We start from the raw sequence: 68,321 nt of genomic DNA on the forward strand, positions 1-68,321 counted from the left end.
AACCTCACGAAACGTTCGGTAAGTGATCCTTCATTGGAGCAGTTTTCTTTTTTAGTGGTAACCGTATTGCAGATTTGATGCCACCAAGAGAAAAGACATTGCAAGCTACAATTATCTTCATTTTCTCTCCGCAAGAAAACCCTCCTGGCAAGAGAAAAGACTACAGGAAGGCAACAAAAAAAAAGTACTCACAGTAGTAGAGCTACACTGGCATGCCATCTATCGGTAACCCGCTGTCATCTTCAGTAATCCTGCCCCATGACAGCAGCACTGGCACTAGCTGATTCAGTATCTGCATTTTTCCTGCGCATCAACTGCCTTCCAAGAAAATTCCCTCTGCAAAGAAAAATACAGATGAGTACTACTAGCTTGCCTAACAAATAATTTTATCTAGTACTGTATATATTTTTTTCTCTCTCTGAAGGTGTCACACCTGTCACCCATCCATCTCTATCTAACCCATCGCCATCCTCAGCAGCAGTATAATCTAATGATCTGAGCAGAATACTGCTAGTATACAGCATTAGCAGGTGGTAGTTAATTGCGGGCGCGATTAGTTTAACCGGCGACGGTAATCTCGACGCGCGCGAGAGACACCCCCCCTCCCCCGAGAGGCGTGAAGGAAAAGGGTTTCCGCCTGCGGCCGCACGCGCCGGCGGCCAGCGGTGGAGCCGGCCCGCTGCCGCCGCCGCTAATTGCCCCGGTTAATTAATGAGCCCCCCTCGCAGCCTCGAATCCCGTGATCTCTCGCTCGCTAACCCCGGCCCAGATCAAATCCGTATTAATTAACCGGGGTAGTAGATTGTTATTAACGGCGCCACTTCTCATTACACTGCAGACGTAAGAATTTGCAATTCAGATTTACATTTACTAGTGGCGCAGGGTGAGATAGTACTAATAAATCACTTGGTAAAAAATTGGAACAAAGATTACCTACTTGGTTACTGGGTCCAAGCGATCAGTGTCTGTTTTCCTCCTCTTCCCGGCTGGGCTGAGACGACCGGTCGGTGGTCCGGTCCCGTGTGCAAGGGTGAGCAGCGCCAGTGCCACGGCCACAGCATCCTGCAAAAAGATCAAACCAACCCATTTTTGTCTCACAACCCCGTGTGTTGACTCGATGGGAAAAACCATGGGTTCATTCTTATTCAGGAAACCGAGACTGTCTCTGATGCTTGCTACTTGCTTACTGTTACAGGCTCTCTCTGCGTGTGGATTCGTTGTTGTTTGCCCTTACTGGATCTGAAGTAGAGCGATGGGCTGTCGCATTTTGTTTGTACTTGTTCGACAAATGGGTGAAATTTGAACGTTTTACATTCTTGCGGAATTGTGCTAACCACTTTAGGATGACGGAACTTTGTTTTCTGAAAAAAAGAAAAATGTTTGAAATTAGAGCGGTTCCTCCTCTGAAATTTTCGTTCGAATGTTATTTAAGCATATGGCCACATACGTATAGTCCTCGTTGCGAAAAGATCAGTGCTTGGCAAAGGACAGATGAGGCCTAAGATGTTCATAAAAGAACGCATGCCATATAATTCAGCAAGTTTTTTTTTGAAAGGTATTCAACAAGTTTTCGGACCATATAACTTAGGCACCATGCTCAACCCAAACACAAACCATCCCTGCCAAAATGGTCCTCGGCTCATCACTGGGATGATGATACCAGTGGTACCCTCCTGCTCTTTTCTTAGGAGCTTCAAGTCCAATCCTCTCTCTTTCTCTCTCTATTCACTCTGTTCGTTGTATCCAGCCAACAGTGTTTTTCTCTTACACCAAACCAGCACCAGCCAGCAACCACCAGCCAGTCTGCGATACATTTCTCTCATAAGAAATCAGCACCAGGCACCAGTCACAGCACAGCGAACAGACGCATTAATTCCCTGCCCGGCAAAAGGCTAAAAGGCGGCAGCACTGCGCCTGCATGCACATCCCTGCTGCTGCATCACCTCATGATGCCCACACCATTTCTTCTTTTTTTTTCCCTTTTAACCTGCGTAATAATGTTTTATAAACCGTAGGAAACCGTACAGATAAATGAGGGGAACGGAAAAGGGGGTGTCCGGCGCGTGCATGATAGGAGCGAGCGGGGGAGACTGGAGAGGAGAGGAAGAGCCGAAGAGGATAGGGGGGCGTGGGCCCCGCCGTCCAGATCCGATTGACCAAATCATTTGGGCGGCGAGATTACCGAAATGCCACCCGGGTGACGTCACGGTCCCGGGAGCGTACCCACATCTTTTCTTTGCTTTTTTCGCCTCCCCGCTCTCGCTTTTGCCTGACACGGTGGGCCTGCCGGCTTTTCCAGGCCTGCGCTCGGGAAAACATCATCGGCCGCTTGCTTTTCTTTTCCTTTATTATTTATTCTCTTAATTACTATTTATTTATTTTTTCCGGTGGAGGTTTATCTCGTCGGGTTTTTATTTGGCACGGGGTGGTGGACGCGTGGCGCCCGGGGAGGAGCGGGTCGGTAGATTGCGCGGGCGCACATGCCGCGTGGTAGCCTGGTAGGCTCCAATCCAATCTGCTTTGCTGCCGATGTTGATCCGACAGGTAAAGGAGCGCTGAACAGCGTTGATCATAAGATTATTTGTGTGTAAAATTACAATATCTACACGGGATATAATAAAGAAAATCGACGCAACTGGAATTGTTTGTTTCTTCTTGAAACACGCAGTTTTTAAAAAACGCAGTGCAGACTGCAGAAGGATGGATACAGATGGAACTGGATACGAGAAGGCGGAGGAAAGGTGAGAAAAAATAGTACGAGTACTTCTAAAACCGGGCTTCACTTTTTTTTGGCAATACTCTAAACCTTTGACCCTGGGAAAAAAAAGAGAGAAAACTATGAAGACGCCACCTCACCCGCCAGCCGCGTGCTCTGAATCTGCACGCACGGTTCTGCATGCAGATTCCAGTACTTGCGAAACGTCAACCATGGTGAGCGAAATATAACTTGCAGGCAATTCCTTTTTTTTTTAAGAAATAATCTTGGCGGCAATTCCTGCACTCCGGCCGTCACAGCACCCTACAAGGTCCCTCTGGTCATGGAATTTTCTTGCGCGAGGTCCAGCAGGATGTTGTTGAGTGGTGCTACTAGCATACCCGCAAGGAGTAGCCTGTAATCTGTGGAGATGACACCCCTAGCCTTGGATCTGCAAAGTGCAAACGCTTGTTTCGGCCTCCCCTCCCCTCGCAACAGCAGCCCAGGCGACGCAATCACGCAACAACGCGCTACAGCGCTCTCCCAGACTCTGGATTAGATGGCTCACGCGATCACGCGGGCGGCTTTTTTTTATTTTTATATTTTTTAAAAACGTTTTTTATAGAAATATATTTTCGATTTCACATTTTTATAGTTTTGTACCCCTACCGCCCGGCGGGGAGGCGGCAGGAACCTACATGTAAATAAATATAAATTATTTTTGCGCGGAGGCCCCTGGTGGGAGGCACCTGCCGCCCGGTGGAGGGGCGGCAGGCACCCTGCCTCCCGACAAGAGGGCGGCAGGCTTCCTGCAGGCCTTTTCTACCTTTAATTGCAATACTTATATGTTTGCTATATTTGATTGCAATGATTATATTTTTTTGTGAACCTTGAACCCTGTGTGGATCTATGACTCGGTCAAGTAGAGCTGGCGTTCAGAATTGTTTGATTTGTTTAATTGGTGCTTGTGCTAAAGGTGGCCACAAATCATGTGTCCAAGCATTTGGGGTTGACCAATTTGATACAATGAACGAAATTTAAATTGAACGTTAAACAAGATACCACATAAGATATTACATTGAAGGTTTCATTCATTACAACCAAATTCTATAGAAATACGCACTGTCAACTAATTAAACAAGATATTTAGGCATACTACATACACAATATACTAAGTTTCGTACAAACAAATACATTGGAAGGTGTGTCGTGCACAACTACATGCGGCGAATTCTTGTAGTTGGAGCCGACCCATCCGTTGGATTCTCGGAAGGTCCAGCCTCGGCAGCAGCAGTGGGTACTGAAAGCTGTGGGCACTTCTTGTAAGTGTGACTGTCCGCTCCACACAAGTTGCAACATTTTTTCTTCATTCCAGCCTCGGACTCGTCCATTCCATTCCGGATACGACGTGTCTGCCGTCGGCTTATGCCCCTCTTCGTAGCTAGATCAGGGATGATCATTGGATGTGGATTTTTTTGAGTGAATAGGCCTAGAATACCGATGCACACCTCACCTCGTATTCCCTTGTAGGCATGCACTCGCCATGTACAGTATTGTAATCATTGCAATCAAACATAGCAAACATATAAGTATTGCAATTAAAAATAGAGGAGGCCTGCAGGGAGCCCGCCGCCCCTGCTAGGAGGCAGGGTGTCTGCCTCCCGGCAGGGGGGCGGCAGCCCCTGCTAGGAGGCAGGGTGTCTGCCTCCCGGCAGGGGGGCGGCAGGCTCCCACCAGAGGCCTCCGCGTAAAAACAATTTATATTTATTTACATATAGGTCCCTGCCGCCCTCCTGACGGACGGTAAGGGTACAAAACTGTAAAATGTGAAACCGAAAATATATTTATGTAAAAAACGTTTTTAAAAAATATATAAATAAAAAAGCCGCATCACGTGGCCACCGCGGCCCCACGCGCACAGGCCCAATAGCCCCCCGCCCCGCCCACCGGCCACCAGCACCAAAAAGAAAGCAAGCCCGCGTACTAGTCTTTCTCTGCATGCAGCCACAGCCCACAGCGCCGGCCGCCCTGCCTGTCCCTCGCAGTCGCCGCCCCCGCCCACGGCTGCCGGCGCCGCTTCCATTCCATCACCCACACCGACGGTGCGTGAGCGAGCGGGTGGGCGCGGGATCGAGCGGCTCCGATCTCCGACGGGTAAATGGACCGATCGGTGGCTGCAGGCTCCAGCCGCCTCCCATAGGCGGAGATGATGCCTGCACATGCGCGTAAATCTTCCGGCTCACGTTAAGAGAGGGAACTGTTCCGATAGGACTCGGAGGACGCTTGTTCGTGGCCGCTGCGTGAGCACGACTCGTCACGGCGGTCAGGTCGGGGTCAGGGAGCAGGCCGGCAACAGTGTCCTAGTCATGGGTGTGGGAAAAGGGTACTTCCGACAATCCTACATCCACAGTAAACAGAGGAATAGTAGTGTACTACTGCTTGGTAGTAACCGAATATAATAAATTTGACCGAGAGAAAAACTGCCTGGTGGACGAAAAGACGATCGATCCTAGCTCATCTTAATTAGAATCTATGGCGACGGTCATCTTGGAAACTAGATCCCGCCGCCCTACTCTACTCTACTCTGCTGACGTGACCAGGCACCAAGCACACAAGGGAACTGCAACCTGCATGGCCCCTCCCCTGACCTGACCAGACCAACCTTGCAGCAGCATCACCTCCGCCGCTTCTTGGAGAGGATCGCGGCGAGCCTCTCCCTCGCGGTGGTGAAGCCCGCCGGCGCCGGGTGCTGCCCGCCGGACCCGCCGGAGCGTCGCGTCCTCTTCCTTCGCCCGGCCCTCCTGCCCGCGAGGCGCTGCCGGCGGATCTCGGGGTCGGCCCAGCCCCTGCCCCACTTGGAGGAACCAGAGAAGGGTCTCGGGTCGTTCATCGCCAGTAGCATAGCCGCGTCCGGGTACGCGTGCAGGGGATCCTCCGATCGCGAGTTCAGGAACTTCAGCCCGGCCTCCGTCAGCTCCGGGTGCTGGATGGAGACGCGAGGCTGCAAGATTGATATGCTGTTACTTGACGCCCATCATTATATAATACATAACAACTAATCAAATAGTTATGTACATCTCGCTTATCCTAGAGTTGTACGAGTGTGACTGTATTAGCCAGCAGTTATCAGTGGAAGTTTCCATATCAGTCAGATGTACTAAAAAATCTTCCATTGTTCTTGATGGCTAGATGCGTAATGTAGAACCAGAAGATGGCTCAACAGTTAACATGTTCTCTGAGAAAAAATGGCATGAAGCAGCCAAAAAGGAGTCAAATTAATAACACGTAGAGGCTGGGAGCAGCAGGCTAAACATGAAAAGGCAAGACATCAGATTTTCTAATGTCGAATGAAATTAAGAACCGAAATAAAGGAGCACAACTACTCAACTAGCTTCTAAATGTCTGCAAACTGTGCCATGAACAGTAACAGATTTTTCAGGCCACGCATCAGAACAACATTTAATTACGAATTGTAAATCACATACACGAGAAAATACTAATTAAATTGCTTACCTTTCCAGCTGCTTCCTGCATGTATCCCATGCCTTCTAATATACGAGCAAGACCTTGCCACCAGATCTTGTCAGTTGTAACGTACCTAGGAAGCTATAAATAATCTTTAATCACAACAGCAGTTTTGGCAATTGCAGTTAAGAAACTATGGTCAGCATATTAAAAAAATGATAAGTGGAACAATAACCCAAGCATTTTTTTTTGCTGTATATAAAAACTTTATCAATCCACGGTTCATGCTTAATACGATCAGAAGTCCATTTACTGCTAATATTTCTGTAAATTAAAGTAATGGAAAATCATTAGAACAAACCTTTTCTCGTATATGACTGACAACTATTCTGAAATTAGGTGCTTCCCCAAACCTTCTCCCGCCAGATCTGTAATGGGGTACACTGCTGTAAATCATATCTTCAGTTTCATCACCCTGGATAACAACGATATACATGAAGTTATAACTATATAGAACAACCAAAAGGATGCTATGTAACTAAAATTTATGATATTGAGAGCAGCCCAATTTAATTGTCACAAAATATCCGTATTTCCAGACATGAGTGCAAAGGAGATGAGACCATTTAAAAGGTAAAATCTGAAAAAATCTTGCACCTTGAAATTGCATCTTGTGTCTATCTATCCACAGTAAGTTAATAGCTAAATAACATTAGAAGGGATACCTGCTCATGTTGCTTTCAACTATGTATCACTTTGCCTCTGTGATCAGGCAATTTTAGATTATCAGATGTAAGGTTTCTATAGGCATAAAGTTTCTACACCACCAAGTTTACACATAAATTAGTGCAGTAATAGTTGTATTGAATGAGAAGGCTGCTCCATTGCAAATTTTAAGTTTATAAATAAAAAGCTCTTTCCTCTTCTGAAAGCCTATGGGGGAACTGAAAGGTATAAGAGCCTGCAACCAGATATGTATCAGATTCCCATGCAACAACAACAACAACAACAACATAGCCTTTTTTCCCAAGCAAGTTGGGGTAGGCTAGAGATGAAACCCGAAAGAAATAAGTTCAAGGTTCAGGCACATAAAGAACAAAAAATGGAACTTGACTCTGAAGATGAATGGAATTACTGGAACTATATCCACATTATCATTTTCAACATACAGAAATTAAACAAGAAAGCTCGTAAAGGTACTAAGCAAACATACTGGCTTGCTCAAAAGCCAAGTTGAGTGTTTGTCGTCTCCTTATAGTTTTTGACATTACATTACAATATTAGAGTTCAGAACTAGAATAGTATATGGTCACCAGATTTACACTGGATACTCACACTTCGACCCTGGAGAACATTCATGAACACAATTGCTTCTTCCTTGAAATCATGCATTTGAGGAGGGCCATTAATGCAGACGTCACACCTGAGGTCAAAAGTGAAAAACAGATATAAAAAAATGTTTGCAATTGTGAATACAGCTTCACATGAAATTGCAAGAAGCACATCCTTGATTTGTATAGGAGACATGGAGGAAGTAGAAAAGTACATGTCACATCTATCAGGACCAAACTCCTCTCCGAAGTACTTCACTAATATTTTTGCTCTACATGTTGAAGTGTTCAAAGAATAGCTGCAACATAAAAATATATAACATTTAGCAAATGTACAAGACATGCCATCAATAGAGTTTGAAAGCTAGAGACATACTGAAAACAATCACGTAGCATTCTATATGCAGCCTTTGTCTGTTCCTCACTTCTTTTATTAGGAAGGAGTGTCGGAGCTCTCAAAAAATTACAATATAGAGCTGCAGAAGATATCAGGGGAGAAATGTGACACAGTGTAGGAGAGAATAAACCAAGGCTTGATAATAATTGATAAAGGTAGTGCATGGTAACAAAAGTTTTGGTTTCTAAGGTGTACATTGAACAGAAGAGAAAGGTGCAGCTGGTAATTTTTCAGCACATAAGTCCATTAAAATCTATTGCCATCAACAACTTCCACCATGCAAACAACATAGAACATTGCATATAAACTCGAAAAGATAAATATTAGTGATCAAACAACAGAGTCAATCAAATAAGAAAAGATAAAAGTTGGCATGAAAACTTTCAAACTAATTGGTCCATACGCATATTTGATGGGAAAATACCGAACAGGGAATAATACAAAGGCGCTAGTAAAGCTCCACTAAATATCCTAACCACTTTCAAAATTCATTCTCTTGATTATTTTGACAAGTTTTTAGCTGGGTTATGGTAAAAACCAGAACCAAGGTACTGACATTAAAGTACTTTGCTTAGGAGACCCAATGTCATCACAAAGTGACGCCTGAAGGCTTCATGTAGTAGTTGCAGGTAATCATAATTCATACATGTACAATTATCAAGTTAGAGTATGATTCCTCATACTCGTCACAAAATCTACAAACAAGTCAGCAACATCACGTCTAAGAAAATTGTAAGAAATTTGAAGAATCTTAATTCTCAAGTCACAACTCACTGCAATCTGACAGCTTTCCATCTCTACCAGCACGGCCAGCTTCTTGGTAGTATGCTTCTAAACTCTGCACCAATCAACTAAAGACTGGTTAGAACTCAGACAAAAAAGTCAATAAGAATAAAATAAAAGAAAGGTGAAGCCAACAGGGATGTAGCTGAAAATCTGAATTCTAAGGGCTGGCTAGAACTGGTTAGAACTCCTATCTTGGAAGCACACATGTACAAGTTCAGGTGTGTAGCTCTGTCTGACATCAACACAAACAGGGCAAATCTTGAGATGCATGTAAAGGCCTTTTAGATATGTTTGAAACAAGTTTGTAAAGCATCAGCTTCTCTGGCTATTCGAACAGAACAATTTATCATGCATTTTCGCCAAACAGGGCTGTACAATAACGTGAACAGTGAAACTGCACCTGGAAGTTAGTACCAAAGTACTAAAGGCTACACTAACCTGTGGGAAACCATAGTGAATAATTCGCCTGACATTTGATTTGTCAATGCCCATGCCAAATGCTATGGTAGCCACCACAACCTACATAGAGAGAAGGTAATTAAAGTCGAGGGGAAAGGACAGTGTGATTCGACAAAGCGTGGCAGATATAAACCATGAAAACTACTATAGGCATCACTTCGGATGATACATATTGCTTATTCATCCCTTTTGGACCAACTGTTTTCCTTCTGAAAATAAGTCTCTGTAACAGTTACGTGAATGGGAATTTTGTATCATCTTAACAAATTGAGATATGAAAAATTGATTTCGCTTATGGCTCTGAGCTTATGTAACTAAAGGAACTACATAAGGCTAGACTGCAAGGTTTTAAAGATCTCCATACAAGTGAAATAACTCATGCACCAACATTTCAACACTATTCCATACCACCAAGTTTATAGTGTGTAAATTGGTAAAACGCATAGTTCACAAGCCAGAGACATAGTATAAGAGCCGCAAAATAAGAACTAACGAAAATCTGACTACATACAGTGAAGAGTCCATAAGTACTGGAGCATGAACCACAGTATATCTGGATTTCAGGACATTTCTCATTTTAATTCAAGCCATTTTCACAAGGATTGGCACAGCCTAGTAAAGAAAGATGTGAACAAGGCAGTAGGTACTATTGTACTAAGAGATAGTATTGTTGAAATATCAAAAGAGCCTGCTCATCTGAAACATATAGGTATTAATTCCATATGTACAGGTGTGGATTTAAAACGATAAGGCCACTTAGCTATATTCATGCTACCTGCATCTCATCACAAGTAATCTTTATACTCAGTACTTAAAAATTTGCATGTCATAATAATAAGTTATAAATCTCTGAACAATGGAGTAAGTAAAAAATTTATACATCAATCATCTATTACTTCAAGATCTCTAATTGAAAAATATAAACCTCTTTCATGCCCACTGCTGTAAATGCAGAAAATTAGAGAAATTGCATCTAATAATGAAGAGATGCAGCACACCCAATAGCATATTCCAGCCATTCTGAGATAAAAACACAAATAAAATAAGATAACAGTTACTACCTCCAAGTCATTGCAATGGAACTGCTGATGCACCTGCCTCAAATGAGATTTAGGCATCTGAAAAGAAGTGTCAGATATAGCTTCAAACAAACTACAGACTTGCCAATATAAGAGAATAGATAATCACATCAAGAATACTGCAATTTTCAGACTATTTCTTCTAAAATAAATTAGAATTATGTACAAATAGTTCACACTTATGACCTATTGATCCCATATGTCAAATAAAAAAAAGACTAATTTCCTTATGCATACAGAAAACAGTGATGATTACCTTTGCATTATATGCTGCAGCTCTGACACCAGATTTGCAAAGGAAGTTAGCTAGTTCGACAGTTTCTTTCCTTGTGGGTACATAAACAATTGTAGGACCATGATCTAAACATTCTGACAAGCTGGCTTCATTGGATTGAGCAGGAAAGGTAGAACTCTCAGGTTGCAAGTCTTCAAGGAATTCTCCACATGAAACTACAAGAGAAAGTGGAGTGTCAATCCAAGGAACTAACATACTCAAAAGAATGATAATTTCAAAAATAATGTCCAAAGTACTTTTTCTTCAATCATGGAAACTGCACGCTCAAAAGCAAGTCACCGTAGAAAGTTAATTGTCAATTAGTCCATTACCATCAAAATCATCAACTCCTGGATACAGATCCAACTCATTTTCAGTGTTTTCTTTTACCAAAGGCATGCCAGTTTTTGTTTTTGCAACATTTGTTTTTCCTACATTCTTATCCCCACAGCTTGCAGAATCAATATTTGAATCTTCATCATCTGATGCACTATCATTCAGAGAGTCAGATGAACTGCTTTCAGAGTAAGGGTCAATTTCATGAAGAATCTGCTGTTCTTTCCCTTTAATAAACTTCCTTGAAGCATTATATGTCCCTATCAGTTCTTGGAAGTCTTTTCTATATGATGAGGCAGATGTTTTACTGTGCTTTACCTGAAAACAGAAATTGGAAGGGGAAGTAAGGGTTGTAAGTAACGCAGCTTAGCAAACCGTGGCATAAGATAACTGTTGATCTACATATGAACTAAAAGGTATCACTATCACTACATGAGGACCATGGACCTCTTGATTTTGACAATATATAGAAACCCATGCATCAACCAGTTCAAACCAAGGCTTAGATTATGAACAAAAAAACAGAAGGGGTTAGTATACTTCAACAATCATAGCCATACCACAAATAAAAGAAAAATAACCGCAGCCATCTTACTTTCTTGCATGAAACTTATAAAGTTAAAGAATCTGAAATCTGCAGTTTGATATTGTCAAATCTGTAGTTTCATACAGCATATCACAGTACAATGTTCTGCAATACAATCTACACATACTGCAGTTGTATCCCGTAGAAAGAACATAAAAAGGAAAACTAGCAGAACACTAGATTAACTCACAATGAATCGTAGATTCGGACGGAAAAAGGAAGTCAACACGATTTTTGTATCTTCTGACATTTTCAAGGACTTGACGATGTCTTCTCGTACAGGAATAGTTGCAGTAGCTGTCAATGCCATCACAGGAATATCATGCTTCAGGAACTTCAATTTGCTGGAATTGAAATTTTCTCGCAGCACAGATAATTTCCTGTAGTTCAAAAATGACTTCCAAATACTAAGAGGTGTAACATTATGTGAGAAAATAGTAGGCACATGTTGTTTGTTAAGTACAAGACGAAATTATCACATTTTGCCGTATGTAAGCATTAAATAATGATGAAAAGGCAACATTAATTGGTAAACAATAACTTGCACCTTTAATAGAGAATATCGGACACAAACACAAGAGCAGACCTATAGTCAGGTCGAAAGTCGTGGCCCCATTTAGAAACACAATGAACCTCATCAATGGCAAAAAGTGCAATTCCTGGTTTCTCTGCAAGTTTCTTCAAAGGTTCCATTAGTCTGCAAGTAGAGATGTTCCAAGATAAGCATGGCAACACATTAACGAACTTTAGCATACCAAAAGCAGAATGGTCACCTTAATACTGTCTCAGGGCAAACATAAACAATCTTATACATGCCAGCCATCGCTTTGCCCTCAACACGGCTATCAGGTTGCCCTGATCCAAGGAAGCATGCCGATATCCCATGTTTTGCGAGTTTCAGGCACTGATCGTGCATTAGACTTATCAAGGGTGAGATCACACCACAATCTTTGTAGTTAGTAGAGCTGGGATCTGAAAACAAAGGGACTTCCCTGCCAACAGAGTCATTGATGTAAGAAATGGCGGCCAAGTAGGTAACTGTGTAATGATGAGGAAACAATCTTCGAAATTAAATTACAGAAATAAATGACTGTTAAAGAAAATTACCCGATCCTGTAGCTGCTAGAACAAGGCAATCCTTGTGCGCGAACCAAGCATCCAAAGCTTCCATTTGGAAGCCTTTTAGGGAGGAAAATCCGAAATGCTTTTGCAACACAGCAGTAATTTTGTCCTTGTGGCTGCAATCCGCTCTCGAGTTCTCAACCAAAGACTGCGATTCAGGTCCAAGCTTGGAACAAACATCAACGCCCACTGGTACCCTGTGATCAACGGGAGCCTCAGAACAAGGAAACGAAGTGCTCGCTACCCGACCAGACTCGTTTCTACCGCCAGCACCTGAGGTAGTGTGATCAGTAATGCTGGATTGCCTCAGCCTTCCCCTAGGATTCCTCAATTGCGTCCCCTTCCCAGCCGGCGGCGGCAGGGCTGCAGACGAGGCGGGACGGCCTGGCGCTCCCCCTCCCCGCCTCGGCTGCCCCACCCCGGTGCCGGACCCGCCCAGCAGGACCTCGAGCGCCTCCGCGCGGCGCGGGCCGACGGCGCCGACCGCCGCGGCGATGTCGTCGAAGTCGAAGCCCATGTCGAGCAGCTCGGCGATGAGGCCGTCGGCGGACACGTCGCCCCCGGCCCCCGCGGCAGCGGCGGGCTCCATGTCCGGCCGCAACAGCGCTCCCCCGCTGCCGCCAGAAATCAGCGAGGCCGCAGCAAATCGCGACAGCGCTCAGCGATCCGAATCGAGATTTTCTGGGGGGCGCGGCGCGGAATTACCGGTGCAGCTGCAGCCGGACGCCCCCGACGCCACTCCGCGCCCTCCTCCTCCGCTCAGGACGCGGGGTGGCTCGCAGGGGAGGTGGAGGGAGGAGGTTCTAGAGGCTTCTAGAGAGGGGGAGGGGGCGCGGAGGGGACGGGGAATGCGAGGGTTTCAGTTTCGAATCGCGGGAGGAGGCGGGGGAGGGAACCTGCAGATAGCGGGAGTGTTCTTCACAGGCGCCTGCCGCTAACACGTGGGGCCATCGTGACAGAGCTGCGGGCCCGGCCCAATCGGTTTCCAAGTGGGGCCGGCCCAGTTTGTGTACAAGGTGGGCACTGCATGGCCCAACTGATGTTTAATTATTTTTTTTCGCATATAACAATAGAAATGGAAATGACCGAGCCGGAACACTGGCAAGCCCGACCAGTGTGATCGTGTGTGAGTCGGACTCGGAAATTTAGGTATATCCCTGTTGGAAAGATATATTTACTCTGTTTTCAAATTTCAAACATAGTTGGTTGTTTTAGTTTTCTTCGAAGTTGAATTTAACTCTGAAAGCTTATAGAAAATTGTATAAAAGTCTAAGGTACAAAATAAATGTACGGTCAAGATATATTTACAGATATATCTATATCTATATTTATATCTATATCTATACCTATTACTAGAGCGAGTAAGGTTTTCATCTAAATTTTTGGTTTGGTACGTCGGTTTGATCCGCCTATATTATTAACAGGTGGGTCTTAATCCATCCCGTATATGAGTCGGACCAACTCTCTCCGTCCAAGACTCAATCATGTAGATTTCTTAACACACGGGCACCAATACGTATCTGATACTTATACCAACTTTGTCCGTAGCAACGCACGAGCATAATTGCCTAGTCTACACCTATTTCTAAAGCGAGTAAGGTTTCCATCTAAATTTTTGGTTTGGAACGTTGGTTTGATCCGCCTATGTTATTGACAAGTGGGCTTTAGTCCATCCTGTACGAGAGTCGGACCAACCCTCTCCGTCCACGACTCAATCATGTAGATTCTTATAAATTAACATACGGGCACCAATATGTATCCAATGCATATACTAACTTTGTCTGTAGCAACGCACGGGCATAATTCGGGCATAATTACCTACTTTATTAAAATCGATTTGATAACGTAGATGCTGTGGTATTTTAAAAAAAACTTTGGTCAAACTAGAAAAATTGATGTATTAATATTCCATTATCTAAAAAAAATTGATGTACTGCATATGCTTTAGAATCAAGGGGATATTAATTTCTGCTAGATAATATAGAATGATTAATGGGCCCATGAGAAAATTTTATTGGAGATTTTGCCAACATGCGTATATGCTTTTCTTTTAAAAAGGTATCAAATTGCTTCAGCATAACACAACAACAAGACCAAGGAACCCAAAGAAAATCATGGGCGTCTTGCAATCAGCAGAAGTGGGGGGAAATCGACCTCATGAAATTCCACTCTGCTCTACCAAAAAAACACAAAAAAGATTTTATAAGAAAAAAAGGGGGACAAAGAAAAACCTAGAGAATTATTCACCCCTGCTCCCAGATGCTATTTAGGCCACTCCTGCCTCTCCTCAGGGCCAAACATTGCCACTTTCTTTTGCCCCCCTCCTGCTCTTGGTGCCACCATTCTCTTCTTTCACAGCTTCCACACTTTCCCTCTCTTCTTATTCCCCTGCATCCTCTCACCTTGTCCATCTTCATCTAGCATCCCCTCCCTCCCTCGCCATGGCGGCTCCCGAAGAAGGCCCTGAGCCGCTCAGGTATCAGGTGAGCAGCTCACACTTGACAGTTCAGAGTTCAAACCTACATGCTTGGGCTTTCTCGGAGGCTGATTCTTGGGTTCTGACTGTGCTGGTTGTTTCATTGGCAGACTCTGGCCTTGAAGGTGAGCATACACTGCGAGGGCTGCAAGAAGAAGGTCAAGAAGGTGCTGCACAGCATCGAAGGTACGTGTTATTCAGTTTCTCAGAGCCTTCAAGCAGTCTTTTCTCTGAATCAGATTGGGAAGACTTGAAAAACGAGGAGAAGTCTGAACTAGCCTTTTGCTTCGTTTTCTTCTTTGTATTTGGCGTTCTTTGTGCCTATGTTTCTGAGATCATGATTGCTAGGTCATGTGTGTTCACGAAAGCTAGCCTCCCCTGTTTATTGTAATGAACTGAAGGTTTGAGCTCAGAGCGGTTCATGTTCCTGTTAAACCCCAGTTTCATGTTTCTGACCATATCCCATTTTCACTCGTCCCTGTCAAACCCCTAAGCATTTCTCACCCAAAAACTATGAATCGGTGCTGCAAATTTACTTCGATTATTTTTCTTTTTACTGCAATGTTGGTTGTCAGTCTCAAAGATTTGCTGCACTGATGCATCGACTCCTCGTTCACAGGGGTGTACAAGACGGACATCGACATGCAGCAGCATAAGGTGGTGGTCATCGGCAACGTCTCCGCCGACGCGCTCGTCAAGAAGCTCCTCAAGACCGGCAAGCACGCCGAGCCGTGGCCGGAGCCCGCTCCGCCGGCGGCAGCCGCCGACGCTCCCGGCGGATCCCCGGGCAGTGGAGGCAAGAAGAAGAAAAAGAAGAGCAAGGGCAAGAACCCCGCGAACAACAATCCCTCGGACCCGGCGCCGGCGAACGGCGGGAGCGGCCCCTGCCCTCCGGACAAGGCTGAGGGCGGCGGCGGCCCGTGCGATGAGGCGTCCGACGGCGAGCACGATAAGCCTGAGGGTGACGGCGGCGGTGGCAACGGCCCCGCTGGCGCCGGAGACGCTCACGACAGCGGTGCAGGCGCCAAAGTGCCCCCTTCAGCCATGACGCCGCAGGGGCCGCAGCCCATCGCGCCCGCCGCGAACGGCAACGGCAATGGTGGTGGCGGCGGCGGCGGCAAGAAGAAAGGCAAGAAAGGCGGCGGTAACGGCAACGGCAATCCCAATCCTAATGCCAATGGCAGTGCCAACGCCAACGGAGACGGCGCCGGCGCCGGTGCAATAGTGGAAGTCCACCCGCCGCCGGACGCGCCCACGAAGCCGGCCGCCGGTAACTCCGGTCCTCTCACCACCGTCGTCGATGCCGGGCCGTACCCGCCGCCGCCGGCCGCGGCGATAAGCTACCCGGGGTACTACCCCGCCGGGGTCCACCCGCCGGCGTACGTCATGAGCTACAGCACGGCGCACCCGAGCTCCGCGCTCCGGAGCAGCGCCTACTACCACCCGATGGCCGGCGCGGCGTACACCACGGCAGGCGGCGGCGGCGGGTACTTCTACTCGACGGCGCCGGTGTCGGCGACGCCCGGGTCGTACTACATGTTCAGCGAGGAGAACGCCAACGCCTGCAGCATCATGTGAGAGAGGATTACATTGATCTATCGGTTAAGCAATTCAATTGATTATTACGTATGAGATCAGATGTTGCAAGAAGCCTGGCTGTGCTAGATTATGCTCTTGTTGTGGCCAAGATTGAACTGGTCGTAAGTTTGATGCAACCTGCAACGTTTTGCTGTATCTGGAAAAACATATGAATCTTAGATGTGCTAGTAAAGTAGAGTAGCTTGTGAACATGAATTGCACCATCATCTGTTTGGTTGCTCACTGCATTTTCCTGCATAAACTGCACACATAATAGTAGTAGCGAGCTATTCTTTGATCTGTGGCCAAGGAAACATGGTGTGAACTGAAGAAGGTATACTAAGAACAGAGCCAAAGATGAACAGAATTTTTTTTATAGATGCAACAAATTTCCTAGAGTGTTTCTGGCAGTCGGATCGCGGTGGCGCTATCTGTATGAGTTTTTTCCTCTCCTTATGTCCCCTGATTTGGTTACAAATATGCGCTACAAAGGTCAACGGTCTATAAATATCCCTAGTTAAAACAAACCAATATACAAGTTTGAACTTTAAGTGTTTTTCATTGTCAAGGATAGCAACGTGGCATATACGGTACGCCAGGCAGCAAATTTGTATGCAGCCAGCTTACTCATTGGCAAGTTGGGGAAGAATAAATACTCCAATTTCAAGAAGAGAGGATTCTGTTTGCAAGAATATGTTATGACAAATTCTCTATTCGTCAACGAAGAATGTCAAAGTCATGTATTTGTACCTTTACATTGAAGATAGTCTCAATACCTTAGACGAAAAGTTCTTTATTTAAATGACACTTGTCTGCGAGAGAAGCAAGAAAAAACAAAGATGGTTCATATAATTGAAAGCGTTTCACTTATCTTTGGACATGTTGATAGTGAGAGAAGAAAGAAAATGAAACCACCGATACTTTCAATGACTCTTCAAGTTTGTCTTAAGAAAATTGAGCTACTTTGAACATGAACATGTTCCGAACACAAAATAAATTGAGCTAATTCAATGCCTTCCCCTAGTTAAGCATGAACGTACATGTTAATAGAAACCAAACTAATAAGAGTCCAACTAGGTTCTCGTTTCAGGTAGGAACTATGTCCCTTTACCCTTCAAATAATCTTTGTAGCTCAATAAAAATTGAAAAAAAAATTGTGGCTTGCTACTACATCACACATGGAAGTAGTGGCTTAGAAAGGTACTTTTCAAGCCACTAATGAGTCTTGGAGCAGATCACCATGTTTAATTATTCAAGGACGCCAATCTTTGAGCCTTTCAAAGATGCATATGGAGGGCTTCAATTTAAAAAGGAGCCTCAGTACGTGCTTAGCTTAATTTCTTGATCTATATTATGCTTACAACGGTCTCTAGGTACCTTAAAAGAATGGACAGATTGAAGATGGTAGTGGGAAAGGATGCGGGGAAAAAACAGAGACAGAATCAAATGATGGGACACAAAATCAAATTGTAAAGGTCTTTTAGTCAAATCAAAGCCCAAATCTTCGCGGGTTCAAGATTTACGAAGCAAACAGTATGACAAAGCCACTATAGGACTCGAGGGTAGCTATTTTAGCTTAGCCCTAATGTATCATCATTACACCGCAGTACTAATTTGAGTGTTTTTGTTGCATCCCCTTTTTGAAAACTTTAAAGGTAAAATAGATCAATAAATAAAGCTTGTTTGATCTTGGTCAGACAAATAAAGATCTACTCCCTCCATTCATTTTAGTAGGCGTACTAGGATTTTACAAAGTCTTTAGGGGTATACTTTGACGATCAATTTCTCTTACAATATATTGGCCATAATTTTTACAAATCAACCATATTGAAAGATCTTTGAAATACAAATCTATTCATAACACTGAGCATGTATTTTGAATGACTATTAATCAAAATTTATGAACAACCATGATTGAAAAAAAATAGGAGCCGTCCATCTGATAAAATTCTACAGTGGTGAAGGTAGGAAGTACCTAGGATAAAATACCTGGTACTTCTAAAATATGGGACCAAGTACCAAAAGTGGGACCGAATACTAATTTAATTTATTTTTTATAAATACTTTTCATAGATCAATGGCTAGAAAAAAAATCAAGGTAAAAGTACCTGAAAGTAACCTATGCCTATTAATTTCAAACATAGGGGGTATATGATTAGAATATAAACCCTTTTTAGGGGATAAATACAACACTACAGCTCCTTCTGCGGGGACAACTTGAACCTAGATTGGTGCATCACAAATATGGTTTTATGCAGACAATTAATTCTGTTGTTCACAAGTTATTTTGCTAATTACCACATTGGTACAATTTAGTGTCTGTTTTTCCTTTTTAAATAACTTTTAAATATGAGTTGTTACCAGTTTGAGTACAGCAGCGTTTGCAGAGCCCAATGTTAGGAAAGTTGGCAAGATTCTCAGGAGAGAAAGCAACAATGAGAAGGTTTGCCCACATCGGTTTTCCAATGTTCTTCCACCAAGGCAGCTCCAGTAACAAACAACACAGGAATATCGCAGTGATATATGGTACCGAAGGACTCTGTTTTTCTATCAAACAATGGAACACTTTCCCATGCATGAGAGGTACAATGTTCTTGTCTTTTGTTTGTTTCCTCTCTCATGAACGGATTCTTGGCTTGCTTTGTTCCCTAACCACCTACTAATATTATAGGTTTAAGCTTCTCTAGTCTCTTGACTGCACCGAGGCAACAAAGGACATAGTTGTACGCTAGCAATTAGTAGTAAGCTCAATGCCCTAGAGAAAATACAAATGAAAAGCCTAGTGCATTTGTTGTTCCAAGGGTTAGTCTACTCTCATGGCTATAGGTTTCCCACATTCAAACTCACCTGATGAGTATTGGGCAACCATGACATCGATCATCGAATTTTACGGCTCTTTTCCGACTTTTCGCACCTCGAAATGTTAATGTTGAACATTGCGCTCAAACTTTTTCATAGAAAGCTTTAGTACTTGGATCAAACACTCTGTTGTTGAAAGCCAAGACTTGGATCAAAATCCATAGGGATGAGTTCCCATATTAACTCCAAAATTCAAATAACTCGAAGAACAACAGTGACGCCATAGTTCATTTGCGTCGTAAAATCAATCGATCTAAAGCGTCGGAATTTGGAACCAGAAGAGGGGGAATGACACGACACAATGCTTCTCCCTGCCTCCTGAAAATGCATGTATGTGAATGACACGTCCAACTGTGTGCAGCTATGCATAGTGGCATTCTGCTGCAGGAAGGCAAAGCAGACTCTGACGGGAACAGCTTGTTTGTCCTTGGATCACTCGCTGATTTGCAACAAGGTACATTTGATGTCACCTATCTCTCTCTTTTTTTCTCCTTTTTCTTTTGTGACCCTTTTTCAGTGAACTAAATCTTAGCCTGAAGCTTGCAGAGAAATGACCTCTCTGATGGATGGATCACCTGAAAAATTTGCAGAAAAGAATCTAAAAAATCTTGCAGCACTTTGCTTTTGATGTACATGTCAGTAGCTTTCAATTTTTTTTCAAAAAAAAAATTGTTTCAGCTGTGTGGGCAGGCAGTGCATGAGTAGTATATGGCCAGGTGCATGCATGGATGTACCTTGCTCTCGTTCCTGGCCACTCCGATATTCTCCTTTTAATTTGCTTCTTTTCATATGTATTTCTGGAAATAAATTTGGTGTGTGCTTGACCCTGGGCCAGTTTGATGTCAAAGGGAACCTTTCGTTCTTTCACTCTCAAAATTATCGCCACCGGCCGATTCTCAAGGGAGGGCCCGTTCCATGCTTCATCTTTTTATCTGATAAAGTGATAATGCATACAGCATCAAAGGCTCACAGAGCAACACATATTCTCATGTCAGGAAATGGAAAAGAAAAAGGGTAAAAGAAAGTGGCATTCTAGGATGAATATGTCAGGGCTGTGTGTGTGGGCGTGTGTGTGTGGAGCCGTGGAGGTGAGTGTTTGTGGTGCTCCGTAATTTTTTTTTAAGTGATTGTGCATATTACCCGCAAAACGAGCCCAACTTCATATGATTCAGCATAGAACATTTCAAAAAGGATAAAGTTTATTTTTGGCCATCGAACTATTGCCCGAGTTTGATTTTGGCCATCGAACTTCAAAACCGGGTATCCTTGACCACTCAACTCTGCAAACCGTTCATTTTTTACCATTGGGCTGTTTTGGTGGCCGGTATCGCTGACGTGGATGACACATGGCAGTGGGGCCCACATGTTAGCTTATTTTTTCTCTCTCTCTTATTTCTCTCTTTCTTCCCCGCTCCCTCTCTCTCTTCCCCGCTCCCTCTGCTCGGCGGCCATGGCGGCTCCGACCGCAATGCTGTTCCCGGCGGAGCAAGGGTGCTGCCTACTGCTGTCGCCGCCCCCTGCTAGAGCAGCGCTGGAGACGAAGGAGGGAGCGACGATGGGGGCCGCCGGGGCAGGGGTGGAAGGGGCCCTCTTCGACCTTCCCGCGCGCCACTGCCGCACCGCCCCGCCGCAGCTTCGCGCCGCTGCCCCGCCGTGTCGATCTCGACCTTCTCTGCTCGCGCAGAGCTCCCCCACCACCCGCCGTGGCCGCCGCCACCAGCTCGCCGCCGAGCCTTCTCCTCCAGCCATCCTCCTGCCGGTGCTGCCCCTCCGCGCCACCGCTTGCTCCTCCACCGCCACGGAGAGCAGGGGAGGAGGAGGGCCGGAACGCGAGGAGGCCCTGCGCCGGCCGGGCTCGAGCTCAAGGCGGCGGATCTCCAGGGGAGGAGGGCCGCGGCCGGAGGCGTCGAGGAGGGCGAGCAGGCGGCGGCGGCGCAGGGAGGCAGGGGCGACGCCACCTTGGAGAGAGAGGTGGGGACGGGCAGTGAGGGCGGCGCCGCCAGGGAGAGAGAGCGGGGAAGAGAGAGAGCGCGCGGGGAAGAAAGAGAGAAATAGGAGACAGAGAAAAATAAGCTAACATGTGGGCGCCACTACCATGTGTCATCCACGTCAGCGAAACCGGCCACCAAAACAGCCCGATGGTAAAAAAATGAACGGTTTGCAGGGTTGAGTGGTCAAGCATACCCGGTTTTGAAGTTCGATGGCCAAAATCAAACTCGGGTAATAGTTCGATGGCCAAAAATAGACTTTATTCTTTGAAAAAATACATCTCATTTGTAGTACTTTGGGGAGAATTTACAGATTGAAGCTCTAAACCTGGAGCATAGGATCCTTTTCGAAAAAAAAAACCTGGAGCATAGAAGGTGGATATTAAAAATGATTGAGAACCAGCTGCTAGGCTCAAGAGTTAGGGCTAAATAATGAAACGTGCGTGTGCGTTTTTGCGAAGAATGAAACTAGTACTCTGTATAAAGTTTACATAGACTGTGAACAAGAAAGATACATATATGTAAGATCTTGCAGCACTTTATTTTGAGTTGGACCCCACTAACATGATAATCATTGCTGGACCCCTCCCTGATGTTCCTGAGGTACGGAATTGTTTCTCAAAACGCAAAAGATATGCATCGCGGGTACCGGCTAAATTGATGTTTATGCAGGTCCAAATCTTGCCCTAGATCTTCATGTGATCCCTCTAGCACTATCCAGAGAGTGGAGAAAGGAATCTGGAGAGGATTGGTGCATCAGTCTCCATACTATATTCCCATCATCTATAGAGATCCATGACAGTGGCTGCTGGTGCTGCATATGCTTCATCCTCTCTAAGCTCATTGGGGTATTTTTGGTAGCATCTCCTCTCCTCAACCCGTCAGCATCATCAAAAGAATCAGAAAGCAATCCAGACTCTATCTGTAGTCTCTTACCATGAGAAATTGGACTGGTGCATGCCAAATATCCATGGCATCAATTGGTTCTCTTCATCCATGTACCAGGCTGATGTTCCATGAACAGGCACCAGGAGGTGCCGATAGAGCAAACTGAGATCTGCACTTGCGACAGCATGACTTAGGTCCTTTTTGGAATCACTGAAACTCTCCTATCAACTACTCCCTCCGTTCCAAATTATAAGTCATTCTAAGAATCTTGGAGAGTCAAAAATTTTCAAATTTGACCAAATTTATATGACAAGATAATAACATTTATGATACCAATTAAGTATCATTAGATTCTTTATTAGTTATATTTTTATAGTGTACCTATTTGATGTCATAAATCTTTATATTTCTCTCTATAATTTTGGTCAAACTTTGAGATGGTTTGACTCTCTAAGATTCTTGGAATGACTTATAATTTGGAACAGAGGGAGTATATATCATAAAGGAAGTCAATCGCATCTCATGAGTTCGTTTGATAAATCCACTACAAATTTTTAGTAGTGCCAACGTGTGCAACGCATTATTCACACAAACTGCAGAGCAAAGAACTCAATGAAAACAACTAGTTCAGGGGATACGCCCTTTTTTTTATAGAACTTCTCATACATATTCTCCTTGAGGACTGATCGGAGGGGAAGGGTTATTGGTACAGGAATTTTCCAGGAGGAATCTGGATCCAACACCAGCCGACAAAAGTGTCAAGAAGTGTTTGGTTGCCTTGCTTTGGGCGTTGTTGTACTTGTATGCAGTCTTAGACCTAAGTCAGGCTAGCACAAACCTGCATTCACCTATACAGACCATGTTTGATTTCTCTGCATTGGCAAATCTTGTGATTTGTTTGTTTAGACCGAGTTGGGCAGTTGGGCTTCATTGGGACGTCAGGTAACCTGAAATTGCCACATTCCCCCATGTTCTCACACCCCCCTCAAAATTGCCACAAATATTGAACTCAATTTACAGTTTACATCCATTAATCATGTTAGAAAATGGAACCTACAAATGGAAAATTTGTCAAAGTAGGTTAACTGTTGATTCTATTTTCCAATTGCCTTACACTTCGCTTCCCTTTGCCTTCAACCAAAAGTCCAAAACCATGAACAAAATTGCCACAAAGCGAGGGAGCCCATTACCACCTCCTGGGCTATCCAGGCCCAAATCATAAGAGCCCATGCAAGTAAAAGGCCCAGTGGGTCAGGCTCACCTAACCCACTGAACCAAAGATTTCTCTCATCCCGAGTCGCCGTCGACGCCACCCACTCTCGCCCAGACGACAGACAGCCACCGCGATGGCGCAGATCATCGACGGCAAGGCCATCGCCGCCGACATCCGCCGCGAGGTCGCGGCCGATGTCGCCACGCTCTCCTCCGCCCACAGCGTCGTAAGCCTCCCCTCCCCTCCGCTCCTCTCTCCTCCCCTCTACCGCCGCCCGCCGCGGGTGCGTTCTCTCTTGGATCGGGGGCTCGGGTCGGAACCGAGTAGCTAGCTAGTGGCGCTGTGCTGACTCCCGCTCGCTCGCTCGCAGGTGCCCGGGCTGGCGGTGGTGATCGTGGGGAGCAGGAAGGACTCGCAGACGTACGTGAACATGAAGCGCAAGGCCTGCGCCGAGGTCGGGATCCGCTCCGTCGACGTCGACCTCCCCGAGGACATCTCCGAGCTCGCGCTCGTCGCCGAGGTCCACCGCCTCAACGCTGACCCCGCCGTGCACGGTGCCGCCTTTACTTCTCCTCTTTCCGGTACACTGTCGTCTGGGTTGCAGCAGAACGCATGCTTCTGTTCTCTGGCTCTTAGCTAGGCTTAGTCTGTTGGGCATGCTCCTATGATCCATTCGGCATTTGTGCTGCGAATGTTGTCATTGCTGCTTCACTACCATTCGTCAGGATCAGATGCTTAGATGTTCACTTGTGCTATCCGCTGTGCCTGCGGATACCATTCATTCACAGACGCCAGACAGTATGCATAGGCCTCCAGGTTTGCAGTTCATTGAATTTGGTCTGATCCTGTCTCTATCGAGTCTATCATTTCTGATGCCATACTTGGAATTGGAATCATTGAGGGCACTACGGCATGGAGGTGGATTTGAAAAGAGTAATGATTAATAGTTTAATACTAGTTTGTGCTTTCTATAGTGTGGGATGTGGGTTGTCTCTTAACCAAGGGTATGCAGATCCCAATTCACTCCTTGTTTCTTGGGAGTGTTTGGAGTAGTCCAATCTCTATTCACTAGATTAGGCATCAGAACTTAGGTTTTTCAAGTCAAGTTGCAAAGTTGCATAGATTTGTAAAAAGGAACAAATGGTCAGAAGAAAACAGTGCCCCAGATGTTTTGTTTTGGTGTGATTTGCCTACCTCATGCGACAGGATTCCCCATCTTACTGATTTTGTTAGTTGTTCTGTCATTTTGTTAGAACCTAGGAGGTTCTTTTTGGCCAAGTTCAAATATTAAATTGGTAAGGCCATAGAGGGATGAAGCATTGCATTGCTCGGTTGTAAATGAGAAACTATAACTAAAGAAAATCTGGGCATGACGATCTAAGTTGAATATCTTCCCAAAAATCTGAACTTTGGAGTTCTGCATCTGGTCAATCAACTTGTCTTTTCATAACTATGGAGATAAGTGTTATCCAGCATGGGAATAGTCGACTAGGGGACTATGGCTTTAAAAAGAATTTGTGTCTACCTCTGCTTGGGTTCATCGAAAGCCAACAAATTTAGTTTGCTACTGCTAGTAGGAGACAGGCCCATCTCACGTTGATTCATGTCTTGTTCTACCTGTATCAAAATTCTGACTGTGACTAGTTCAGTTTCATAGAATCAACCCCTTGTTTCGAATTATAGAGGAAAGCTATTCACTTTATAACTATGTGGTTTGATTTCAGGCATCCTTGTGCAGCTTCCATTGCCTAAGCATATTAACGAAGAGAAGATATTGAGTGAGATCAGCATCGAGAAAGATGTCGATGGTTTCCATCCTCTCAATATTGGCAAACTTGCAATGAAAGGCAGGGAGCCACTTTTCGTACCATGTACACCAAAGGTATTGAAACAATTTGCATATCATTTTACATCAATACAACATAACGCAGAATAATTTAGATGTTTTTCACTTGTTATTCTTGGCCATGGTTTTGGTTTTTGTTTTAAGGGATGCATGGAGCTCTTGTCACGGAGCGGAGTTACCGTTAAAGGGAAGCGAGCTGTTGTGGTTGGCCGCAGCAACATAGTCGGGCTACCAGTATCCCTGCTCCTTCTGAAGGCAGATGCAACGGTATCAATTGTGCACTCACGGACCCCTGATCCGGAAAGTATTGTCCGGGAAGCTGACATAGTCATTGCAGCAGCTGGGCAGGCTATGATGGTGCGTAGCTCCACCGCAACAAATTCCCAGTTCTCGCAGCATGATGCAGTACCCTGGAATTCATCGCCCATTGTTCACTGAGTCACTGTTGCTTTCTTGGTTTCCAGATCAAAGGGGACTGGATCAAGCCAGGCGCTGCGGTTATCGATGTTGGGACAAACTCGGTCGACGACCCTACCAGGAAGTCTGGGTACCGGCTTGTCGGTGATGTTGATTTCGCAGAGGTGAGCAAGATCGCTGGTTACCTGACGCCAGTCCCAGGAGGTGTTGGCCCAATGACGGTGGCTATGCTGCTGAAGAACACGGTGGATGGAGCAAAGCGGGGAATAGTCGAGTAGGAGGGATTTCATCTCATTCTATGTGCTGTACGATCTGTACTGCAAGGATGGGAACTGGCTCAAAAAGTGTGTTGATGTAACGGCTTGTTCCCCATTTTGGTTGTTTCAACTTGCCAAGAATAACAGTAGTTACCCTGTTTGACAAATACAATAAAAATGATTGCTGGCTTTGCTGCTGTTACTTTAGTACAGAAAAAAATTGTTGATTACTGGCTTTGCTGCTTTTACTTTAGTACATAAAAAAACTTGTTGATTACTGGCTTTGCTGCTGTCTTAAGTACAGAAAAAAAATGTGGTTTGAAGAACAAAAGTAGTGGTCCTTCAACACCAGAAAAGAAGGTTTGGTCATTCTTGTATAATACACAAAATGGCGCAGCCTGATTACAATGCATTGGAATTCAGGGATTTAAATGATCATGACAAGTGGCTCCACATGCCGACCCGACTAACACGCTCCATTAGTTTAAATCAAAATGTTGCAATGTCATTTCCCCACCTATTTGACTTTTCACTCATCTCAAATGGGTGCCAAAAAGATATGAAATCAACACCTAAAAGTTCCCATCTAGGGTTTACTCAATCTCTTCTTCAGCTCTTGAACAAAATCCTTCCGGGCAACCTCTTCTTCCTGGTTGGCTTTAACATCCTTCAACTTTACACTTCCTTTCTGGATCTCAGACTCACCAACCAGCACCATCCAAGGAATGCCTGATTGCAAGGCGTACTTGATGTGGTTTGTCACCCTGGTAGTTAGCTTGAACTCTGCCTTTATTCCAGCACTCCACAGTTCACTCACCAGCTCGGCAGCCAGTGTAAGGTCCTTTCCAAGGATTGACACCAGCACCTCTGTCTCTGTAGCCCGGATCATCTGCAATTCAAAGCCCAGTTACTACAAGTCCCCTTGAAACAAGGATAAAATGGTGATTTGAGATATAGCTATACCTCATTTCTTTCTTTCTCCTGTTGCTCCATGATTGCAAATACCCTCTCTATTCCAAGGCTGACACCAACAGCAGGGATCTGCTTGCCGCTGAACATACCCACAAGGTTGTCATACCGACCGCCAGCTGCAATGGAGCCAACCTATTGCTAAATATGGTCAGTACAGGAATTGACTAAAATGGTCTTCAGCTCTTTGCTGAGTTAGAAAATGTGTGTATTTCCAAAGTTCCAGATAATAGACTAAAATGTATTTTTTTTTAAAAAGATAATAGAGTAAAATGTCATTTGAGATATAGATCAGTTTTGAATAAAGCGATCACCAACGTATTAAGTGAATGAGCAAGAACAATATGCTTTAAGATGATGCAAGCACTGCTGCACTAGTAACATTAACAACATGCAGTGAGAAGTAAACATGTCTAACCTGTGTGGCACCCTTGAACACAGCTTCATATATGACACCAGTATAGTAATCAAGGCCCCTAGCCAGACTTAAATCAAAAACAATCCTGTCTAAAGCATTTGCTTTATCCAGAGCCTTGAATAATATCTCCAGTTCATTCAGTGCAACAATAGACCCTTCATTCTGCATGAACTTGCTACCCTCCTTTCTCAACTCCAGCAAAACTTCTAATGGGGGTCCTCTAGTCTTCACTAGATTCCCAATTTCATCTGCAGTTTCATTTGATATACCTTTCTCATCCACCTGATTCACCATAACGAACAGTTACGAGTATTATTAACATATCCACATCAAAGCAGCACAATAAAAATATAAAATATAATGAGACCTTAGCTGAAACCAATTAGTATAGTTCAGATGCTTACCAGCTCCTTTTTCACTTGTTCAAATGTTTGCTTGTCTAGCTTGTCAATGCTCGAGCAAACTGTTCTGAACTTTTGAGGAGGCACACCACAAATTTCTAACATTCCATCAAGCAACTTTCTGTGATTTAATTTTATCTCATATGTGCCTATATCCAGCTGATTCAGCAATTCAGTCAAAACTTTGATGACCTCAAAATCTGGTTCCATAGGTTCATACACTCCAGCAATGTCAAAATCACATTGATAGAATTCTCGATATCTTCCCTTAGATGGATTATCTCTCCTATACACTTTTGCTATCTGGTACCTCTTCAGTGCACTTATGTTATTCATGGCAACATATCGGGCAAAAGGAACAGTCAGATCATAACGCAAAGAGCAAAGCTCACCACCCTGCAGGTTATTTGATGGCAAGACATTAAGAACAATACAAGGAAATACTGCAACAAAGTAATGGCTTGAGTGCCCCAATATGGCAATGCAATCCTTAACCTCACATGGATAAATTATAGTAAGAGTCCTTGCATGACAATCAAAACATGAACAAATTTCTTTTGCCAAGTAATACATGAGACCAAGAAAAAGAGTACAAGGATGCTGAAACAGTACCTGATCAGCGAGGTCATATATCAACTTCGAGTCTTCACCATATTTGCCCATAAGGGTTTCTCTCAGCTCAAATACAGGCGTATCAAGTGCAGTAGCACCGTGCATCTTGAATACACCTGTTATAATTGAAAACACACGCTCCCTAATCGCCATTTGCTTTTTCCCAAAGTCACGTGTCCCCTAGCAGGATTCAGCATAAACATCCGGATGAGAGAAACGGACCAGTAAGACAATCTAAGTGCCACTAATTCAACCATATGCTAAAGCAACACCTTTTGCAGATAATATGATTCTCACCTTAGGAATTTTAGGCAATCTCCTCACTTCATTGCTCTCAACAATCTCCTTCACCTTCTCCACAAGGGACTCCAATCCGGAACACTTGGGATCAAACAACAACGAGAGAGAGGTTCCCCACTCTGCAACCAATGCAGAATTCACGGAAGCAATTGCATTTCCCTTTGTTACATGGTCCCTAAGCAGCATCAGCACAGCAGAAGTACCCTTCCCCAAAGTTTTCTTCTTCTTGTTCTTCTTGTCGCCCTTCCCTTTCTCACCACCAGCCTGTGGCTTCTCAGCTGAACTGCCCACTTCATTCTCAACACCAGCTTGGGGCTTCTCAATTGAACTGTCCCCTTCAATCACCGCCATGGCCACAGCTGCCTCCCACGCAAGGAAGTCCCTGAACTTGAGCAAGTGGTTGTACACCCCTTTCAGGACTGACACTGCATCTGAATCAATCAAAGCCCTGTCAAGCATCCCCTTCAAATCATCAATGCTGACGCCATTGGTAAGCTTTTCTCGAAGGTCGGCATCAGCAATGCTCTCTGCGCAGAGCCTTGCCCGAGAAATGCTCAGCTTGCACAATGCCTGCACTGCTCTCGCGAGCTGCGTGGCCAGCACCACCAATGCCTCCTCCTTTCCTGCACCTGTTTCGCCGGCATCCCTCTTCCCCAGCTTCACCGGGGCGTTGAGCTCGATCCGCACCCTCGCGTGCAGCGCACGCACCGCCTCGCGGAAGATCCCGTTCACGGTGGGCACCTTGGCGAACGTGGCGGCAGCTGGGGCGGGGGCGCCTCCGGCGCTGCCGACGAGCTTGGAGCCGAAGACGAGCATCATGATGTCGGCTGCCACGTCGGCCTCGTCCTTGGCGGAGAGCCCGTCGCCGGAGGCAGGAACGTCGAATGCCGCGGCGTCCCCGCGCGCGGCCTCGCAGGACAGCGCGGCGACGGCGTCGGCCACGCGGGCTAGCGGCGCGGCGCAGGAGTCGATCAGGGCCGCAAGCGCGACGGCCACGGGTGCGGAGGCCGCCGCCACCGCGGCCTCGTCCCGGGATCCCAGCGGCAGCGCCGCGGCGACGTCGAGCGACTCCGCGAGGCGGGTGGCCGTGGCGGCGGTGATGAGCGCGGAGGCGGAGTCGGACGCGGTGAGGAGGAGCTTGTTCAGCAGCACCGCCGCCGCAGCGCGCGACTCGGCCGGCGCCAGGGCTGCCAGGGCGGCGCCGAGGGAGGCGGGGGTCTCCTGCGGCGAGGGGGCGCGGGTGGAGAGCGACTTCAGAGCGGAGGCGTCGATGGCGGGTGACGCGAGGCCGAGGGAAAGCGCGTAGACGGCGGCCGGCGATAGGGCGGCGCCCTTGCCGCCGAGCGTGACGGCGGCGGCGGCGGAGGACGCCATTGAGGCCGACGCTAAACCCTAGAGCGGGAGGAGGAAAGGAAACAGGTTCTGATCTGATGGGCGGCGCGGATGCCCTGTCTTAATCTCTGCTGAAAACGTGGTATCCAAGTCTCTAGCTATGCCACTTGTAAAACCAGCTCCACTCTTCTTCGAAAAATTCTTGCAGAAAACGTAGTGTCCAAGTCAGTGATTGTGTCAATTATCAAATCTAGGACTTATTTTTTAGGGAAAATTGAGAAGTCAGGTTGACCAAATTTAACACAAATGAAATTGGAACATTGACTGAGAAGTCAGATTGACCAAATTTAACACAAATGAAATTGGAACATTGTCCAAGTCGGTGGGAGGGCGATGGACGCGCGTGGCAGCGAGGATGGCAAACGGCGGGGCTTCGGCAAAGAAGCCTACCGGCTTTCGCGGGATGCCGAAGAGGAAAGCGACGCCACCACTTTAGCGCATCTGTTGGAAACGAATTTTTAGTACCTTTTCTCTTCTTTTACCTATACAAAGTGTTTTACATAAGCTGTTGAAGTTGCTCTAAGGCATGTAAAACTACAAAAGACGAGTTGCAAATATATAGCCTAAATTCTATTGGCACGTGATCAAAGGATGTAGCACTTGTTTGCACTACCTCTAGCCATTTCCCTTTTAAGCCATGGAGCCATGCTGATAAGCTTGTATCTCAGTGGTAGAGCATGTAGTAGAGGTGCCACCCTTGAATTCTAGGTGTTGTGTAATAAAAATTTTCCCTCGCTGGCGCAACCAAGGTTGGGGGAGACCGGTTTACTTTCTCTTAATGAAATATGGCAGGGCATCTTTCCTCCTCGGTCACGTTTTTTTTTCTATTGGTGAAGCAAGTATCAATAATAGTATTAGTTGAAGACAAGCTGTAATTGATAAGGAACACCTGCATAAAAAGGATTGCATGTGTGTAGCAATGTCATATTTGCTAAGTTTAAACTCAATTGAAATATTTGGAATTTGATACTGAGCTATGTTGTATCATAATCATACCGAGGCTTGCTTTTGACTCACAATTCGTTTTCCGAAAACTAAAGATAACAATGAAAAAGAACAGAGACCTACCCATCTCCACACAAGCATTTCATGGCTTGCCAAGACGCATGCTACTCCTCACTCCTCTCCTAAACCCACACTAACTAAAACTAACTAACCCCAAAACCCACACTACAAATCCACGACGCGCCGAGCTGACCTCCCCGCTCCCAAGTCCCAACCAACCAAAACCCAAAGCCAGCCATGTCGCGCGTGCGCGACGCCGCCCTCCTCCTGGCGTCCGCCCTCCTGCCGCTCGCCGCGGGCACCCTCCTGCCGGCCGCCGGGCCCGAGGACCCGCGGTGCCGGGCGACGGCGCCGCGGCGGGGCGCGCTGGCGGTGTACCCGAGCGACATGGAGCAGCTGCAGTTCCTGCTCAACGCCAAGTTCGTGGAGGCCGAGTGGTTCCTGCACGCCGCGCTCGGCCGCGGCGTGGACTTCCTGGACCGCGACCTCGCCGCGGGCGGGCCGCGCCCCGCCGGCGCCAGGAGGGCGGCGCTCGACTTCCGCACCACCGAGGTCGCCGCCGAGCTCGGGTACCAGGAGGTCGGCCACATCCGGGCCATCCGCCAGGCCGTGGGCGGGTTCCCGCGCCCCGCCATCGACCTCGCCGCCGACCGCTTCGCCATGGTCATGGACGGCGCCATGGGCGCCCGCCTCGACCCGCCCTTCGACCCCTACAACAGCACCATCAACTTCCTCCTCGCCTCCTACGTCTTCCCGCACATCACCGCCGCCGCCACCATGGGCATCAGCTCCTCCCTCATGGGCTTCGTCTCCAAGCGGGTAAGCCAATGCAATGCAAACCTCCTCTCAAACGACGATGGCTGCTGGATTAACCCATGGCGGCGTGCGTGCAGCTCCAGTCGAGCATCCTGGCGGTGGAGGCCGGGCAGGACGCGGTGATCCGGCTGCTGCTGTACCAGCGCGCCGACGAGGCCGTCCCGCCGTACCAGGGCCACACCGTCGCCGACTTCACCCGCCGGATCTCCGAGTGGCGCAACCGGATGTCGGGGTGCGGGGCCAAGGACGAGGGGGTCAAGGTCCTCGACCGCCAGCAGGGAGCCGAGCGGCGAACCATCAGCAACATCCTCGGCGCCGGCGAGGACTCGCTCGGGTTCCAGCGCACGCCGGCGGAGGTCCTCCGAATCCTCTACGGCTCGCGCAACGAGCAGATCCCAGGCGGCTTCCTGCCGAGGGGAGCCAACGGCACCATCGCCAGAGGCTTCTTCCAGCTCGCATAGCTTCAATAACATACCACGTCTTGAGTTCAGAAACAACTGATCTTCCAGTTGCAAACAAGAAATCTGAATCGTATTCTTGGATATACGGATATACGACAGAATTTTCAAGGCAAAATTCTTGCCTGCTTGGTTATGGCCGATAGTACATGACATTAGGAACATATTACTGCATCGGAGTAAGAACAGATCACAATGATACACGTACAGCAACATTTCAGAGCAACCAGGGTAAACAAAACAGGAAGACATGTTCTCGAAAATGCACTTCAATAAGTAAATAGTCGCATTACAGCTAACTGCAAACATCAGTTCGCGAATCAACAACCATAGGGCAAAACTTAAAACAGGATAGTCTGGGTAGATAGTTCTATATCCTTGCAGATAAACTCGCTATAGAAAAACTCAAAAGCACATTCTGAGGAATTTATGCGTTGGCGGCAGCCTGGGCAGCGGCATCCTGCTTCCTCTGCTCCTCGATGATGCTGAGCTTGATACCCTTGCCCTTGGGCAGGCTCACCCACGGCTTGTTGCCCTTGCCAATGGTGAACACATTGCCCAGACGGGTGGCGAACTGGTGGCCCTGGGCATCCTCAACGTGGATGGTCTCAAAGCTGCCCTTATGCTTCTCCCTGTTCTTGATCACACCAACACGCCCAGTGTTCCTTCCACCAGTCACCATGACAACATTGCCAACATCAAACTTGATGAAGTCAACAATCTTGTTGGTCTCAAGGTCGATCTTGATGGTATCGTTGGCCTTGATGAGCGGGTCAGGGTAGCGGATGGTGCGACCATCATAGGTGTTAAGGTAGGGGATGCCCTTCTGGCCAAACTGAACAGACCTAACCTTGCAGAGCTTCAACTGCAAACACAGAGCAACCAAAAAACAATGAACATTCACTTGGATGCTATAAAGAGGTATGGGGAACTTAATAATGGTTATCAATATCAATAATACTAATAGAAGTTCAGAATTTTCTACTAATTGCAGAACAGAAATTTTCAACTTAAGACTAAACATACTTGCAGTAGACATGGACCATAAAGCAAAGAACATCAAGCACTGAAGTAACATAGAAAGTAGTTTCATCAAAATCTTTTAAGTAGATCAGAAACTCAGCTAACAAGATCATGCACAACTGGAATAAAGAGAAATGTAACGAAAGGGGATCAATCTAACCTTGGCGTCCTCATCCCTGATGGGGTGAAGACGGAAGCGACCCTTGGTGTCATAGAGAAGCCTGTAGTTCTCATTGGTCTTGGGAATGGAAATGACATCTGCCAAAAAAAATTGGGAGACAAATCAGTGACCGAGTAAAGCTTCATAGTATCTTCTACAGGAAGAAAGATCAAACATACCCATGAACCCAGCAGGGTAGGTCTTGTCAGTCCTGACCTTGCCATCAACCAAGACATGGCGTTGCATCAGGATAGAAATAACCTCACGGTATGTCAGAGCATACTTGAGCCTGTTCCTGATGATAAGGATGAGGGGAAGGCACTCCCTGGACTTGTGAGGACCAGAAGATGGTTTGGGGGCCTACAGAACAGATGAGATTTATATCAGACTCTAGACATCTACAGGATATCATGAGTCAAAAAATAAAAAAATATAGACTTACAAAAGCTCCACCAAGTTTGTCCAGCATCCAATGCTTAGGCGCATTGAGCCTCTTGAGATGCTTCTTCAATCCCCTAGCCTGGATAATAGGAAAAACAAAAAACAATGATCAGCAAACAACAAAAAGTACCTATGCTCAAATCATGATTCGGGTACTACAAAGAACAATTGCTTAGAGCTTTTACAGAAGAAGGTAACTCATAATATATCCAGCTTTTACATGACAAGGGTCCGACGGAAATACAATACTTAATACATCAATGAAGCCATTCCAGGTAGCGGGTACCATCCTACGGTTAAGCAAAACCCACGCTCACCATGTCCAAAACTCCATATTATCCATGGCCACAAGACATTCAACCAACCCGGCCCCTAAAACTTATCATCCAGGGAATACACAATTACAAAAGTCATCTCTCAGACACTTGCACCAGGAACCTAGTACGGCCAAGTCAAATCATGGGGGCAAACCGAGACTAGAAAAAACTGGAAACCGATCTACAATCTACAGCCCATGCATTTAATTCTCCGAATACGCCGATCAGATACTGCAAGACTCCGTCGACAACACAAGTAACCAGACATGTGAACCGGACGCCCATAAGCTGGCGCAAGGACACCACCCAGAAAGTCTATTCCCGAGCAAAGGCGCAGGAACCGAGTGCAGGCACACCCTCTGCGACCTAGCAAATCGCTAATCCGCACTACGCGGCGCACAAACAACCTACCCGAACAAAGAGAACAGAAACAACCGGACGAATCTACAGCCGCGGCGCTACGCACAGCAAGCGAAGGAGGCCGCGGCCCAGATCTACGCGAGAGCGAGCGCGCGGGGACGCAGGGAGGGTGGCGGCGCTCACCATGGTTGCGGGCTGGGGGTGGGTAGCTTGCTCTTCGGCACCGCCTGCTGCTGCTCCTCCTCCTTCTCCTTTCGCGCGCCGCCGCCGGGATGCCAAGAGTGGGAGAGAGAAGAGGCTGCGAGGGTATTTATACTGCTTGGGGGTAGGGTTTTAGTTTGCGGGATTCACCGGTTTGCCCCCCGTGACGGGCCTTGTTGGGCTTTCGTTCTGCCGAATTGGGTCTGGCACTGTATAACTGAACGGCCGTTTCTCTTTCGGCCCACTTGAGAGATTAGACTGATTGTGATGACTGATGAGTATCGTTTTTTTTCTTTTCTATTTCTTTGCTTCTGTCTTTTTTAATTAATAGTAATAGTAAAACTTATGTAAATACTCAGTATATTGGTCACAAACTCACCGTTAAAATATTCTAACGTGTTGTCAAGACTCACAGACTATTAAGTAGAAATCTGAATTTTAGACTTATTAAGTTATTAACTGGGCCAAATCAAGGTAACCTCTGGAGTGGATTTACAAGAAGGTGAAAGATGCCACGTACTCCTACATCTTTGTGACACTGCAATCAATGAAAGAAGATCAAGATATGCCAAACTTAGGCACGGGCTCGATATACAACTTTTTTTTAATTATACACGGTAGAACTCAGACACTTACAATGTACGTACACTCACATCCTTATAAATACACATACGCAAACCCTACTCCTGTAAGCATTTTCGAAGACTAAGTTGGCAAATTCTCGAAATTGACAAAGTCATCACAGACGCCTCGCTATCGACGAGAACGTCGCCTACTACTAAATGCACGACGCTGTTAAATACTAGAATATTCACTCTTAAAGATAATCAAACTCTAAATCTTAAATGCTACGAGGCTCTTATAACCACCGCGCTACAGACTAGCTGACTATGCTGTTTCGGGTGACTCGAGATACAATCTGACTAGCTGCACTACCATCATCTTCCAACTGAGATGTCGGGTGTCATCGTCCCTATACTGTTCGCCGACCACGGGCACTGCAGGGCTCTGTCGAACGCGCCGTCGCCCTGCATCATGCTCAGCAGGCTCACGCTCGCCGGCGTCAGCTCCGGCAGCGGCGCGTCGCCGTCGAGGTACTGCACGACCTGCCTCATGGTCGGCCTCCCGCTCGGGAACGGGTGCGAGCACAGGAGCCCAAGCGTCAGCACCAGACGCGCCTCGCCGGCGTCGTATCCGCCGCCCCGCCCCCGCAGCCTGGCGTCCACCGTCTCCAGGAGCGCCCCTCCGCGCCAGTACTCGAGCACGCGGTCCACCAGCATCGCCCTCCGCCCGTCCCGCTCGCCGCCGCTCACCGGCTGCCGCCCGCAGGCGACCTCGAGGAGGAACGCGCCGAAGGCGAACACGTCGGTGAGAGGGGACGCCTTGCCCGTGCGCGCCAGCTCCGGGGCGATGTACCCCATGGTGCCGACCACGCGGGTGGTGGCGGTCTGCAGGTCGGCGGCGCCGTGGTCGTACAGCCGCGCGAGCCCAAAGTCGCCGAGGTGCGCCGTCGCCTCGCCGTCGAGGAGCACGTTGCTGGGCTTGATGTCCCGGTGGACGACGACCTGCTCCCAATTCTCGTGGAGGTAGAAGAGGGCGGAGGCCACGTCCTTGATGATCCGGAACCTCCGAGCCCATTCCAGGGCGGGTCTGCCGTCCTCGCCGCCGCCGTACAGGTGCTTGTCGAGGCTGCCGTTGGGCATGTACTCGTACACCAGGAGGAGCTCCCCCTTCCGCCGGCAGTAGCCGAGCAGCTGCACGAGGTTGCGGTGGCGCAGGTGGCCGATGCTGACCACCTCGGCGACGAACTCCTTCATCCCCTGGCTCGAGCCGTGGGACACCCTCTTCACGGCGACCTCTGATTTGGAGCTCGGGAGCACTCCCTTGTACACCTTGCCAAACCCGCCGGCGCCGAGCAGGTTTTTGTTCGTGAACCCTTGGGTGGCGTGGAACAGATCCTTGTAGGCGAAACGGTGCGGCCCGAACTCGACCTCCCAGTCTTCTCGGAGCTCGGCGAATGCGAATCGTCTTCTCAGGAGTAGAGTGACTGCGACACAGGTAGCCAAGATCAACGCGGAAGCAGCCGTTGGCAATGCGATCTTCAAGAGCTTTGATGGAGTCTTCCGATCATCACTGTCATAATAGGGCAGCTTGGGCAGTTTCCTGAAATCGATGGGTGGCGCAGGCCCGTCCATGGCGAAGCTCCAGGCGAGCACGTAGTGACGCGTCTTGATGGGCCCGGTCGCCGCGGAGAAGCCAACATACGCTTGCTCGGCGAGCACGGCGGAGAGGTCAGAAACGTTGGAGAGCAGCGGCCTCGATGGCTTGGCCGCTCCGACGGGAGCCAAGGTGACATTGACTTGCTTGCCCTTCCCGTCGTAGTCCACCCAGACCTGCATCGGCTCGCCGCTGTCGAGGCTCAGGTTCTTGAGCGCGCCGCCGTCCCCGTCGTCGTGGAAGCCGGCGGCGCGGGACTCCAGGGAGTAGAGGCCGGCGACGTCGACGCCGACGTGGTTGCCGTCGACGTCCCGCAGCTCGGCGTTCCCGTAGGTGTCGAGCTCGATGGCGAAGGTGCGGTTCATCGCGCCGCCGCCGAGGAAGCCCATGTACTGGGCCGGCGCCGCGTCCGAGAAGTTCTTTGTCGGGGCGACGACGAAGGCCATGCCGTCGGTGCCGTTCCCGCCGGGGTAGCCGGCGCCGGCGGCGGCGATGGCGAAGACGAAGGTGGCCGAGAAGGACCGCGCCGTGCCGTTGGGAGACGCCTTGAACCGAAGCGGAGCTGGGTGGAACGCGTGGCCTTTGATGCTGACCATGTCGTTCGTGAGCTTGAGGAACCCTTCTGGCGTGACCTCGGCCGCGCCGTCGAGGGTGAGGGCACCGGCACCGGCAAAGCTGGAGAAGACAAAGCTCTCTCCGCCGGCGTCGCAGAACCGTGGAGGACACAGGGTAAGACAGAGGAGGAGGACATGGAAGAACACGGGGAAATTACCCATTTCTGAACTCTAAAACTCGTCGACAAGCAAAGATGCGATGCGAGTTCATAAGCTTCTACACTAGTAAATAGGCTGTTTATTGCTCAAAAAAACACGGTTTTTTTATTGTTGATTACAGCGCCATTGTCAGCCGCCCCACTTGTAAGTTGCGACTAGATGACTGCAGACTAGATGTGGTCACTCTCTGAATTTTATTACTGAAAAAACTCCGAAGTTGCACACCATGAACGAACTGGCTTCTTGTTCCGTCTTGCACTCTTGCTGATTTTTTGTGCTTTATTTTTTTTTTCAAATGACTCACTTTGAAAAACACCTCCGATCCAGTTGGAGTAGTTTTGTCAAGCCTTTCCATATTCCAGTCCAAACTCCAAATTACTATCTTGCGGGGTACTCCATGCTTTGCATTGATCAGTTGGAGCTGATGGCAGCTTGACTTACACACGAAAGCCTGCATCGAAGACTCAAAGTCGACGGTAAGCAGATGAACGTATCATACCCGCTGAATAAGAAGCATACTTTGAACAGGAGACTCCAGGAAGTAGGAATGCTCCTTAATGGATAAAATTATGGATATGCATGGAGGCATCTTCCAGAATGTTTAACTTTGACTATTTGACTATTTTTGTACCAGAGTATTTCATGAAGTCAAAAAGGCCGCGTTTAGTTCCCAAAATCAAAAAAATTTGGGTGTCACATCAGTGTTTGACCAGATGTCGGGAGGGCTTTTCGAACACTAATTAAAAAACTAATTTCAGAACTCACTTGGAAACCGCAAGACGAATCTTTTGAGGCCTTTGACCGCATCATTTGCACATGTGGGTTACTGTAGCACTTATGGCTAATCATGCCCTAATTAGGCTCAAAAGATTCGTCTCATCGTGCACATCAAAACTGTGTAATTAGTTTTGTTATTTAATTACATTTAGTGCTTCATACATATGTTCAAAGGGGAGGTGAAAATTTTTGGGAACTAAACGGGGCCAAAATTATATGACCACGAAAGTACATTTCATGTCAATTTTTTACATGCAGTTTTCCTTAGTTAAAAGTACGCAACATGGTCGAACATGGAATGGATGAGGGTCACTGTGAGATTTGAGAATAACCTGCATCCGGGCGCATACATACTTATAACAGTCAGCAGCTGTCTCTGTTCTTGATCCACCTGGGCGTAATTCCTAACGAATCGTGGCAAATTCGCAAACGTGTTTTCCCCCCCTCATTTTTGTGAGAACAAGTTCTAGACAAGATCAAATTCTACGAGTTTGACCGTAGCATCGTCGAGAGCACAGGTCGCAGACGTGATTGAGGGAACATGCCGATTAGTCAACTCAGATACGAACGATGAAATATGACAGATCAGGAAGAACATATGATATCGATCGAGATGATAAAAGTTGCCTGGATGTTGAGCTAGTTCCTGGGCCAAATTTGAAATAAGAAGACAAGAGATGGCTTCAGTGCATTACGTGTTCTGAGGACGACTTCCCTATAATTAAAAAGATGCCTGATGATCTGTTCATGTTTCCTTCTGATGGTCTCAAATGGAGGATGCAGAGTTGATGATGGATGGTAGCAGCAGAGACGTTATCTGTGACGACTCACACGGTACGTCATGTGGTAGCTAGGGATCTTGATCTTGAAGGTCAGGCTGTATAGATCCTAGATTTTTGAAAGCTGTGAGTCCAGAACAGAAGCTCACGGGCTCGTCTTTCTTTCACTTACATGCGAGCACAATGGCATGGTGGGTAACAGGTAAGTATATGTGCCGTAATCTGTCAGAAGTTAGGGGACAGTGGATTATGGGACTTTGACAGTCTAGGGTGGGCTATAGTGCTACGAAAAAAAAATCTGGATTATTGGACCCCGTACTTCACATTTCATAGAAACTCCTTTTCATTTTTTTTGAGGGAATAAAAACTCCTTTTCAAACAACATAGAACATGGCCGGCAAGAGCAGCAGATTGGCACTGGGCCTATCCATTGTGTGCTAACACTCCCAAACCCAATCCAGCGGGTCCAAAATCCGGCCCATCGTGTTGCTTCCAACTGACTGCTGCCGTGCCGGGCTCTTCCTGGGCCAATAGCTTTTCGGGCCCGCGTTCTCCCCCCAAACCCATCAAGGTCGCTCATCCCAAATTCCTCCGGCGTCGTCGCTCCCGACTCAGTACTAGGTTTTCCTGCTGCCGCCGCCTCCCCGACCGCTGCCACAGCTGCTCCTGCTGCCGCCGCGATGCCGACGGTGAGCGTCGGCCGCGACCGGCTCTTCGCCGCCCTCGGCCGGACCTACAGTAAGCTTCACTTCTCTCGCTCTGCTCCCCCCCCCACCCCCCGACTCTCCCCGCCGCGGGAACTCGTGACCAGTGGCGTGGCTTCCCGGTGCTGCAGCGCAGGAGGAGTTCGAGGCGCTCTGCTTCGAGTTCGGCATCGAGCTCGACGACGTGGTCAGCATCCCCCTCCGCCGCCGTCTCCCTCTCCGTCCACCATGCTGGTGATTTGGTGTCTGAATTTTTGGGGGGTTTTGGGTGTGTGCGTGCGTGCAGACGACGGAGAAGGCTATTATCAGGAAGGAGAAACACCTCGAGGATGATGGCGAGGTGGAGGGCGACGACGAGGTCATCTACAAGATAGAGGTCGCCGCCAACAGGTCAGCGGGTTTTGTTTTGGGTCAACGGAACCGATGCCACCGGGTATCCAGGGAAGGAAAACCCGGGGAAAAGTCGGAACATGAAAATGTCGAGCAATTACACCATCGTGCACCAGTTGAATATGGGCAATACGCACCAGTTGAATATGGGCAATACGGTTTCGAGACACAAAAAATCAACTAAGAATCTGTAGCAGAGAAGCTAAACCACCCCCTTGTGATAGATTTTGCCTGTTGAATGGTTGGTTGCTATGGTTGTAGTGGGATATACATGGGTATAGACGTATAGTTCTATTTCTGTTATATTGTCGGTTGTGCCCTCCCTGTGCCCCTCATCACACTGTGAATGATCACGCCTGCGATGCATGGTGTATTTGAAAGTAACCATCAACTATGTACTAGACAGTGTACCTAACTACGCGAAATGAAGGCAAATAGAACAAGCCTGAAAGCTGTTTTGCTGTATTTGGTTGTAAGCAGGCATCTAAACCATATTTGATTTTATGCTCTGATCACTAGTAGGCTGGTAACTAATTTATGCATATTTGGTTTTTTCTCTATTTCTGCTGATTCGTTATTTCTTTGACTGAAGACATCTAGTCCAAGAAGCTTAACATTCTATAAGGACGTCCACATTGCATAAAGTTGAGTTGAATTCAAAATAGTTGAACTTCATTAGAGCACATCACATTCAGCTTGCCAGTCCTCTATGTTGCATGGATGGAAATTTCAACTTGTGAAGATTTATTGGTTGTAGAAATGCACAGAATGTGTCTTGTCTGGCTTGTTGATTTGCCTCACTTATACTTCATTTCATGGACTGTTACCTCACCTGGTGGATGAGTTTTTAGTCTCAAAGCACACGTTGAGATCTCATGCTTCATGCGATTAACATTCATCGCCAATATATGCAGATACGATTTGCTATGTCTTGAAGGATTAGCAAGAGCTCTTCGTGTTTTCACTGGGACTGAAGCAAGCCCTGTATTCCGAGTTTCTTCCATCCCTCGTGGTTCAATGCTTCAGATGCATGTTAAACCACAGGTAATAGCTAGGCAGGCCAAGCCCCTACATGTTCTTTGGATAGTGTATTCCAAATAATATCCTAGAAAAAAAGGAAGATAGTTAATATAGAATTCTTCACTTTTCTATTTCTAAGTAGTGCATATGTGTAGGTTTTAGAGCAGAATGAATAACAGAGTAATGCTGTCGTAATCTTCAATGCTCTCGAACCAGTAAATTCTTTTTCGATTTTTTTTGGATATGTAATGAGTAATGACATGTTTTAGAGTAATGACATCATATTCTCGAAGTGGTAATTGATTATGTCCTTATTTTCTTCTATCTGGTAAAGTAAATCCATGATTTGCTGCTATTTGTTTTTTTCAGACTTCACAAATTAGACCACACGTAGTTTGTGCTGTCCTAAGAGGGGTTACTTTCAATGAAGCAAGATACAACAGCTTCATAGACCTTCAAGACAAACTCCACCAAAATATATGCCGGTATAGCTTGCTTTTGACTTTCCATTGTATTAAGATCTAGATTGCACTCAATTCAATAATCTGTTAACTCGACTACGCTATGATGGAAACCAGGAAGAGAACTCTGGTTGCCATTGGTACCCATGATTTGGATACTCTGGTAGCTCCCTTCTCTTATGAGGTAAAATTACCACACTGCTCTGAATCTTTGGTATCATCTTATTGATACTCACACTGTTCCTATCTGTATGTGTTCAATGGTCTGTTTGCTCATGCAATTTTTCCTCTTTTGAGGGCACAAATGTTTATTTTTCATGGTATGTGCTTGCATTGGAACTAACATCAATTACTTTTAGATCTTAACATGGAAAGATAGTCGTTTTGGTGCCTGTCCGGTTGATTTTATTCAGTCTCCATTGAGCTGTAGTTCTTAGGAGTCTTCAGCTTTTAGGCCCCAGAAGCTACCTTCCACTGGTTTCAAGACTTATTTCTGGTAAAATTAGGTTTATAAAGTCATTGGAAGATTAAAGTTAGTTAACCTTGTTGCCTTCGGCATATTTTAGAGTAAATTTTAGACTATAAAATTGGGTTTGTAAAGTCATTGGAAGACCCTTCTTTTTTATGCTAGTCACACTGAACATGATATGACATGTTAAGGTTTCACAAAAGGCTACCTTAGTCAAATTGTATTTTGTGTTTGTTGGGAGGGATGTCCCCTCGGGAAGTTGATGAATGATAGTCTCCCAGTGGATTTGGTTAGAGTGGGGCTTGATGAAGCTTTATGACCATAAAATCGGGGTTTAAAGTTGTCCCCCCCCCCGAATTTTACTCAAATGGTTGTTAAGGCTTCAAGTCCATCTTCTCATATAATCCAAACTTGGAGGAAGTTTAAGCACTACTCCCTCTGCTTTCAAGTATATATTGCTCAGAATGCATGTCAAACCTTAAAAATTTTGACCACTTATAAAATAGAAATTATTAACAGGTTTTTATTTTTTATTTTTGTGAGGTACCAACAAGTTTTTCTGCCTTGTTCGGCTGGCAGCTTCAGCCAGCCAGCAACTGTGTTTTTCTCTCACGCCAAATCAGCCCAGCCACCAGCCAGCCATCCAGCAGTGTTTTCCTCTCACGCCAGATCAGCCCAGCCACCAGCCACCAGCCAGCCCGAACGAGGCGTTCATATATGAATTATAACAAATTATAGTTTTGATACCTTTTGACTTTATCTATTTCAAAAAGTAACGACCCAATGTTGTATGTTTGAGTCTTGGAGATTGTCATTTATATAAAAAAGTATGATGTTGCATCTAGCATGGAGGAGCCTTAACCTACAGGCTTATAAGCTGAATAATTTAATTTTATATTGATTCAATATTTTGGTGGAGAAGATAGATTTTCTGAGGAATTGCTTAACTAATGATATTTCATACCATGTATATATGAGCAAGCATCTTCAAGATAACCTTTTTCATTGTTGACTAAAGATATACAATGATGCCATTTGGCTACGTAAATACCCTGTTGGTTTCACTTCTTTATATCTGAAATTTGTTTTTTTTGTTGCCCCCAGGCTCTACCACCACATGGAATCAACTTTGTCCCGTTAAAGCAGGTAAAAATAATTCATTAAATTCGATGAGGTGTTGTTTTACTGTTATACTTTGTGTTCAGTTAATCACCATTTTAGTAAGTTGCTGAGAAGGCAGCATTTTTGAACTCATTTTTCTAATTGTTGTTTTATTCAGGAGGAAAGCTTCAGAGCTGATAAACTGATGGAATTCTATAAAGTAAGTACCTATATCGGAGTGTTTATTGTGCCGTTGTACACTAAATATTGCCATGTATCAAGTATGCCAACCATTAAATTTCAAAGTTTAATGGTTATATCATAGGTTCTGACTTATGATATTCTGTTTGGTGCTATTTGCCGATATATATTTGTTATTGACATTGTGTGCTTTCTGGCAGTCAGACATGAAACTGAAGAAGTTTTTGCATATAATTGAGAACTCTCCAGTGTATCCAGTTATCTATGATAGCAACAGGTAAAACAATGACATGCTCTTGTCATTTCTTTTCTCGAAATCTTTTATGGCAAGGCTTATGATCATGTCAAAAAAGATTAATAATTACTAGAGAGGAGAACAATAATAACTCGAAAGAATCTGTTGGCACATTGACTATTTAACAATTCTTGAAATTTATATATCTAGCTAAACTTTAAAACCAATGGTTCGTTTTGAGGGAAAACTGTTCTATTAATCATATTCATTTTTGTTAAGGAAGTAGCCCGTGTTTAGTCCATAGTGCCATGCTTTATTTAATGTTTATGATGTAGAAACTGTTTATACTGGTGTTTATGCTCAGATGACGTTGCAATACTTTGCAGAACTGTATTATCGTTACCTCCTATCATCAATGGTGCACATTCAGCTATCACCCTTGCAACAAGAAATGTCTTTATTGAATGTACAGCTACTGACCTTACCAAAGCAAAGATTGTTCTGAATACAATGGTGAGTGATGTTATGCTGCACTTTAGCTGGGGAACATGTACTTGAATTTAAATGAAGTTTAAGCTTATTGTACTGAGGCATTTGTTGCTTATATTTCTAGGTTACCATGTTCTCTGAGTATTGTGAGAATAAATTTGAAGTGGAACCAGTTGAAGTGGTACATCATGATGGCAGCAAAACTGTTTACCCTGATCTTTCATGTTACAAAATGGAGGCTCCATTATCTGACATTCTTGGGCCTATCGGCATCTCCCTGGATGAGAAACAGGTACTAATAAGTTCCTGAAAGATTTCGCAAGGACATGTTCATATCTGGATTAATAACTGAATAATCTGTTTGTCTCAATATCTCTCATATACTTAAACATCTTTCATTCCAAATTGCATTATCCGTATCTAGAACTAGGGTGAATCAATGCTTATTTATGATGTGATATTTTCTTCTATGCTCTGATTTGAAGTTTGTTCGAGCATGGAAATGGAGCAAAAGATTCATCTGTGTATATGAAACTGTAGGTTGTTTGTCTTTTAAACAAAATGCAACTGCAAGCTGAAAGTCACTCATTGAAGGGCGAGCATCGGATTTCAGTATCTGTTCCTCCAACAAGAAGTGATATTCTGCATGCTCGTGATTTGGTGGAGGTTATAATCTGCTATTCTCTAGCTATTCTATCAAATGTTTTTGTAGGTTTTTGTTCATGGTTATTGAGATAACATTTTGGTCCAATTTCTACAAAGGATGTTGCTATAGCTTATGGATACAACAATGTGCCAAAATCAAAGCCAAAGTGTATGACAATAGGAGGAAGGCAACCATTAAACCGGTTCTCCGATAAAATTCGTGCCGAGGTGCACCTCGTTGTCGTATTTCACTCCAGTTCCATTATCTGTTCAACAATTGGTCTTTACTGAGAGAACATTTCTGGGCAGGTTGCAAGAGCTGGCTATATGGAGGTTCTCACATTTACCTTGTCTTCACATGAAGAAAACTTTGACATGTTGAACAGAACAGATGACAAAAGTAAAGCAGTTATTATCGCAAACCCTCGTACTTCTGAATTTGAGGTAAATTCAGCTTCCCTCCTGCCGAATGCAGCCGTCATTTGGCTCTCCTGTGTGTTCTCAATTGCCTATATTCGAAGAACAGTACTGTTTGGTTGATTAATGCTTCCTTTGTTGCAAAACATAAAAAACAAGTTAATTCATGAACTAATTTCTAGGATAGCTATTGTTGCTGCAGTTGTATTTACTGATGCATCTTGGTAGTGTTCTGCCATTCTACTACTTTTAGATGCAATTAGTTGTACATTCTTGTAATCCTATAACTTTTGACTGTTTTTGCTTACCTGACTTCACAGCCTTATCTTTTCATTTTCATGCTGCGTGTTCTGCACGGGCAATTCTTGCTATCCATATCTGTTTTGCAAATGAAATTTACATTGTTCTACAATGTTATTTGTTTTGTACGTTTATTATGTTTGCCATAATCTTTGTTTTACTTGTTACCTTGCAGGTTGTAAGAACTAGTCTGATGTCGTGTTTATTGAAAACACTGAAACATAATATAGACCATCCAAGACCCATAAAGGTACTTTTTGAAACAAGCAACATTTATGTCTTCTCGGTGTCAGTATCGAATGTTGTGTCACACTTCAAAATTTTAACTAAGAAGAAACAGAAAAAAGTAACTTTTCTGTTGCTGTCAGTAGTGTTGTTTGTTGGAACTATCCTCTTCTTATCCTAGTTATTAGGAGCGGACCGGACCGCCGGTCGGACCGAAAAAACCGTGAACCAGACACTACAGCGGTCCGGTTCACTTAAAAGACCGTCTGTGCAATCGAACCGGTAAAAATCGGTTGAACCGGCTGGTTTTTTATAGAACCGGTGAACTGGGCGGTTCCATGCGAACCGGAGTGTTTTTTGATTTGGACCAAAGTTACCCCTCTATCCATTCTATGTAACCTTATCCATCTAAGGGTATATACGGAAGAATGACATTGTCTCACATTCGGCAGAACATGGGTGGGGAAAATTTTCAGTTTTTCATTTTTCCTTGCCACGGCGGCGCATCTAGCTAGAGCTAGACTGTGGAGGTGAGCAGGGCCGGCGGCGCATCCGGAGGCGAGCAGGCCGGCCGCTCCACCTTGCCGTCTCTCCCTGGCTCCCTGCTGCTATTCGCCAGCTCGCCCGCTGAGCGGCCCCTCCGTCTCTCCATCTCGCCGGCTGGTCGTCCCCTGCAGCCCGGCCCCTGCGGGCGGCGCCGTAGCGACCTGTGCCGCTAGCGTGCATGGCTGCGGGCTGCGCAAGTGCACCCCTGGTGGCCGGCGATTGGTGACTGGCGTGCCCCTGCAATGCAAATCTGTGCCCGCCTGGTGCCTGCCTGTCTTCTACATCGAGCAGACGAGCTGCAGAGAGCAGACATGGCTAACGCCTAACGGTTAGCAACTAAGAATACAAATTAGATTTGTATAAGTGTATAGTGTTCATACTTGACTGATTTGAAGACTCAAACTTGGTTGTAAGTTGCAGCTCAGATTGTTGTTGGAAACAATAGATTTGGAGTCACTAAGTTAGAGCTTATTAGGCTACTGAATACTTATAATTTTTCATCGTAGATTGTACTGTTGGCTTGGCCATGTTGCTTGCTTCTGCACAAATTCAATTTATATTCGTGATCCATATGTTGAACTTAGAATGCTATATAATTATGTTATCTATGAGCTTATTTTCCTATGCTCTACTATTAGTTACTTGTATATAGTACCGGTTCATAGTATCTGAGGCCGGTTCAGTTCAACGGTTCAAAACTTTTGAACCGGCGGTTCAACCGGTTCGTAACGGTTGAACCAATGAACCATTAAACTGACGTCCTTACCGGTTCAATGACCGGTCCGGTCCTAATAACTATGCTTCTTATTAGCTTGACAAATCAACACATTTTAGCTTCTAACTTTCACATGTGCATCCAGAATTTCTAATCCAAAATGTGTTTGATGATTGCACCCTGAATTCTGATTGCATGTAGATTGGCAACGTAAGATTTATGTACTAGTCATCATAAAATACATGTAATCTCTTTCCGTTTTAAACAACATATTATTTAGAATATTACCATGTAAAATGCCATATTGGAGACCATGTCAATATCTGGGATCAGAGAGTTTAGTTGATCAATTCATAATCAATTATAAGTGGAGAGCTTTCAGATAACTCCGAGTATTGGATATGAACAAATTATTACTGCTGCCACGGTTTTGATATTTTTAAAATGGTTACTGTTATAGATTTTTGAAGTTGGTGATGTAGTGACGTTGGACCCGTCACGCGATGTTGGTGCATCTAATAATCGGCGGCTTGCAGCTTTGTACTGCAATAGGGTTTCTGGATTTGAGGTATGTGCATAAGAAAAGCAAAACTGTTTAAACATGTATTCACATAGCTTCTGTGTTGGCCTAGTCTAACTTCAATAAATTTTCAGGAAATTATGGGATTGGTGGATAGTATCGTCAAAATTGTCAGAGCTCCGCATGTCAAGTTTGGCGAGAAGTACTATGTTCCTACAGATGTAAGAATATAACTTATTTAAACTGTTTTGTATTTTGCAGTCGACAATTGTACTGATAATTTTTCTAGGAACCTGAGTTCTTCCCAAAAAGACAATGTAAAATTGTTACAAGTGATGGCAAGCAGGTTGGCTACTTAGGAATTGTCCATGCTGAGGTACTTCTGTCTCAATCTTGATAAATTAAAGTATAAAGTGATAACTTGGGCTGTTTTTGCCCCCCCAGTAGTTTAGCTATCATATGACTGAGTTTCTGAGGATGAAATGGAGTTTCACATTTGAATTATATGTGTTACTATGATTCCATATGTGACCTACAATAAATAATACTGTCAGAAATAAGAGCTTTTAAATGCGAATTATTTTCTCTTTGAGAATATTAAAGTGGTGACATGAATAAACGTTTATCAATATATTTGCCAAATTTGGTGTCATTCTATGATTCTTTGAGTGCTTAGTCATATTCCGTGTTTCCTGCAGGTGCTAAGGAAATTCGGCATTCCGGATCCCTGCACATTTGTCGAGATGGACATCGAAGCCCTGTTGTAGTGCCAGCAACAGTAAACAAAGGAAAACCTGAAGCTGGTACCTGCCACCAAGTTGGTTTTGTTCAGTAATAGCATGCATTGGGGTACCACCAAGAAGTAGATGATAGATGACCCGAGCTGCAATTTTGTGATGAGGTTGACACCTGCATATGTTTTTATTGTGGGAAAGAGAATACAAGAATATCAAACAGCCCCCCCTGTAATATTCAGGGATTGTTTTTCACCATGTTTCCATTGTAATACCTCATTTCCTATCCCTGCGTTCATTAAAAGTGTGTCTGGTTTGCTTTTGTTGACAAATTGAAAAGTGATTTCTGATCAGCTCGTACGATCTCGATGAGATTACCATGATGTTCGGCCTTATATTCTCCTTATTGATAATCATGGGACTAGGTGTTGTCGTTAATATGGTCTTTCGGGTTGTGATTATGTGAACGGCTATTCAATTGTGTTTAAATAAGATGTAAACATGTATATACTGTTTTGTCATATGATGTAGTATGCCATCATGTGCTTTGCTCACCTGCTAAACCACTTGTAATCATCATTCCATTTCTATGATTAGACGGCTTACAGTGTGTTCAATATTTTCGTGTGACGTTATAAAAATGTTCAATTGTTTGCACTCCAACATGTCTAAAGACATCGTTAAACAATTTACAAATCAAATCTAACATTTTGGAAAATAGTTCAACATTTTATCCGTCAATTGTCAACATTAACTGTGAACTGAAAATTTGTAGAAAGCATGATTGTGATGTTAGCAGGTAGCAATATTCACATCTACCAAAACGCCAGGTAGGAATTTTCAAACCTACCTGTATTTTCAAGTCTAGCAGGCTAGCTATGCAAATTTTTGCAGTGAGGAAAATCGCATGGCTAGAATTTTCAACAAAACATTTTAGGAATATAAGATGCCAACTAGGACCTTGATGGTCTACCTAGTGAACATATCAACTACTGATTTTCTTTCATCTGTCCTGGCTGAACACCTTACTCGAGGTTCTCAATGACACGCTGAAGTGCCCCAGATCAGCGAGAAGAAAATCAAGATCACTTGCTTGTAGTCCATGGAATGGAGAGCGTTGTTTCTGGCCTGGTTACTTTCAAGCAGCAGCAAACCTTGCAGCCATTCAGTTTGGAGATAATGAATGGAATCTGTAGCAAGACAATCTTTACCGTTACTCATAGTATTACCTTCTGCGTCATACTTCTCCTGCCCAGGAGCTTAGAAGATGATATTTCTTCCAACTCTTGTTTTAGATATGAAGCTGAGAAAAAGCTGACTCCGCCACCTCCAATCTGGTTCTGAGCTGGTTATTCTCATCATGAGCGGCAGCTAGATCTTCATCAGCAGTAGCGTACTCCGGATTCCAGCCACGAGTCCAGTCATTGCTCCCCTGTGGTGAACTCCTTTCTCTGTTGGAAATCGCTTGTCTTACGGTTAGAAATCGCGCGCTATTCCCGGCGACGGAGGTGGACGACGCGACGGATCAACACGCTTGTGTTTTTCTTTTGGCGTTTAACTATAGGCCGGCCATCTCCGTTCCTATACACATTATACAAGTCAGGTGTCATCGTCCTAGTCACCTCGAGCTCCAGAAGCTCCGTCTCACTCCTCAGCCCAGTCACCTGGCATGGAGCACCATTGTTTACAGGCCCCCCTCTGACACGTGCCGCCTCCCCGCCACACGTGTCCACACGCGAGCAGGCCTCGCACGTATTTAGAACGCGTCTCGCGATAGCTCGCATCTCAGAGACACGATCGCCGCGCCCGCAGACCGAGCAACAAAATCAGCCGCCCGGAAACATAGCAGCCTCTCTCCGGATCGCATCAGATCAGCCATGGCGGCCAACGCCGCGCAAGAAGGCCTGACCCACCGCGTCGCCGCCAGGGACGACGACAGGGCCGCGGTGGCCGGCGGCGCTAGCCGGGACCCGGGCTCGAGGAAGCCGGGCGCGGGCAGGCGCGGCCTCCGGTCGCTCGCCGCCGCGGTGTCCCTCTCCGCCGCGCTCACCGCGCTGTCCTTCTTCGGCGCCTCCTCCTCCTCCTCCTCGGCGCCCGGCAAGGCGGCGCCGGCGACGACGGTGGCGATCGTGCGGGCCGGGTCGGTGGCGGCGGAGGCGGTGCTGGCGCTGGCGGCGTGGATGGCGTGGGCGGAGGGCGGCCTGCACGCGCGCCCGGCCGCCACGCTGCTCCCCTACGCGGCGCGGCTGGCGTGCGCCCTGGCGTGGGCGCCGCTCGTGCTGGGACACGGCGCGGCGCGCGCGGGCCTCGCGTGCTGCGCGGGCATGGCCGCCGGCGCCGTGGCGTGCGCGCGCGGGTTCGGCGCCGTGAACCCCGTCGCCGGGGACCTCGCCAAGCCCGCCGTCGCCTGGGCCGTGCTCCTCGCCGTCGTCAACTACAAGATGCTCTGAGCCGGCTCCTCCGTTCTGCCTCCAACTCGAACTCGATCTCTTCTCTCGTGTGTGCTGTTCATGTTCCACCATGTGCAGGCCTCTCTCTCTCTCTCTCTGAGTGCACAGTATTTTGTTGTGTGGACACGTTTGTATACTCAATACTGTATGACTTGCCGTCTTTGCGCTGCTACATAGGAGTATGTACTGGTGTGTTACGTATCCTCTGTTCCTTGGTGTAGGCTTTGCATTTCGGTTGCATGCCTGTGGCTGTGTTTGGTTTCGTTCTAGAAGTCGGTTTCGTTTTAGAAGTCAGAATTAGGGATGTCAAACAAAAGACTTCGAAATCCCTGTGTTAAAAATCCTACCGAATTTGGAGGATGTTTACTATAGTATCACTGTAATTATATAGTATCACTGTAATTATAGTTTATAAAACTAACTTCGAAACCCCTGTGTTAAAAATCCTACCGAATTTAGAGGATGGTTACTATAGTATCACTGTAATTACAGTTTATAAAACTAACTTCGAAACCCCTGCGTTAAAAATCCTACCGAATTTAGAGGATGGTTAATATAGTATCACTGTAGCTAATTATCGATTAATTATCGTCAGGTTTTGTAAATAGACGTATGTAATATTTTTTTTTCAGCTTGCGTTTTTTAGAATCTCTAGAACAGGGTCTGAACGAATCTGTATATGTGGAAGGGATCCATGGATGTCACTGAGAAGCCAATCGATCAACGCAAATAAACTGTGGCGTCAGTGGATGATGGTTGCCTGAAACGTCATGCCTTTCCCGACAGAAGTCAGATTAGAGTCGACCAGAGAAGTTCAGAACAAATTTCAGGCGCTGCAGCTGCAGTACGAATTTAGAAGCTGCATACTTACAACTATCAATCTGAACACGAGCATTAATAAAACAGGGTCAAAAGTGTTGCTCGGCTCCTGCTGCTCAATGTCAGGAGGAACCCTGAACTTGATAGGATATTAGTAGATTGTGAATTCTGATGACGCAGAACTAAAGGGAGTTCAGAAGAACATCTGAACTTGATAGGATATTGCTAGTGGATTGTGAATTCTGATGATGCAGAACTAAAAAGAGTCCAAGAGAACAGAGATGGGAGCAGGAACAGTTTGGGGCTTGGTTGTGTGTTTGGTTTAGTAGAATAGTACAGCATGCAAAACTTAGCTACATCATTTGGGCTTTGTTGTCTATATCATTTTTGACCTAAAAGAAGCGTTCGAGAAAAAAATTTTGGCCTAAAGAATTGTTTAATTAATGCAGTCATTTTCAACCCTTCTCCGAGTGATGAGGTACTCCACGATTGCTGCTGGGGCTTCCTGCTTCCCAGGCACATTATACAGAACTCAAAACGATTTTCTCCAGATGAACCACAGGAGGCTGGGCACCAGAACGGCAGAACCTACTCTGGATGAAGATTTGAAGCGCAAATGGCATTAAGCAAGCAGGTCTGCTGGAAGCACGACATCACCCACACTCCAAATCCAATGCGCAGAAAGTACAGCATGCATAATTTCTCCTTGACAACGGTAACATAATAGCCATCAATATACACATCAGGGTTCACAAACACTTCAGACTTCAGACAAGGTGCATCACCACAATAGCGGACCAACATAACCAAGCCACCACACACGCACCTTATCATCAATTCATCACATACGAAAGACTTTTTTGAGTACTCGCTACAGCAAAGACGCTACTATATTTGATAATTGATGATGCAGTTCAGAGAGGTTCCCCTCCCATCTTCTACTGGGACGGGATGGGCTGCATCTCAGGCGCTGGGGCGGCGTCCGCCATGGGGTACCTGAACACCTTGGCAAGCCGCTCGGTGGGCACCAGCGGGAGGTAGGTTGCCACAGTGTTCCCACGCTTGGCGCCGTCCATCACTGCTGAGTTGTACTTGGCCGACAGCTGCGCAGCAGTGGGGAGGACCACCCTGGTCACCGAGGGCACCAGTGGGAGGCGGTTCAGGGCCACCCAGGCCTCAGCTGCGCGGCGCTCAGCCACGGGCTCGTAGCGGGTGTAGAGCTCCCTGGCCTTGGGCTCTGCACGGTCGATGGCCGACTTTGCGAGGCCAGTGGCTGTGCCCACCAGACCAGCTTGACGGACCTCCTTGGCAGCAGAGCGGGCGAGGGTGGGGGCTTCCTTCACCACTGGAGGGACACGTCGGTCAATCTCCTCAACGGACTCGCCAACCTAGAAGGGACAAAGGGACAACTACATTACTTCTTCGAACATATACAGAGAAATAGGAGAAATGCATGTAAACACATTATATCACCAACAGCAGGCATGACCATTTTCAACACACTGAAAAGTTTTAGTTTCCTGAATAGTTAAACTACAGACCACAACACGCTAAACCGAAGGCTGGAAGTAGAAACACGATGCTACCTTATCATCGGGACCAAATTTGCAATGATACTGACAGAATGTTATGTTTCCTGAACCTTGACATAGGTTACCATCACTGCTAAAATGCATAGCTACCATTCACGTAGAATACTAGGGGCATGAACAACATGCATCTGTACGTTTACCATGCACAGGGTACTCCATACCAATAACAGAGTCCACAACAAAGGATGCCTACAACAACAATATAGGAGAATTGAACCGTATTGTGTTGCTCACCTAGTATATACTAAGTCATGGCTTCTTCTCTCCGCTACTATTTGCAAACTAGGTATTTGTGGTTTTGAAGTATAGAGTTGTCTAATTCAGACGGCAAAACTGTAAGGTCTCATTCAGGGCTAGCAAGGATGCTTGATTCTGTATAATATTCTTTTACCGGTCAATCGGTCGTCATAACTTAAACTTATGCAAGTTGATTCAATGATTCAATCATACACCTGTGCAGAACTGTCTTTCAAAAGAACACCTCTAAAGAACCAACTAAACCCAGCACCCTGAAATTATGTCTCTGAACAATCTACATGCCATGCATCCAAACGCTATTAGACACAGAAAGTTTCACCCTACAAGCTTCAATTTTGGGACGCAGGATGGAACTTAACAAGTAACAGCTACAAGAATGGAACCATTTAAAACTAAAAATTAAAACCAACTAAAGAGAATGGTCCTCCTCCTTACCTTGCGGTCGAGGAACTTGAGGAGGTCGAGCGGGACGGCGTGGAAGCGGTCGTAGACGGGCCCGACGACGGCCTTGACGGTGCCCTCGACGTGGTCGACGCCGGGGCGGAGCGGCCCGGCGCCCTGCTTGGCGTACGCGTAGGCCGCGGCCGCCAGCACCAGCGCCTGCGCCGCCGCCTGCTGCACGAACTCGAGGTACCGCAGCCTCTCCTCCTCCTCCTCCTGCTGGGTCGCCGCCCTCTCAACCGTCACCTCCTCCTGCGAATCAAGAACACCCCCAAAATCAGCACCACGAGAAACCGCACAAAACGCAGCCGAATCAGGGGAATTCCAAGAACAGAAAACCATATCTTACCGCGGTGGGCTGGTTGTTGGTGGCGATCGGGGCGTCGTTGTTGGCGGACTCGGCCATGGCTCCTCTCTCCGCGGAATCGAGAGCTGAATCGAGGGAAAGATTGGATTTTTCGCCTGGTTTCTCTTGTTTTTTTCTTCTGATCGAGGGGATTCTTTGCACTCGTGATGAGGAAAGGTCGGGGTGGGGAATCGGGGTGGTTATATAGGGAGGAAACTTGCGGCGCGTCCATTGACGGTTCGGTCGGGTTCGGAGATGAATTTTTATTGGCCTGTTCAATTTCCTATTGGCTAGTATTTGGTGCAGTACAATTAAACAATCTCGATCATTCAATCTGGATCCAACGTTGCTATGTAGAGGGTGTTTTTATAATTTTTAGAAAACGAGTGGAAAACAGATAGACGCAGAGTAAATCCGGATTGAATGACCGAGATTGATTAATTGCTTGCTTGCAGCAAATAGATGATTACATCTATTTTTTATTTAAATTGCTTACTTGCTAAGCAGCTTAATTGAGGCGTCCGTTTCGCCTCCAGCGGCGGGCGTCCGGCGACCGCGTTGGGGGGCGGTGGTGACGTGGCGGCTTCTAGAAGCGGGCTCAGTGTGGCTGCAGGTGGGGTATGGTTTCCGTGGGGCCCAGATGTCGGTCGGTGGGACGGCGGGGACGTGACGTGGGGGCGCCTTGTGTTAACGCGTTGATGGTGTGAACGCCGTGAAGCTGGGTTTTCCGTTGCAGCAGGCTTTTTCTTCTATTTTTGATGGGGTGTTTGTGTTTGTTGGAAATAACGTTGTGTTTGTTGGAAATAACGTGCGAACCTTCGAGAGGGCAGTCAACGGTTCGTGGAGTTTTAAACAGGATAAAATATCGAAGTATCAAATAATACCTGGTCCCACATTTTTTCAACCCGCTTGGTTGACCTGAAAAGCTCTGGCTGGGCTGGCTGAAAAGAGTTTGTACTGGGCTTGTTGAGCTGAAAACTGGTTGAAAAGAACATGTATTGGGCTTGCTGAGTTGAAAACCAGCCCAGCAAGCGCTTTTCAGCTCAGCCGAACGAGGATTTGATACTTGATCCCATGTTTTGCAAGTACCAGATATTTTATCGGTACTTTATTCTAGTTACTTCTTGGTACTTCCCACCCTCAGCATTGTAGGATTTTACCTGATGGACGGCTTCTATTTTTTTCAATCATGGTAACATTTCTCATTTTTCATATTCATACAAGGTTTAAGTGAAGAAAGTGATGTTATAAGAACTTGTGGAGAAGAAAGAGCCCTCTGCAGTGTTTGCGTGGTCCAATGACGAGAGTTAATTTGGTGTTATATTTGTTAAAACGACGTGCGAAGCTCCGAGATGGCGGTGAAAGGTTCGTGTTTGATAAAAATAGATTTTTTCTTTTTCAATGAAAATAGAATTTTATAGTGCGTGGTATTTTGATGTCCAAAGAATGTTTGGGCGAACGGAGTGATCATGCACCATAAAGTTCTATGAACATTTCCAGCTTTTGTCCAGCCAAAAAAAAATACGAGAAGGAGAGAACGCGCGCTTCTGAAGGCATGTTTTTGATGGTTACTGTGTATACACCATTGGATGCCTCAACGTGAAGCGGTTCATTCCTAGTGTCCTCAGTAACCTCATGTTGCTTGATGACATCTCTCAATATCTCTCTTGAAGACCAGCGATATGGGTGAAGAAATTCCACAGCAGCGCATCGTCTTTCTGCAGCAATATCTCAAACAACGTCTAGAGATGCGTGATCCTCCATAGGGTCATCTCCACTGGGTTTGCCAGGTTGACAACCTTCAGAGTTGCGAGGGAGAGGGTGAAGTTTGATAGCATCTCTGCGACTGGTTTTTGCAAAGGTTCATGGATCGATTCTACTCCTTAAAACGATTCCAGATTCAGTATTGCAATAACACCATAATAAACCAGAGAACGTATAGTCAGTAAAAGGAAAGCTCTCTCGCCACCTATGATGAAAGAAAGCTGCGAGAACTAAACGGGTAATGGCTAGGGTTCTGTCCAAATCTGCATTTCACATCGCTACCAAAATGAAATATTTGAAAAGCGCCGACTTTAGTTCACCAAGGCCTAGTCTGCCATAATGGAATGTTGATTCATCCTACTGAGCACAAATGTCTCATCTGTAAGATTGTTTATTAAGGGAAAGAAAGGTATAAAATGGAAACTAAACCTTCATATATAAGCTATTAGAAAAAAATAATTTCTGAAGCATTAACATAGGTAACAAATATGATAAAATTCACTTTTTAGATATTGATGCACATAGAACAATTCATCTTCAGAAACATTGATGCATGCTGCTTCCCAGAAAGGCCCAGCCTCAAGAGCTTCTCGAAAGCATCTACATAGTCTTCGGCAGTTGGCACTCATCATAATACAAAAGATTACTCTTCTTATGTCCGAGTTCATTCGCTAAGCTGCTGCAAGCTGAAGAAGCTTTTGCGTCTCTGCAACCAGTGGCGGAGGTAGGATGGGGGGCAAGGGGGGGCTGAATCAATGGAGTTGTTAATTTGCATGAAGATTTAATGGTGATTTAATATTTTTGCTACAGTATTTTAAGTGTGATAGTTGCTCTTAGGGGGGGGGGGCTGGAGCCCCCCAGCCCCCCCTTAGATCCGCTGCTGTTTGCAACGTCCTTGCTTATAACAGCATCAACATTTTAGATATTACCTGCTGTGTGTGGAAGGAACATCCCCAGCCAACCACCATTGCCCTTTCGTATAGGGTCCAAAAGCCTACTCAAGGTTAGGATATCTTCTGCCTTAAGCTGTCAGTATGTAGAAAAGGAATAAAATAGAGTGTTAACTGCACTGTAAAATCACAATTCATAACTGTAGATAATGGGCAGGTTGTTCTGCTACAAACCTTTTGAAGTCACTTTTTCAGTCGACTATGGTCTGAATGTTTTTTTAGACCTTTTATTATTGTTCTTAATGGATTCGAGGAGAATTTATTTTGAAGTGGTTTTACAGAAACATGGTACGCTGTTCCATTCAAACCAGACCTTGAAACGACACCATATATGCACAGTTAGGCTGTCTCCACCAAGGCCGTGCATATGGCCGTGCATACACTGTTTGCGTATTGTTTTGCACTGTAGCAACACTGTTTACAGAGTGGAGTTTGAAATGAGGATGGGGATGGGGAGGGTTGTTGGAGACAGCCTTAGCAAAGTACATTTCTACTATTGTGCATATATATATGCCCAACGTTGGTTAGGGGTGTTCTTGCCCAGCGTATTCCACCCTCCCCATTAAATTTTAGTGTAAAAACACGCACTTTGACGGCTGATACATGTGTAGAAACACCCCTAAGGCCTTCCATATGACACATCTGTAGAAACTTGTGCTCCTTCAACAATCTAAGCATCAGAATTTCTAAATCACAAACACAGTAGTATAGACTCATAACGACAAAGATTGTAGATGCTATCTAGCAGCCAGATGCTAAAAGCTAGAAACAGTCACCATATCGACTTAAGCAACATGGTCACAATTTGATAACCACAAGGATCATACAACACAATCATCTTCACTCTTCAGCCAAAATTAAGATAGGAACAATATATAGGTGTAGAAAGAGTAAACTGGAAAATAGTTTATATAGAAAGAAAATCTGCTAGGAGAAAAAGACGCAATGATGAAATTAGTAAATTAAACTGATGATGGTTCACTTGGTCGGAAGCTCCTGTAAATGGAGGCTGCAATTGGCACAAGACCCAAAAGAGCGATCTGAATCTGGTCTGAGGTGCTTGTCCTGACAGTGATCTGCCCGCTCAGCTTGTTGTTCAGCGCAAGGCGAAGCACCATCCTTGAACCCCTTCCGATGGAGAACTGGGACTGCCAGTTAGCACCCAGAGCTAGGTCCTGTCGCCACTTCATCAGAGAGAGACCCAAGGTTGACCGAGACAGACCAATAGAATAATCTTTGTCCTTCAGAGATGCCTCCAACTTAGCTCCATATGCAGTGTCTCCTTGGGCTTGCATCGCACCAGTGCTAGCAACTAATGACAGGCTCTTCCCAAGAGAGAGTTGGTCCTCGACCTTCAGTCCAGTTGCCATAGTGTCACCCAGGAAAGTCACTAAGAATCCTCCAGTGGTCTCGTTCTTCTTCATATTCTTTATTTTGGTCTCACCATGGAGAATATATGCAGGTTGCCATCCAACGGTCTTGATGTCAAAACCTGCAAGTGATGATGCATTCTTTCCATACTTTGCTGCGATGGAAGAGTCCAAATGTATGCTGAATTCCGTCTTGTCCTTCGTGACCTGAACTGCTACATTTGCTGGGAACCTGTCAAGGATAGAAAGTTTCTCTTCCATGCTTACTCCATCATATCCATAGTCATGGTCCCACCCATGTGCATCCAAAACTGGCCTTGCCAGGATAGTTGATGTTGGCTCCAGAAACCGGTACCGATATGTAGGATTGTCACAATCAAATGAAGGAGGAAGTACTATGTTAGGTAAGGGAACTGATACATTATCTAGGAGAGGATCCTGATCGTTTTCACCTGCGATGTTTGCATAACCATAATCATCCAAATCCGTTTCCCCCCTCTTCTTCATCTCCTTTAACTTGCATATCTCATCCTTCCATTGTTTCTTCTATTTTCTTGTAAGCCTTGCAAGCTTGAAGGGTAGAAGCCGATCATGTTTTTCTTCATCACCATCTTGCTGTACATTAGAATAGTCATCTAATTCGGTATGGAAATCATCTTTATTGCCACTCTGCTCTGCTGAAAGTTTGGGGTGAGCTCTTGTTTGCAAGAGGGAGGACAACATGAAGGGAAGAGGCGAGAAGTGGAACCCAAAAAGCTCTATAGGATTAGGATCCTGAAACTTCAAAAGTGAGTTGGCTTCAGATAATATCTTTGAGGAGTAGCACAAGAGCAACATCTGATGCCTCCAGCTTTGGCCATTTGGAAGCACTTTATGGCCCTCTTGATTTCTTCTGCAGGAAGGGTGGTTCTCAACAAGAGCTATCGGGTTCATCAAGCGCATATCTCCTGTAGCTTGCCTGATGGATTGATGGATAATGTGAGATCTTTGAGCCACTGAGACTTCATATGTCACCAGCGCACCATCGAGGCCTTCAGGAGGATCAGAAGCAGCATGTGTGAGAGCAACAACAGCGTTGAACCATATGGATGACCCAAGAACAGAAGTAATGGTTTTCAAAAGAGGCAGATCATTGAGATCACGGCTCGAACTATCGAGACGATCCACGTATAGAATGATATCTGGGGGGCATTTCTTGGTATATTTCTTAATAGTAGCAAGAATCTTTCTGTTTGATCCTTGATCCATCACGCTAGCTTGAAAACCTGGTGTGTCAATGATTCTAATCTTGATACCATGCACATCACCAACATATTCCTGCACACTAGTAGTTGCTGAGCTAAAGGCATCAGTCTTTGATTTATCTTCACCAAATATAGAATTGATAGTTGCACTTTTGCCAACTCCAGTCTTCCCAAGAACAAGTATATTGCATGTAAAGTTTAGATCCTCTTTTCCCTCTGCTTCAAGAATCAAGGCCTTGTTTCGCGCATTATCAAGACTGAAATCTTGGTTTGTCTGCCTTCCATGCATGTGAATGAAACCCTCAACAAGGCTTAGACGGTACAACACTTGTGATGTTACTGTTTCTTCAAAGGTAGCTCCCAATCTATAAACCAGACGTAGAAAATTTACCCGAATCAACTCAACCTTGTTGTGTAAGTTCTTTTCTTCTTCAGTCATCTCTTTAGTAGGGTCAGCAGTAACCGCTAGTTTTGTAGAACTAAATAGGTTCGACTGGGCATGTTGGCAAGGTGCAACTGGCATCAGAGAAAGGGTTGATGATCCCAGACTGGCTGGTTCATCTATAGTGAGTATTCTGGAGCCATCTTGGGAAGAAACTGTGATATTTCCATATGAGGTTCCACTTGTTGCCCCTTCCAGAAGAGCTGCCAGGGTAGCAGAATCAAACCCCTTCTTATCCACATCATCATTATCACCATCCTCTTTAGAGTCATCAAGCATATTCTGTCTATCCATGATATTGGTGAAGTCTCTTAAGCCAGACAAACTACCACTTGAGAAGCCTTCTTCAAACTCCTTTATAGTCTGCTTCATAGATTCAATACTCTTTAAGATTGCAATCCGTGTAGGATCTGTGTTAGAATTGGCTCGATGATCAAGTTTATAAGTCTCATTGCCAACACTATCCTCATCAGTTGTCATAGCCTTAATTGTGTCATCATCATCAAACTCATCCTCACAATTAATGACTCTATAAGAACATTCACTCTCCTTAACATCATTGTTCTTCTTACTTGATTCTGGTGCCAACTCTTGAGTCAAGATACGATCAGCCTTAGTAGAAGTAACATTTTCAATCTCCATTAGCTTCTCAACATTAGTTGCTTCTATTACAGCAGCAACATGTTCAACCTCTATATACTTCTTGACATCAACATCTTCTATCACAATAGCGACATTTTGAACCTTTGAAGGCTTCTCAATACTTGCATCTTCAACCACTTTACTTGTGGTTTTGTGACCTCCGGCATACTGCTCGATCCCAAGACTATCCTCGAGCACACAATTTGTACTTGCTGGAGCAGCCTCCTCGATGAATTCATTATTTACAACCTGAATTGGTACATTAATTGAATTATTTACATTTCTAGTAGCACCAATACTATTAGAAAAATATTAGATGGAGGATGTACACTTACCATTGTACTTGCTTCGCTCATTGAAACATCAACAACCATCTCTGTTGATTCTTTCAGGGCTTTTTCACCTCCCATGGCCACCATATCATTGCTTGCTTGCTTTCGATAGTCCAATTCTGTATTACCTTCAGCAAAAGGTGCTAACTTATCTTCTAGTTCTATAGCCTCAATATTAATAACAGAGACTTCAGTCATTTTTTTCTTGCCCAATTGGCCACCATGCTTGCTTCTAGACCCTACCTCCTTGACCTTCTCACCTTCTGGCTCCGGCTTCTTCTTCTCAACCACTGCAGATTCCACATCATCTGCTACATTATTCACAACCTTTGCATGTGCCATAACACCTACTTCCTCCTCCTCCTCCCATAATCCACCTCTCATATCACCTTCTGGCGCATTAGGTGAAGCCAAAGAAGCTTCCCCCTCCCCCAATTCACTATTCTCTAGATTGGAATCCATTGTAAGTATTGGAACCGGTTCCACCATAGAGACGATAGCATCTGTATCTTGCACCGGTTTCCTACTTACCACAACACTTTCAACCTCTTTATGCATCTTGAAATCAATGTCTTCTATCGCATCAACAAAATTTTTAAACTTTAAAGGTTTCTTGACACCAATATCATCCACAACTTCATTTGTAGTTTGTCCTTCGACATTCTGTTGAATCCAAGGACTATCCTCGAACATAATATTTGCACTTGATGAAACAACTTCCTCTGTGCTTCCATCATTCACAACCTATATTGTTGCATTAACAGAATTATTTATATTTCTAATAGCACTAATACTATTAGTAAAAATTAATTGATGATGCTCACTTACCACTATACTCGTTTTTCTTATTGGAACATCAACAACCTTCGGCACTAATTCTTCCAAAGCTTCTTCACCTTCCATAACCATTATATTGTTACTTGATTCTTTCTGATAACTTAACTCAACATTAGCTTCAGTAATGGAGATTAGTTTATCCTCTATTTCAGCAGCCTCAATGCAAACAATGGAAACTTTAGCCTCTTTTCTCTCTCCCAATTTTTCACCATCCCCGTCTCCAAATACTACCTCCTCAACCTTCTCACCTTCTGGTTCTAGCTTTTCATCCTTAGCCACTGCTATTTCTACATCATCCGCTACCTTACTCGCATCCTCAACCTTCTCACCTTCTAGTTCTGGCTTCTCATCCTTAGCCACTGCAATTTCTACATCATCCGCTACCTTACTCACAACCTCTGCTTTTATGGTAGCATCTACTTCCTCATTCTGCCGCTTCTTCTGAAATTCACCTCTCAACTCACCTTCCGGTACATTAGGTGAAGTTAGAGAAGCATCCATCTCCCCTAATTTACCATCCTCCAACTTGTACTCCGCTGTTGAAGTTGGCATTGGTTTTACCATAGAGACGATAACTTCCACATCTTGCACTTTCTGTACCCTGCTGACATCATCCATGATTTTTGTATGCTTCTTGACATCAATATCGTCTTCACCTACATCAGCAATATTGTCAACCACTGTATGCTCCTCGACACCAACTCCTTCTACTGCATCAATAATATTTCTACATTCTGAAGGCTTCTTGTCCTCACCATCTTCCACCACTTCATTTGCAGTTGCCTGGTATTCAACATTTTGTCCAATCCCATAACTATCATTGAGCATATTGTCTGCAGTTGCTACCGCAACCTTCTCCATGCTTCCATCATTCATAATCTGGATTGTTACATCAATTTAATTATTTTTATTCCTAAAAACAATAACACTATTAGAATAAAAAAATAGATTGAGGATGCTTACTAACCATTGTACTTGCTTCGCTTGTTGGAACATAAATATCCTTCTCTGTTAATTGTTTTGAGGCTTCTTCAATGGTGACCTCAACCACTTTTACCTCACCCAATTTTTCGCCATCTCCACCTTTAGATCCTACTTTCTCAACCTTCTCACATTCTGGTTCCAGATTCTCCTCAACCACTGCAGATTCTGCATCGTTTGCTAACTTATTTGTGACCTTTCCTTCCACTGCACCACCTACTTCCTCCTCTTGCTCCTCCTCCTGCAATTCATCTATTTTCTCATCTTCTGGCGCATCATGTGAATTCAGAGAAACATCTGCCCCCCACACTTCACCTTTCATCGATTTGGACTCCACCGTTGGCATTGGTGTAAGTTCCACCACAAAGTTAACAGATTCTGTATCCTGCATTGCCAGTTTTCCCGCTAGCATCATCCTTCACAACCTCAGTATGCTTCTCGATATCAATACCTCCTACTACCGTAACAATATTTTGAACCTCTTTATGCTTCTTGACGCCTACATCTTCCACCACATCAACAATATTTTTAAACTCTAAAGGCTTCTCGACACCAATAACTTCCACCACTTCATTTGTAGTTGTCCGACCTTCATCATTCCGCTCAATCCCAAGACTATCCTCAAACATATAGTCTGCACTTCCTAGAGAAACCTCCTTTATGCTTTGACCATTTATATCCTGAATTGGTGCATAAATTAAATTATTTGCATTTCTAGCAGCAACAACACTATTAGAAAAAAATTAGACCAAGGATGTTCACTTACCACCGTACTCACTTTGTTTATTGGCATATCAACAGCCTTCTCTATTGACTTTTCTTGGGTTTCTTCACCTCCCACAACCACTATATCATCACTTGCTTCTTTACGATAACTCAATTCACCATTATCTTTTTCAAAATGGTCTAACTTATCCTCTTGTTCAGCAGCCTCAACGATAAAAATAGAGACCTTAGTTTCTTTTTTCTCATCCAATTTCCCACCATCCTGGCCTCTAGATCCTATCACCCCAACCTCTTCACCATCTGGTTTCATGTTCTCCTCCCCATTCGTAGCATATTCTATATCATTTACTACCTTATCCGCAACCTTTGCTTCCTCCATTGCACCTATTTCCTCCTCCTGTTGCCCCTCTTGTAATCGACTTCTTTCATCACCTTCTGACACATTATGTGAATATAGAGAAGCATCCTCATTCCTCAATTCACAGTCCTCTGACTTGGACTCCACCGCTATCATTGGCATCGGTTCCATGACAGAAACGACGATTTCTATTTCCTGTGCTTCCAGTTCTTCACTGACATCATTTTTCATATCCTCTGTATGCTTCTTGATATCAATATCTTCTTCTACTATATCAATAATATTTTCAACCATTGTAAGCTTCTCGACACCAATTTCTTCTACCGCATTGATAATATTTTCAAATTTTGAAAGCTTCACGGCACCAACATCTCCCACCACTTCATTTGAGGTCATCTGGCGTTTGGCATTTTGTTCAATCCTAGGAATATCCTTGAGCATATTGTCTACAGTTGCTAGAGCAAAGGTCTCTATGCTTCCATCATTCACTATCTAGATTGGTACATGAGTTAAATTATTTGTAGTTCTATTTGCACTGACACTATTAGGAAAAAATAGATTGTGGATGCTCACTTACCACCGTACTCGCTTCTCTTGTTTGAACATCAACATCCTTCTCCGTTGGGCCTTCTAAACATTCTAGACCTCTCGTGATCATTGTATCATCACTTGCTTCCTTCTGATAATCCAATTCACCATTAAGTTCAGTAAAAAAGGTTACCTTATCCACTGGTTCAACAACCTCAATAGTAATAACAGAGATCTCAGTCTCTCTTACCTCACCCAATTTGCCTCCATCATGACCTCCAGATCCTACCTCCTTAACCTTATCACCTTGTGTTTCTGACTTCACCTTAGCCGCTACATATTCTGCATCATCTTCTATCATTTCCACAACCTTTGCTTCCACCACAATACCTGACTTGCTCCACCTCCTCCTGTTGCTCCTCTTGCAATTCACCTCCCTCCTCACCTTTCAGCACATTAGTTGAAGATAGGGAATCATCCTCTTCCCTTACTTCATCATTCTCTAACTTCAACTGCACCATTAGTGTTGGTGTTGATTCTAGCACACATGCAACATCTTTCATATCATGCATCGCCGGTACCTCGCCAACATCAGCATTCATTGCCTCCGCTATGCCCAAGCTTCCACCTTTAGAATACTCCTTTACTTCTTCCACCTCCCCACAATTATGCTCTCCTATGTCGCCCTCTGCCTCACCGTCCACGACCTCCAAACCTGTAAAACACCTACCTTTCCCTTCCCATACCACATCTTTCATCTTCTTCTCTTCCTCATTCACCATGATCTTCTTGAATACCTCCTTCCCTTCCTCAACCACCGCTAGCAGCTCGACTTTCTTGGATGCCTCCTCTATCGGGGCCGGATTCTCATCCACTATGGGAGCGAGTGATGCCACTTCATTAGTGGTGGCTACGACCGACTCAACTTTCTTAGGTGGCTCCTCCTCAGTCACCGCTGAAGCGGGTTTCTGTTCCTCCATGAACACGACTAGAGTGTCGTTACTAGTGGTGGCTATCGGTGTTGCTTGCTGCACCTAGCAAGAACGAAGCAAGGAAAAAATAGCAACAACAATAATAGGATTCGAGGAAGAGGGCTAGGAAGGTGATGGGAAAATAAGGTGAGGATTTAGGCCAGACTAGGCTGTGTGTTGGGATAAATTATCTCCCTAATATTTATAGACGGATTTCTTCCAATGGAAGTTTTTTAGCTGGAAGACATATATTCTTTTCTGTTTGGTTTGCCGTGTAAATTTTGGGAGGGGATGGTGCTAGACAACTCACAACAACACAAATTATGGTAAGATGGCTATGCACGCAAGTAAAGCTAGGGATGAAGATGACGATGAAATGATATAGTGCCTTTTGCCCCTCTCTTTTTGCTACTTTATTTTGCTTTGCTAGGTGCAGTACATATGCTGTGGTTTGTTTGTTGGTTTTTGTGGCATCTATCATTAAGCTTTTCAGCTATTTCGGTGGAAATGTGCTTTTGGTTTGATTTGGCATGCAAGTCTAGGAGAAGATAGTGTCACACAATTATATAGGACAAGGAGCCAAATAGGTGAGATGACAAGGCAAGCAAGCAAATCTAGGGGCGATGATGATCATAAGATAGTCTCTTTTTCTTCTTTTGCTACATTTTGGTTTGGTTTGCAAGTCTAGGAAAAGATAGTGTCACACAACTATATGAGACAAGGAGCCAAATAGGTGAGATGACAAGGCAAGCAAGCAAATCTAGGGGCGACGATGATTATAAGATAGTCTTTTTTTCTTCTTTTGCTACCTTTATTTGCGTTTTGTGTTGCATAGTTTATGTTGTGCTGGATATTTTAATTTTTTCCTTCAGGTTTGGATTTTTGTTGCTTTTATAATTTAAATATTTACATTCTGTAGTTCACAGGAAGAAGCATCTTGTTATACAATTCTACACATAGTTTTAGTGCCTTTGGTATTTGCATTATTATATACTCCCTCCATATTGTAAAGAAAGTCATTTTTGGACATCGAAAGGGTCTCCAAAAACAACTTTGATCATAATATTTTTACTATAAAAATTTATAAAATATAGTCAATATTACGAAACTACATTTCAAGATGAATCTACTTACAACACTTTCATATTTTCTAACTGAACATAAAAAAATATTTGTAGTCATAGTGTAAAATAATATTTGACTTAAGATAAAATTAAAACGACTTCTTTTATAATATGGAGGGACTATTACTCTTTTAGTGGTTGACGATACGAGTTTTCTAGAACATTATGTATTGTAAAAATATCTAGCTAGTGTTAAAAATCTTGGATCAAGCATTACATAAATTGTTCAATCCATGGACTACAAGTTACATATGCTATGATGATTTTTTAAATATTTGAACGCTTCAATCATGCTTAGGTTTTCAAATTTAGAGTTGAGGCTTTGGTGCTAGACAACTGCACAAGAACATAGATTATGGTGACATGGCTGGGCAGACATGCAAGCAAAGCTAGGAATGAAGATGACAATGAAATGATATAGTGCTTTTTGCCCCTTGTTTTTGCTGCTTTTGTTTTGCTTTGCTGGATGAACCACATATGTTTTGTTTGTGTGTTGGTCATCTTTGAAGCATCCATCATCAAGCTTTTTAGATCTTTTGGTGGAAAATGTACTTTTAGTTTGGTTTGGTTTGTAATCTAGGAAAAGATAGTGTCACATAGCTATACAACATAAAGAAGCCAAATGGGTAAGATGACAAGGGAAGCAAGCAAATTTAGGAGCAAAGGTGATGATAAGGTAGTCTTTTTTTTCTTTTGCTACTTTATTTTACTTTTTTGTTGATCAATATATGTTGTGATGGATGTTTTTTCTTTTGGGTTTGGGATTTTTGTTGCTTTTATAATTTACATACTCCTGCTCGTTCAATTTTTTTACATAGTCCTATTTTGTAGCTCCTGAGAAGAATCAACTTGCTATACAACTCTACTATTATCAAGTTTTAGTACCTTTGGTGATAAAAAATATAAATATTTGCACGCTTCAATCATGATGAGGTTTCTTATTTACATATGCAATTCTATTTATCTTTGTATTTTTTGCATACTTAGTTTTTTATTTGGATCATGCCACCATGCCTGTTATCTTTACTCCTATTAAGAACGCAACAGGGGCAGCACACCCCGTGCCCCCGCCCGGACCCCGCCCCTGCGAGCAACCCGCCCGCGCCCTGCCCCTGCGAGCAACACGCGCCGCCACACCTGCCCGTGTGACGCAGGTCGCCGGCCCCCGAGCCGCTTCCACGCCTAGGCCACCGCGCCGCCGTCCGCTCCTGCTGCCCAGGCCGCCGCCTCGCAACGCCCAGGCTGCCGCGCCGCCATCTGGCCCTGTCGTTGAGGCCGCCGTCCTCCGCAACGCCCCTGCGCCCCAAGCCGTCGGCCCCGCGATGCCAAGGCTACTACGCTCCCACCGGCCCCTGCCACCCAGGCTGCCGGCCCCCGGGACGAACTGCTCGCTCCAGCGACGCAATTATTTCCATGCGAACACTACAAGGTACGTGACCCCTAGCTGTATGATTGTCATGTTTGCTAGCACGAATGGTCTAGCATGGAAGGAACGGTTCCTCG

General features: G+C 45.2%; 9 protein-coding genes and 1 pseudogene across 11 annotated transcripts; 5 read left to right on the forward strand and 5 right to left on the reverse strand.

The window, feature by feature from the left end:
* Positions 1-5,066: 5,066 nt before the first annotated feature.
* LOC120697452 lies at positions 5,067-13,423 on the reverse strand (annotated as a pseudogene).
* A 1,390-nt stretch (positions 13,424-14,813) lies between these two features.
* On the forward strand, positions 14,814-16,855 carry LOC120697454 (heavy metal-associated isoprenylated plant protein 33-like). Its single transcript, XM_039980696.1, has 3 exons — positions 14,814-15,013; positions 15,117-15,192; positions 15,626-16,855. The coding sequence occupies exons 1-3, from the start codon at positions 14,972-14,974 to the stop codon at positions 16,582-16,584; spliced, it is 1,077 nt and encodes a 358-aa protein (XP_039836630.1). The 5' UTR covers positions 14,814-14,971; the 3' UTR covers positions 16,585-16,855.
* Positions 16,856-23,595: 6,740 nt separating this feature from the next.
* Positions 23,596-26,272, forward strand: LOC120697456 (bifunctional protein FolD 2-like). Of its 2 annotated transcripts, none has more exons than XM_039980699.1 (5): positions 23,596-23,758; positions 23,903-24,086; positions 25,257-25,414; positions 25,523-25,735; positions 25,843-26,272. In XM_039980699.1, exons 1-5 carry the CDS (start codon positions 23,666-23,668, stop codon positions 26,071-26,073), a joined length of 879 nt encoding a protein of 292 aa, XP_039836633.1. In that variant the 5' UTR covers positions 23,596-23,665; the 3' UTR covers positions 26,074-26,272. The 2 variants fall into 2 exon arrangements, with proteins under 2 accessions (XP_039836633.1, XP_039836632.1); XM_039980698.1 differs by having other exon boundaries at positions 23,598-23,758; positions 23,903-24,113.
* Positions 26,273-26,384: 112 nt separating this feature from the next.
* On the reverse strand, positions 26,385-30,220 carry LOC120697455 (histidine--tRNA ligase, cytoplasmic-like). Its single transcript, XM_039980697.1, has 6 exons — positions 28,750-30,220; positions 28,453-28,632; positions 27,844-28,236; positions 27,440-27,721; positions 27,016-27,156; positions 26,385-26,941 (listed from the first exon to the last, which is right to left on the reverse strand). The coding sequence occupies exons 1-6, from the start codon at positions 30,124-30,126 to the stop codon at positions 26,639-26,641; spliced, it is 2,676 nt and encodes an 891-aa protein (XP_039836631.1). The 5' UTR covers positions 30,127-30,220; the 3' UTR covers positions 26,385-26,638.
* A 1,052-nt stretch (positions 30,221-31,272) lies between these two features.
* LOC120697457 (desiccation-related protein PCC13-62-like) lies at positions 31,273-32,519 on the forward strand. The gene is made up of 2 exons (XM_039980700.1): positions 31,273-31,968; positions 32,043-32,519. Exons 1-2 carry the CDS (start codon positions 31,387-31,389, stop codon positions 32,424-32,426), a joined length of 966 nt encoding a protein of 321 aa, XP_039836634.1. The 5' UTR covers positions 31,273-31,386; the 3' UTR covers positions 32,427-32,519.
* A 138-nt stretch (positions 32,520-32,657) lies between these two features.
* Positions 32,658-35,052, reverse strand: LOC120697458 (40S ribosomal protein S4-like). Its single transcript, XM_039980701.1, has 5 exons — positions 34,908-35,052; positions 34,049-34,126; positions 33,786-33,966; positions 33,607-33,704; positions 32,658-33,288 (listed from the first exon to the last, which is right to left on the reverse strand). The coding sequence occupies exons 1-5, from the start codon at positions 34,908-34,910 to the stop codon at positions 32,851-32,853; spliced, it is 798 nt and encodes a 265-aa protein (XP_039836635.1). The 5' UTR covers positions 34,911-35,052; the 3' UTR covers positions 32,658-32,850.
* Positions 35,053-35,863: 811 nt separating this feature from the next.
* LOC120700580 (L-type lectin-domain containing receptor kinase SIT2-like) lies at positions 35,864-37,918 on the reverse strand. Its single transcript, XM_039984832.1, has one exon. It carries the CDS (start codon positions 37,916-37,918, stop codon positions 35,864-35,866), a length of 2,055 nt encoding a protein of 684 aa, XP_039840766.1.
* A 2,130-nt stretch (positions 37,919-40,048) lies between these two features.
* LOC120697459 (phenylalanine--tRNA ligase beta subunit, cytoplasmic-like) lies at positions 40,049-49,038 on the forward strand. Its single transcript, XM_039980702.1, has 19 exons — positions 40,049-40,209; positions 40,307-40,362; positions 40,462-40,565; positions 41,480-41,609; positions 41,955-42,070; positions 42,164-42,230; positions 43,620-43,661; positions 43,795-43,836; positions 44,018-44,094; positions 44,439-44,565; positions 44,666-44,833; positions 45,082-45,207; positions 45,304-45,414; positions 45,496-45,630; positions 46,079-46,153; positions 47,850-47,957; positions 48,044-48,130; positions 48,199-48,285; positions 48,608-49,038. Exons 1-19 carry the CDS (start codon positions 40,152-40,154, stop codon positions 48,674-48,676), a joined length of 1,785 nt encoding a protein of 594 aa, XP_039836636.1. The 5' UTR covers positions 40,049-40,151; the 3' UTR covers positions 48,677-49,038.
* Positions 49,039-49,750: 712 nt separating this feature from the next.
* Positions 49,751-51,322, forward strand: LOC120700581 (translocator protein homolog). The gene is made up of 2 exons (XM_039984833.1): positions 49,751-49,774; positions 50,404-51,322. Exons 1-2 carry the CDS (start codon positions 49,751-49,753, stop codon positions 51,091-51,093), a joined length of 714 nt encoding a protein of 237 aa, XP_039840767.1. The 3' UTR covers positions 51,094-51,322.
* Positions 51,323-52,597: 1,275 nt separating this feature from the next.
* Positions 52,598-54,812, reverse strand: LOC120697461 (REF/SRPP-like protein OsI_017815). Of its 2 annotated transcripts, none has more exons than XM_039980703.1 (3): positions 54,553-54,812; positions 54,198-54,455; positions 52,598-53,300 (listed from the first exon to the last, which is right to left on the reverse strand). In XM_039980703.1, exons 1-3 carry the CDS (start codon positions 54,607-54,609, stop codon positions 52,851-52,853), a joined length of 765 nt encoding a protein of 254 aa, XP_039836637.1. In that variant the 5' UTR covers positions 54,610-54,812; the 3' UTR covers positions 52,598-52,850. The 2 variants fall into 2 exon arrangements, with proteins under 2 accessions (XP_039836637.1, XP_039836638.1); XM_039980704.1 differs by having other exon boundaries at positions 54,198-54,452; positions 54,553-54,762.
* Between the last annotated feature and the right edge of the window lie 13,509 nt (positions 54,813-68,321).

Source organism: Panicum virgatum, chromosome 3K (assembly GCF_016808335.1).
Source record: "Panicum virgatum strain AP13 chromosome 3K, P.virgatum_v5, whole genome shotgun sequence".
Taxonomy (NCBI): domain Eukaryota; kingdom Viridiplantae; phylum Streptophyta; class Magnoliopsida; order Poales; family Poaceae; genus Panicum; species Panicum virgatum.

Bases quoted from the DNA above. Each gene is read 5' to 3' on its own strand.
- LOC120697457 (XM_039980700.1), top strand. From the start codon at position 31,387: ATGTCGCGCGTGCGCGACGCCGCCCTCCTCCTGGCGTCCGCCCTCCTG. The intron at 31,969-32,042 runs GTAAGCCAATGC...GCGTGCGTGCAG, and splicing joins TGGGCTTCGTCTCCAAGCGG to CTCCAGTCGAGCATCCTGGC.
- LOC120697461 (XM_039980703.1), bottom strand. From the start codon at position 54,609: ATGGCCGAGTCCGCCAACAACGACGCCCCGATCGCCACCAACAACCAG. The intron at 54,456-54,552 runs GTAAGATATGGT...CTTGATTCGCAG, and splicing joins CCAACAACCAGCCCACCGCG to GAGGAGGTGACGGTTGAGAG. The intron at 53,301-54,197 runs GTAAGGAGGAGG...TGTCCCTTCTAG, and splicing joins TCAAGTTCCTCGACCGCAAG to GTTGGCGAGTCCGTTGAGGA.
- LOC120700581 (XM_039984833.1), top strand. From the start codon at position 49,751: ATGGAGAGCGTTGTTTCTGGCCTG. The intron at 49,775-50,403 runs GTTACTTTCAAG...GCACGTATTTAG, and splicing joins AGAGCGTTGTTTCTGGCCTG to AACGCGTCTCGCGATAGCTC.
- LOC120697458 (XM_039980701.1), bottom strand. The intron at 33,967-34,048 runs GTAAGTCTATAT...TCTGTTCTGTAG, and splicing joins ACAAACTTGGTGGAGCTTTT to GCCCCCAAACCATCTTCTGG. The intron at 33,289-33,606 runs GTTAGATTGATC...CTGTGTTTGCAG, and splicing joins TCAGGGATGAGGACGCCAAG to TTGAAGCTCTGCAAGGTTAG.
- LOC120697454 (XM_039980696.1), top strand. From the start codon at position 14,972: ATGGCGGCTCCCGAAGAAGGCCCTGAGCCGCTCAGGTATCAG. The intron at 15,014-15,116 runs GTGAGCAGCTCA...TTTCATTGGCAG, and splicing joins CTGAGCCGCTCAGGTATCAG to ACTCTGGCCTTGAAGGTGAG. The intron at 15,193-15,625 runs GTACGTGTTATT...CCTCGTTCACAG, and splicing joins GGTGCTGCACAGCATCGAAG to GGGTGTACAAGACGGACATC.
- LOC120700580 (XM_039984832.1), bottom strand. From the start codon at position 37,918: ATGGGTAATTTCCCCGTGTTCTTCCATGTCCTCCTCCTCTGTCTTACC.
- LOC120697459 (XM_039980702.1), top strand. From the start codon at position 40,152: ATGCCGACGGTGAGCGTCGGCCGCGACCGGCTCTTCGCCGCCCTCGGC. The intron at 45,208-45,303 runs GTTATAATCTGC...ATTTCTACAAAG, and splicing joins ATGCTCGTGATTTGGTGGAG to GATGTTGCTATAGCTTATGG. The intron at 48,286-48,607 runs GTACTTCTGTCT...TGTTTCCTGCAG, and splicing joins TAGGAATTGTCCATGCTGAG to GTGCTAAGGAAATTCGGCAT.
- LOC120697456 (XM_039980698.1), top strand. From the start codon at position 23,666: ATGGCGCAGATCATCGACGGCAAGGCCATCGCCGCCGACATCCGCCGC. The intron at 24,114-25,256 runs GTACACTGTCGT...GTTTGATTTCAG, and splicing joins CTTTACTTCTCCTCTTTCCG to GCATCCTTGTGCAGCTTCCA. The intron at 25,736-25,842 runs GTGCGTAGCTCC...CTTGGTTTCCAG, and splicing joins CAGCTGGGCAGGCTATGATG to ATCAAAGGGGACTGGATCAA.
- LOC120697455 (XM_039980697.1), bottom strand. From the start codon at position 30,126: ATGGCGTCCTCCGCCGCCGCCGCCGTCACGCTCGGCGGCAAGGGCGCC. The intron at 27,722-27,843 runs GTAAGCATCTGA...ATGGTGAATCAG, and splicing joins AACAAGTGAAAAAGGAGCTG to GTGGATGAGAAAGGTATATC. The intron at 26,942-27,015 runs GTATAGCTATAT...TTTGAATTGCAG, and splicing joins AGGAGAAAGAAAGAAATGAG to ATGATCCGGGCTACAGAGAC.